This window comes from Canis lupus, chromosome 9 (genome assembly GCF_003254725.2).
Source record: "Canis lupus dingo isolate Sandy chromosome 9, ASM325472v2, whole genome shotgun sequence".
NCBI classification, from domain to species: domain Eukaryota; kingdom Metazoa; phylum Chordata; class Mammalia; order Carnivora; family Canidae; genus Canis; species Canis lupus.
In genome coordinates, this window is record NC_064251.1 from 33,059,737 (window position 1) to 33,130,233 (window position 70,497).

The 70,497-nt window shown below is 48.2% G+C and overlaps 1 protein-coding gene across 16 annotated transcripts; it reads left to right on the forward strand.

Annotated features, from left to right (window-relative positions):
* The first annotated feature begins 8,288 nt into the window (after positions 1 to 8,288).
* On the forward strand, positions 8,289 to 44,695 carry AKAP1 (A-kinase anchoring protein 1). 16 transcript variants are annotated; one of them, XM_025440408.3, is made up of 13 exons: positions 20,544 to 20,700; positions 22,009 to 22,078; positions 22,518 to 22,769; positions 27,708 to 29,382; positions 31,911 to 32,044; positions 33,662 to 33,788; positions 34,372 to 34,499; positions 36,266 to 36,443; positions 37,869 to 38,019; positions 38,455 to 38,522; positions 39,845 to 39,918; positions 40,153 to 40,215; positions 40,775 to 44,695. In XM_025440408.3, exons 4-13 carry the CDS (start codon positions 27,732 to 27,734, stop codon positions 40,847 to 40,849), a joined length of 2,649 nt encoding a protein of 882 aa, XP_025296193.1. In that variant the 5' UTR covers positions 20,544 to 20,700; positions 22,009 to 22,078; positions 22,518 to 22,769; positions 27,708 to 27,731; the 3' UTR covers positions 40,850 to 44,695. The 16 variants fall into 16 exon arrangements, with proteins under 16 accessions (XP_025296197.1, XP_025296193.1, XP_025296189.1 ...); XM_025440404.3 differs by having other exon boundaries at positions 27,723 to 29,382; XM_025440409.3 differs by having other exon boundaries at positions 22,518 to 22,674.
* The last annotated feature ends 25,802 nt before the right edge of the window (positions 44,696 to 70,497 follow it).

Here is a 70,497-nt window from a genome sequence, read left to right on the forward strand (position 1 = left end):
TTGGGCAAGAGTGGTCTGGCAGACTCTTCTGGGGCTTTGGATCCTCACTGAAGAGCGACCTTGGTTGGAGGTCGTCAATTCTCCAAGGGATACTCATCAGTCCACCAAGGGGAAGTCCTGGCACAGCACAGCAGATGGTTCCCCCTTGAGGGCCACCAAATGTGGGGCGACCTGATTGGTTGGAGGCTGGCCATGTGGGCAGTGAAAGAATTCATCCAAGGTAGAACAAAGGAGGCAGACCTTTATTGAACACATCACAAGGGAGCAGTGGGCAGGCCAGCAAAGGAGAAACTGCCAGCCATAAGTGGTTTTTTTTTTGTTTGTTTGTTTTAAGATTTATTTATTTGTTCATGAGAGAGAGAGAGGCAGAGAGGCAGAGACACAGGCAGAGGGAGAAGCAGGCTCCATGCAGGGAGCCCGAGGTGGGACTCGATCCTGGGTCTCCAGGACCAGGCCCTGGATCGAAGGCAGCACTAAACCGCTGAGCCAAGTGTTTTTTATTTTTTTTTAAGGTTTTATTTATTTTTTTAAAAGATTTTATTTATTTATTCATAGAGACACACAGAGAGAGAAGCAGAGACACAGGCAGAGAGAGAAGCATGCTCCATGCAGAGAGCCTGACATGGGACTCGATCTAGGGTCTCCAGGATCACACCCTGGGCTGCAGGTGGCGCTAAACCACTGCACCACCGGGGCTGCCCCCAAGTGTTTTTTAAATACCTGTGCTGGGCAGTCCCAGTGGCTCAGCAGTTTCAGCCCAGGGCATGATCCTGGAGACCCAGGATCGAGTCCCACGTCAGGCTCCCTGCATGGAACCTGCTTCTCCCTCCGCCTGTGTCTCTGCCTCTCTCTCTCTCTCTCTCTGTCTGTCTCTCATGCATAAATAAATAAAATCTTTAAAAAAATACCTGTGCTGAGGGGCACCTGGCTGGCTCAGTCGGTGGAGCATGTGACTCTTGGGGTCGTGAGTTCAAGCCCTAGGTTGGGTACAGAGATTACTTAAAAATAAAAATTTAAAAACAAAACAAAACAAACAAAAACCTGTGCTGAACAAGGCAATACTTTAGGCTTTGGCAGCAGTTAAATGAATAAAACCATCGCAGTGTGATGCAAAAAACCCCAGAGGTCTGGTTGGCCGATTGCGTCATAGTGGACAGCACTCATTCTGTTAGGACTCACTCTCAACTATAGGAATGTCATAGAAGGTTGTGCAGTTTGTGTCCTGCACAAGGACATCTAGCCCAAGGGCAAGTAGAGCCTGGAACCCAAGCTGTGCTATTGCACTCTGCTCACCATGGGGCCTGGCACAGACTTGTGTCTGTCTGGAGGAAGGGACACCTGTTACCTAATTTGCACAATGCCACTGTAGGCTAGTGACAGTCCTGGGTAGAACACATTAGTTTGTAGGCAACTGTCTCATCAAACAGAAGACAGAAACTTGCCAGGTTTTAGAATAGATAGAGCAAGAAAATGGTTCCAAAGGAATTGTGGAGGCTGTGTGGAGGTTGGGGCAATGGGAGACTGGGTGTAGCGTCTGAGCTCCTATAGCGTTATGTGTACAACATCATCACTCCTAGACATGAGTCACCTTGGCAAAGGGTCTCATCCCCAGGGCGGTTCTCATCCCTGCAGTTATCTGAGACTTCTACACCTTGCCGTTTCAGTCGATCCAGCTGCAGTGGCATTCAAAAGTTATGCAAACTAACAAAACAAACACTCAAATCATTTTAAACCTTGCCAGAGAGGGTTCACTGCAGTGTTCTTATAGAGTCCAAGCAACTCAAGCATCCCTCTACAGGCATGCAGCATGGTCAGGTGGCCTTCTGGGAGGATCACAACAGGTGGCCTAGCAGCAAATACCACCCACAGGATAAAATGAAGTAAGTAACAATCTGTGATAATTAATTGCTTCTCTATATGTATGAGCTTGGCTATAGGAAAAGGACCTAAATTGGTTTTGGGTACAACTTCATCCTGTCTGAAGTAGTTCATTGAGTTTCTTAGCTCTACTTCCCAATTGTACTGCTATCGGAAGAAACTGAAAAGAGTGGAGAGGGCTCTGGGAAAGAGCCAACCATAGCCCTCTAGGACACCCACTGAATAGACCCAGAATTAAGGTCTTAAATATGTAGGCGAAAAGTTTCCAGGAAATATATGGTGGTGATAGTGCCAGAGCCTGGGTACTGGTGATAGCCACTTGGATGGGGCCTCTGCCTCTGTGGAGCCAGGACACCTTGGGTCCAGAGAGGAGGAAGGGGACACCCCCCTTTTATCACCGGCCGAGTGACTTCACATTCCTTTTTACCAACTTGCTTCCACAGGTTCAAGAAACAAAGGTATTGGGACACCTGAGTGGCTCAGTGGTTGAGCATCTGCCTTCAACTCAGGTCGTGATCCTGGGGTCTTGGGATTGAGTCCTGCATCGGGCTCCTCATGGGGAGCCTGTTTCTCCCCCTGCCTATGTCTCTGCCTCTCTCTCTGTGTCTTTCATGAATAAATAAATAAAATCTTTTTTTTTAAAGAAAGGTACTATGTCAGTTTCTTTCTTTTTATTTATTTATTTTATTTTATTTTATTTTATTTTATTTTATTTTTACTATGTCAGTTTCTTAGGGCTGTAGGAACAAAATACTACACACTGCATGGCTCAAAACAAGAGAAACATGTCTCACAGTTCTGGAGGAAGAAGTACAAAATTAAGGTATTGGAGAAGTGTCGTGTCTTCTTCAATTCTGGTGGTTTGCTGGCAATCTTTGGCATTCTTTGGCTTATAGGTGTATAAATCCAATCCTTTGTTGTCCTGTGGTGTTTCTCCCTGCATTTCTCATCTTCCCATGGCTATCTTCTTAGAAGCACACTAATCAGACTGCTTTGGGGTCAGATCAACTCTGGCCTCACCTCAGCTTAGCAACAGCCTATTTCCAAATACAGTCACCTTCTGAGGTTCGGGGGTTGGGGCTTTGGTATATCTTTCTTAAGGGGACATAATTCAAGACCATAGCAGACATGTTCCTGTATAAAACTGCCTGCTGACTCTAGGTCTGCCTCCGGGAGGGGAGTACTCACTGTAGTGAGTTGATTATAATCCATGGGCTCCAAGCTAGATTTCTGAGGTTAAAACCTTGGCCTCCACCACTGTGAGACTAAGGATGCAGAATGGGATTGCAGTATACAATAGGAATGCCTAGTATTTGAGGTTGATGGAGGATTAGGAGGGGTGCTTTGCATCATGCTGGGCATTAAGCGCTCATTAAGTATTAGCTATGGGTATTATTATTCCCTAACTCTTTCTATTGACTTCTTTAGGAGTAGATCATTTACTCTTTTCTGTAGATACACATGATCCTGGGGCATAACCAGTGCAGCATGGGAGGGACTTAGTTTCATTTGTTTATTCAGTGCAACTGAAGGAGCTGGGACACTCCTTCACTGTATTGTCTGTTAAGGAGACTGTTCGTATTTGCTACCACTGAAAAAGTTCCTTCTGTAGATGCTTCCAGTTAAGAAAGGCAGGACATTTCTCAAACATGTGCTTCCTGACATTGGATGATCTGCCCAGAGAAGATAACTGGTTGACTTTCTAATAGCCTCAGAGGGGTAGCTTGGCTGGCTTAGTCAGTGAAGCATGTGACTCTTGATTTCAGGGTCATGGTCCAAGCCCTACGTTGGGTGTGGTGCCTACTTAAAAAAAAATAAGAGCCTCACAAGACAATGTATTGGTGATGTTTTGATGAAAGTTGCCATGGTCCTGTATCAAGTCTTTACTCAGCCTTAAAGCAGGCTCAAAAACTCCACCATGTTCAAGTCCCAGAACTGAAAGTCAACTCAAACAACAAACCTTCACAGGGTATACAAGATGTAGAAAACAAGAGGGCTATTTATGTAATTGACAGAGACCATAACCTACCTGTTAGCTGGACTGGTGCCTGCCACAGGTACATCCATGGCTTCTCTCCTTGGAGAGAATTATCAGAAGGTTGCTTGGTGGGTATGGAGTCAGGATGAGGAGCAGAGTTCTAGGATTTAAATGAGTAATAGCATTGGGTTCTGATTGGGCCATTTCCACTTACCAGAGAGGGCAGTGTCTTGATCAGATTAGATTGAGTACCTTCTCCCTGAGATAGTCACTACTTAATCTCCAGCATTTTTTTTTTTTTTTTTTTTGGTCTCCTTTGTCACTTCCTCCTTCTGACTGACCTATTCCTCCCCCCCCCCCCCCCAGCCCCCGGTTTTTCTTTTTCTTTTTTCGGTTTTTCTAAAATACAATGTTACCTTCTGTCTTATTCCATTTACTAGATTCTTATTCTTATATTTAATTTTTTTTTTTTTTTTTTTTTTTTGGTGCAGGGGCCTGGGTGGCTCAGTGGTTGAGTGTCAGCCTTCGCTCAGGGCATGATTCTGGGGTTCCAGGATGGAGGTGCACATTGGGCTCCCTGCAGGGAGTCTGCTTCTCCCTCTGCCTATGTCTCTGTCTCTCATGAATAAATAAATAAAATCTTTAAAAAATAATAAAATCTCTATGCCCAATGTGGGGCTTGAACTCACGACCTCAAGATCAAGGGTTACATGCTCTACAGACTGAGCCAGCCAGGTGCCTCTGTTATTATTATTTTTTAACATCAGGGTTAGAGAATCTGATAGAAGCTATCCATGACTATTTCCATAGAAAAATTTCATACTTATAAAACTATGTGAGCAATTTCAGGGGGTTCACAAACATCCCTGAAGCTGTTTTATGCATCCTAGCTTAAAATTCCTGCCTTAAGTAGACTTTTGCCCATTTTGAGGTGATGTTAAAGTTTAAGCCTGGTCATCCTCTTTTCTTCAGGGCCAACTTCTTAGGATGGCCCTCTGTCCTTACCTCCTTTCTCATTCCTTCACCTTTTAATCTCATACAAGGGCTGCCTTGTGATCTGTGCACTGCCCTGACCTTGTGGCCACCTCCTCCTCAGCAACAGCTGCTGGGTGGAATCTTCAGTCTTTTGACTCTGCTTTTCTGCCCCTCCTCATAATCATATTCATAGTCTCATCTTTTTCTTTTACTTCCTACCACTCCCCATTTTTTCCTACCAATGTGTCTAGGACTAACTGCTCGGATATCATTTTCCCAGGTTCTCCTCTGTAGACAGTCCATCCCTCCATTACCAGCAGGGCATTGTCTTTCTTTAAAAGATCCACTTTTATATGATTTTTTTTAAATTTTTTTTAAATTTTTATTTATGATAGTCATAGAGAGAGAGAGAGAATGAGACAGAGACACAGGCAGAGGGAGAAGCAGGCTCCATGCACCGGGAGCCCGATGTGGGATTCGATCCCGGGTCTCCAGGATCGCGCCCTGGGCCAAAGGCAGGCGCCAAACCGCTGCGCCACCCAGGGATCCCTTTTATATGATTTTTAATACATATTTGTATTTCCGACCTGAGCCACTTCTCTGAAGCTCCAGACTTGCATATACAACTATTCATTTGCACTTGAATATCCAAAAACACTATAAACATAGTGGGTCCCAAATGAAACCAATGATTCAAGCCAGAGGAAGCATTGTTCATTGTTCCCTTTTCCTTATCCTCAACAACATAAGTATTCTTGCTGATACTTTTTCCAAAATATATCTTGTGTCCAAAGCAGTCTCTGCATACCCACTGCCATGACTCTTACCTCCGGCCAGTACCATTTCTCATCTGGTCCACTGCAGCAGTCTTCCTACTGATCTCTCTGCTTCTGTACTGGTCTTCTTTTAACCCATTCTTTGCATAGCAGCTTCAGCTCCCTTTTAAAAACATAAATTAAAAAAAAAACCCAAACAAATAGAAATTACATTGTATCACTCTCTTTCTTCTTTTTTTTATTAAAGATTTTTATTCATTCATTCGTGAGAGACACAGAGAGGCAGAGACACAGGCAGAGGGAGAGGCAGGCTCCACGCAGGAAGCCTGACTCGGGACTCGATCCCAGGTCTCCAGGATCATGACCTGGACTAAAGGTGGCGCTAAACCGCTGGGCCACCTGGGCTGCTCTGCTTTTTTTTTTTTTTTTTTTTTAAAGTAGGTTTCACACTCAATGCAGGGCTTGAACTCATAACCCTGAATGAGATCAAGACCTGAGCTGAGATCAAGAGTCAGATGCTTACCTGACTGAGCCACCCAGGCGCCCCTAGTATTATTCTCTCCTTAACCTTTTTTTAATGGCTTCCCATTCATTCACTAAACATCTTTTTTACTGAGTGCCCTCCATGTGCCATGCCCCCAATGTCTCTTCTTGTGACTAAATGAATCATATAGAATTTAGATAGTGATAAGTGCTATGAAGAAAAAAAAGAAGGGGTGAGGGACAGAGAAGTGTCTGTGTGTGATCACAATTTTAAATACGGAGACCAGGAAAGTTTCACTGAGACATCAAAGACGACCATTGAGCAAAGGACTTGAAAGAGGTGCGTCAAAAAAAAGTAAAAAAAAAAAAAAAAAAAAAAAAAAAGAAAGAGGTGCGTCAACTCTGCAGAGTTCTGCAGAATATTCCAGTCAGAGGGAATAGCAAGTGCAAAGGTCCTGAGGTAGAAGCATGCTTGGCTTTGGGGCTGAGCAGAGTAGAATAAAATCCTATTTTTACTACAGTTTATAAGGCGGTCTAGTTCTCTTTACCCTCTCACCAACACCCTCTTCCCCCTGTCTGCAACCTTCCTTCCCAGCACTGCCCCTAACCCCCATTATATTGCACCCACCATGATCTTCTGGTTCGCCAGAAGCTGCTTATTCCTTTTGCCTATGTTATTGCTTCTGCTGAGAATACTTCCCAATCCTTATTCCCAAATACTATTTGCAAGGCTGGCTCTTCCTCATCCACTAGGTTTCAGTTTAAGTTTGACTTTTGGGATCTTCTGACTTTTGGAACCAGAGAACCTTGCTATTTCTTGCCTATTTCAGCTTCTTCTTTGTTTCCTGCAGAGCACTAATCACAGCATGCAATTGGAATTCATATGTATACATGACTTTATACTTAAAACTCAACTGGTAAAAGGTATCTCATTGTCACTTAAATTTGCATTTTAATCACTAAGGAGGATGAAGCATTTTTCCCAAGTCATGGTTAGTGTGATCTCTTTTCTGTATTTCACCCAAATGTTTACTTAGTGTCCCCGTTTCTTTTTTTTTTTTTAATTTTTATTTATTTATGGTAGTCACACAGAGAGAGAGAGAGAGAGAGAGAGAGAGAGACAGGCAGAGACATAGGCAGAGGGAGAAGCAGGCTCCATGCACCGGGAGCCCGACGTGGGACTCGATCCCGGGTCTCCAGGATCGCGCCCTGGGCCAAAGGCAGGCGCCAAACCGCTGCGCCACCCAGGGATCCCAGCGTCCCCGTTTCTTAAGACAGAACAGGCCTGGCCCGCTGCGACCCCATCCTGTCCACTGTCCGCAATTTATGTTCTCCTCCTCCACGCGGGCAGAGTTAGTGACTCATGGTGACCACCTCTCTTCTCAGGATTTCTTCCAGATCTCAAACCCACCTTTCAATTCGATACCTCACTGAATGTGAAAATAGGCAAAAAAAAAAAAAAAAAAAAAAAAAAAAAAAAAAAAAGTTGCATTGCTGCAGGGACACCTGAGTGGCTCAGGAGTTGAGCATCTGCCTTCTGCTCAGGGCATGACCTGGGGGCGGGGGGGGGGGTGTCCAGGATCCCTGAGAGAAGCCTGCTTCTCCCTCTGCCTATGTCTCTGCGTCTCTTATGAATAAATAAATAATCTTAAAAAAAAAAAAAAGTTGCATTTGAGCCGTGGCAGGTACTCCTATGATGCAGTCATTAATGGAGCAATTATTGACGGCCGCCTGATTAAGCGTTACAAGCCCTGGCAGCTCCGGGGGAGCCCTCGCGGCCCGTCTGCTCCTTTCCGGGGCGCTGCCCGCGACAAGGCGGGCGGCCGGTGTGACCCCCGCGGACCGCACGGAGCCCGGCGGGGGCGCCCGCGCCTGGACCTCGGAGGCTCCGCGACGCCCGCGGGCTCCAGCCAGGCCCCTCCCCCCGCCCCGCCGAGATCACAGGGCCTCTCGCGAGAGCCCGAGCGAGGCCCGGCTGCGGGCGGCGGCCGCGGGATGTCGGCGGAGCGCTCGAGACCGCGCCCTCTCTGGCGCAGCTGGGAGCAGCGCGGGCGGCGCGCACGCGCAGGTGCGTGGGGCGGGGCGGGGGCAGCGGGCGGGGGCGGGGCCTTGCGTCGCGCGCGGCGGGCACGTAGCTGCGCGTCCTCAGTACTTAATGTCTCTGTGTTCCTCGGGCCTGGGCAAGCACGTGGGGGAGCGGCCGCGGCGCAGCGGGCTGGGCGGCTGGGCCCGGGGCGGGGGGGGGGGCGGCGGCGGCGGCGGCGGGCGAGGACGCTGCATCCCGACTGTCGCCGAGCAGCTGGTGAGTGGGGGCTGCCGGGGCGGCCGGGCCGAGGACCAGCTGCCGGGCCCCCGGGACGGCGCCGAGGGGCGCGGGGGAGCCTCGGCGCAGGTGTGGTGGGGACGCGCGCTCCAGGTGCCCCGGAGGCCGGAGGCTGCCGACGCCGAGCGCGTGCCGAGGGGCCCCGGCCGCCGCCTGCTGTCACGCGCAGGCCCTTCCCCTGCAGGGGCCCGCGCGCCCCTCGCCCTCCGCCGCTGACAGTCGCGGGTGCGCGGCTGGGGCAGGGCTGGGGCAGGGCTGCGGCCGCCTGGGGCCCGGCTGGCGCGCCGCGGCTGTCTGCGGCGGGGGCGGGGGCGGGGGCGGGGGGCGGCTAGGACGCGGCGCCCGGGGCACCCTCTGCCGCTTAACTTTCCCGGGGCGCGCGCACCCGCCCGGGAGACGGACCCGAGCGCGTCCCACCCAAGGTCGCCCAACCCCACACGCGTTTACTTTTCAAAGGTCGTGTGTACCCAAGTCTGAGCCGGGAGAGGCGGCGGCGGGGCGGGCTGTGGGCAGGGCCAGGAGGCGCCCGGGGCCCGCGGGCACCCCTTTCTTCCTCCCGAAGGGCTAGGGTGGCACTGCTCATTTCAGGGAGCTCACCCAACTTTTGGGCCCCCTGAGCTCGCGCTGGGTTGCTCCCCACCGGGCCCGGCGGGGGCAGACCCGTGCAGGTAGCCTGGCCCCCGGGAGCTGAGTGCGGAGCTGGGGAAAGGGCTGGGCGTGCGGAACCCGGAGGGTGCGGTTAGGACGCGGTGGTGATTGGAACTCTGTTTGGGGGCAGGGATTGTTGAACCGAGTTAGGGTCCTGAGGTCAAAGGCTTGGTGGCCTCTCAAGAGGATTAGCGTTTGCGGCTCCTTCGAGGCCGTCGGGCGAGGTGGAGGCTGTCTTGCCCCGTGTGCCCCCTGACTTCATGCCCGGGGGCGCGTGGGTCACGTGTCTCACCCGGCCCGCACCCCCGCCTAGGCCGTGGGCGGGGGGGGGGCGGGGGCTACGCTAGTTTCGGAGTTAATGGGTCAAAAGGTGCCTGGGAAGACTGTGGTCTGAACGCCTCGGGGGCAGGCTTTCATCAGTTACACTGTGCCCTAGGGTGCAGCGCCTCCCTATCCCCCCCCCCCCCCCCCCCGCCAGGGAGGCTTAGGCAGGGAAAGGCGCTGTTGGTGGTGGGCGGTGCTGAACCGACCTGGACTGCTGGAAGCTCTGGGCATTTCGAGATCTTCCTCTCCTGCAGAGATGCCCAGGTTGGCGGGTGCCTTCCTCCTCCTAGGGCCGCCGCTAACAGAGACCCGGTGCTCTCCACCCCAGGTGTGAGGCAGGCCGCTCAAGCCGGGTAGCGGTACGGGCAGAGCAATTAGGTTAAGCCGGCTATCTTTTCCCTACAGATGTGCAGGTTACTTTGTGTTTAAATGTATCTCCTGCAGGGAAATCTGGGCTGCTGGACCCTGGTAAGGTTGTATCTGTTGGCTTGCTATCCCCCCCCCCCTCCTTTGTCACCATTACTGATCAAGGAAGACCATTCACAAAAAGCTGGTAATTCTGGTAACTAGTAACCTTTCTGTGCTCTTGTAAACCGAGTCCTTCCCAAATTTTTTTTTTTTTTTTTTTTTTTTTTTTTTAACCAGCCAGCAAAGCTTGGACTCTTAGTAAGCACCACCCATCCCCTTTGCTCTTAAAGGCACAGAGCATCTTTGAAATGAGTAGAGGGTGGCATGAGCATGATTTGATCGTTTATTAGTTTTTTTTTTTTTTCTGTTTCTGGCATTCAAGTTGTTCATCTGCTGATTATTTAAGACTTTCTGAGGGGCCCCTGGCTGGCTCAGTGGGTAGAGCATGGGAGTTTTGATCTGGGGGTTGTGAGTTCGAGTTCCATGTTGTATAGAGATTGCTAAAGAATAAATAAAACAAGGGAAAAAAAAACTTTCTGAGCACTGGAAGCACGTGAGGCTGTGTTTGGGGAGCCTTTTGACTTGTATTGAACTTTAACTTCTTTCACCTCTTAACTAGTTTTGTGGGTTCTGGGTAGTAATTCTTGGGTCTATTCTCAGATGAAATGTGGTTCTAGGATAGAAGAGGGCCTTTTGATCCTAAAGATCTACAAAGCTCTGAAACTTCTGTGCCTACCTGGATTAAACTGGCTGTGTTGTCATGCACATTGCTAGGTAATGGTCTAAAATTTGCAGAGAACTGATCTCATCTAAACCCTTGAGTGAGACATCTCCAAGTTGCTGGAGCCTTTTGTATGAATATCCGTTCCTCCTCCCAGCTGTTTCTAGGAAGTACATCATGCTCGGCCACTGCTGGGTGAGCACATAGGTGTCTGTTGTCAAAGTGCTCAGGCGCCAAGTGGATGTGGCTCCAGTATAAGAATGTTGAGCATCAGTATTTTAAAGCAATTTGTTTTATTCATGGGCGTTGGACCCAGGCCTGGCCATAGCCATCGTTTGTGGGTGAAGGCTAGTTTTAGTCTTTACAGTGTTCCCCTCTCATCCTAAAGACAGATTGAGATAATATTTTAGACTGGGCACTGTGCCTGGTTCATGATGGCTGTTCAAGTGTTGCTTTTTTTCTCCTCCTAAAGAATCTCTGAGATTAACGTTAAGTTTCTCTTGAATGACTTGAGTGATTTGGATTTTATTAAAAATACCCCTCCCCCTAACCTCTGACCTGGAAAGTTAGTTGGAAGGAAAACAAATTGTTTTCCCCACACTGTGCTACCAGCCTCCTGGCTCTAGCCTGTGGCAACATGATTTGGTCGAGTGCACGTTTCAGGATTTTGAGGGGTGGGCACCTCATGTGCCTGGCCAGCTGGTGCCTACCAGCCTATTCTCCCCAGGCCACTCCTGTCTAATCTTCTCTGTGAGTCTGGAATGAGAGGACCTCTCAGTAGCTTGGTCTGTTGTGCTGTTTTGAGGAGGTCAACAATTTTGTGTATGATTTAAGACCTTCTGTTTGCCATTCTATTTTCCTCTGCTCTGGGGAGGCAGGGGTCCTCTGGGCCTCTTGTCCCACTGAAATCCTCTCCTACTGTTTGAGTTGCTAATCTGAGTGGGATGTATTTAAATCTTAAACTTGGCTTTCTGAGGCAAGTTCTTTTATACAAAACCCTTTCTGGTGTAGTGCCTCATGCAGGGTTTCACCTTTATGATCATTTAACATTAAGTACCCATCGTATATGGCACTCCATGGAGCAGCCCTGCTGGCTCTGATACCTGATTTTATACTTGGGCTGTGGAAAACAGGATCCGTGACAATGTTTTGAGTGGGACAGAGTCTGGCTGGAGAGGTAGCTGGTGGGAATGTGGGAGCTATAATTTAGAGGATACCTTTTCCTTGACAGTTACTGTCTCGTGCTGGGAGAGTTACAAGCAAACACCTCTCTGATCCTTTAATCCTCACACTTCAACTGTTGAGGAGGGTGATGCTGCAGGTCAATCGAGATTGTTTCAATGGCTAATATAAATACAAATTGAGGGGCAGAGAAACTGACAAGTGTGGCTTTGCACTTAAACTAGATCCTCTGTTGTGAGAAGAACCAAGGAATAGTCAAATCCTGGGCTTTTCTCCTAATCTTTCTGTTGCTTTCTAAGCAGATTGTTGCAGTGAAGGGGAGTGTGTTACCATGTAGCATTTTGAAGACTGGCTTTCAGTAATAAGTAGCTTTCAGGGTGTCCTTTCCTTTAACTTTCTTTTCCTCCTCCTAAATGGTTCTAAATGGTCTTGATTCTGTCTAAATCCTGGCCATTTGGATATTTCTACAGTTCAGTTTGTTGTTTGAGCAGTTGATAGTAAACACTCTGTCCCCATCTGGTAATACTGGCTGGCTGCCTTCACTCAGCCTGGTGTTACTGAGGCCCATGTATTCAGGAACAAAGCAGAACCCCAGGTGAATTATGAAAAGTAAAAATGCACAGTGCTGAGGGCTCATGAGGCTTGTTTCAACACTGGTTTAGCTGGGTAGAGCCCTGGCTTGAGGGGTAAAGATGGGAGTACAGCTTTCAGGGCTGAAACCTAGCAGTAGTTCTAAACCCTTCTGGGGTCTGTTTCTTCAGCTGGTAAAAAGGAGGGTTGGTCAGCATCAACCAAGAGTATTCAGATTCTGCTCCTTAAAGTGCCTCTGGGCTGCTGCAAGGTGGAATTATCTGCAGGGTTGTATATGGGGAGGGGTATGTTTGGGCAAGGAAGCATGGCTCTGTGGATAGTGTAAGTCAAAGACTTAAAAAAGTGCCACAGTGCACTGTTTTAAGTGCGTCTCCAGTTCTCTTAGCTCTAAGATGCTACTGTGCTAAATATTTTTTAAAAATTTTTATTTATTTAAGTAATCGCTACATTCAACATGGGGCTCTAACTCACCACCCTGGAATCAAGAGTCACATGTTCCTCTGACTAAGCCAATGAGGTGCCCCTTATTTTATTTTATTTTATTTTATTTTATTTTATTTTATTTTATTTTTTTATTTTATTTTATTTTATTTATTTTATTTTATTTTATTTTTATTTATTATTATTTTTTTTATTGTATCTCTATTCTTACCTCCTTAATCTATCCTTAGAGGAGACAGTCTAGAATTGCCTTGTCCTATAGGGTGGCAACTAGTCATGTGAATCTGTTTCAATTTAAACTTTTAAGCATTAAATACAATTTAAAAATCCATTCCTGGGATGCCTGGGTGGCTCAGGGCGTGATCCCGGGGTCCCGGGATTGAGTCCCACATCAGGCTTCCTGCATGGAGCCTGCTTCTGCCTCTGCCTGTGTCTCTGCCCCTCTCTCTCTCTGTGTCTCTCATGAATAAATAAAATCTTTTTAAAAAATCCATTCCTTGGTGACTTTAGTCTCCTTTCAAGTCTCAGTACCTTCACATGGCCACTACTGGACACTGCAGGCCTACAACATTTTCACCATCACAGAAGGTTCTAGTTGGATAGCACTGGTCTTAGCTCTGGTCCAACTGTAAAAGCTTAATTGCCTCACCTTGTAAAGCATCACATGTTTGGGTTTAGTCCTTTATAGTCCACAAATCCAACAGCTTTGGTGACAAATTATTTATCAGCACTATCCATGGCATGTTAAGAAGCAAATTCTGGTCTGCCAGTTTGGAAGAGAGTGATCAATTATGAAATGGTTCAGAGAGGAGCGTGGTGAAGAGTTGGGAGATGGGAGCACGAAGTAGGAGGACAGATGTTAATCCCTTGGAAAACTGTTTTGGTTTGAGAAATTAAGGTCCTTGCTGGTTGTCTAAGGCCTGTTGTCATTGTCCTTGGTCTTCAGATGTCAGCAGATTTGCTACTTGGTCCTTCACTCACCCACCTGATGACTTCCTGCACAATCCCACTGTGGGACCAATGCTGAACCAGATTTGCAGACACCTTACAAACAAGCATCCTTTTGATTCTACTCCTCCAGTCCATTGGGGTGTTAGGAGGCCTGTTTTTACAGAAGGCAATGGAGAGAGTTGGGCCACAGTGGGGTTCCAGAAGTGTTGGTGTGGGGTTAGCTCTGGGGAGTGAGCTTTATTTCCAGATACCTTTTTAGCTAGTCTTGGGCATGCCTAGTTTGAACCCTGCTAGACCTTTGGCATATAATGTGAGAGCTGCCTTTTCGTGGACCAGCCAGCATAGGCTGCATAACAAGTACCTGTTAAGCATCTACTGTATACCTGGCACCTTAGGAGGGTTTTTTCCAAACACTTGAATGATGTGAGGGTTAGGGGCACCAACCCTTAACCCCTCCACTCCAGCCCATGCAGTAAAAAAAAATCCACGTATAATTTTTGACTCCTCAGAAACTGAACTATTAATAGCCTACTGCCAAGGAGAAGACTTACTTGAACATAGTAGTCGATGAACACAGATTTTGCATGTTATGTGTATTCTGTACTGTAGTCTTAAAAAGAACTAAGAGAGAAAAATGTTAAGAAAATCCTAAGAGAAAATATTTACAGTCATGTACTATATCCCCAAATCCACACACAAATGGACCCATGCAATTCAAATCCGTGTTCAAGAGTCAACTGTGTTGACTCATTTTATTTCAACCCTATGAGGTAAAGTATCTCTCATTTGCGTGTGAGGGAGCTGAGGCCCTGAGGAAGCTAACGTTACCCCTGTTTGCTGAGCTGCTTTGTACTAAGATGAGGGTTCTCTTTAGCTGCCTGCTTAGAGGCGGTTTCTTACTTACTGCTGTTATCCTTCCATCCTCATCCGGAAGAGGAAACTGGGTTTTTAAAAGATTAAAATGATGTACCCCACAAATAGAGTCAGGCTCTTTGGTGTCTTGAGTCATTTCAGCCTCATTACAGTCCAGGTGAGGGAGGTATTCATAATCCATTTTACAGGATGTTTCCATCAGATGGGAAACTGAAGTTCAGGATCGTACTCTAACACTCTTGTCTTTCCAAAGTCATGTTTTAGTTCCAGATTATGCAACTGTCCGGTGCTTTGAGCTGCACAAAGAATGACTGACTAAGAGCTTTGGAGGCTAGGCAGCTGGGCCTTAGAGCCTGGAAACTGCTCTGCACACTCTGGTGTAGCTCAGTCACCTGGTTGAAAAGACAACCTCAGGTCCCTCATTCCTTGGCACATAATAATGTGGGCTGTCAGACCTCACATGGAGGTCATGAGACCCATCCCCCAGCCCTCAATCGGCTGTCGCCTGGGAGAAGCCTGCTCTGTCTGTATGGGAGGAGGCCCAGGATCTGTTCAAGCCCAGCCCTCAGCATGCTGCCCTGCCACCCCGCCCCTTCTCCTCTGGCCTTGGCCTGGGACAATGGATCTGAAGGCTGGTTCAGTCTTCCGTAGACCTCCTTCCTGTCCCTCCAAAGAGAGAGGAGGAGTGACTTGCTAGGCTGCCTTGGAAGGAGGCCTGCACCCTGATGTGCCTTGAGCTCTGATGAGAAAAGGCGGTGCTGAGAATAACCTCCTTGCTTTGTCCTTTGACTTTGGTGAGGCCCACCCAGCCAAGCTTGTGCTGTGTCCTATTTTTAGCAGGTGGCATCCTTTAGGAAGGCCAAGTACATGTGGTTTCAGCATACAAGCAGGTCCTGGTGCAGACGCTGCTCCTATCTCCCTGTCAGGGGAGGAAGGAGAATAAAGTCACCCTAGAAGCTATCATGGGGGGCAGCCTGGGTGGCTCAGTGGTTTAGTGCCACCTTCAGCCCAGGGCTTGATCCTGGAGACCCAGGATTGAGTCCCGCATCGGGCTCCCTGCATGGAGCCTGCTTCTCCCTCTGCCTGTGTGTCTGTCTGTCTCTGTCTCTGTCTCTCTCTCTGTCTGTCTCTCACGAATAAATAAATTTAAAAAAAAATCTTAAAAAAAAAAGAAACTATTATGGGGTATGTGTGGGGTGGGGGTGGGCAGTGTCTGTCTCTGTCTCTCTGTCTCTCACGAATAAATAAATAAAATCTTAAAAAAAAAAAAGAAACTATCATGGGGTATGTGTGGTGGGGTGGGGGTGGGCAGTGGCTGCCTAAGAGGTCCCTGGGGGTTCCTTTTCTGTTCTGGATCTGTGGCAGAGGCCAGGTCCTGCCTCCTGGGCCAGGCAGGCCTGTGACACAGGCAGCCCAGGAACCCCAAGAGCAGGCTTCCACACAGACACTAAAAACTGTGTAAAACTGTGGCTCTGTTGGCAGCCTGATTTACTGGCATCTTCTGGCTTAAAAACCAAAACAAAAATGAAAGGTGGCCGAGCCATGCCCCTCACCAGGAATTGCTCCTGGAGAGATGTGATGAAAGAGTTTGATGAATTCTGCTCCTCACCACCGTCCTGTCTTCTCCCCTCTTTTTTCTCTTCCCCCTTTCCTGTAACTCCAGCCCATCTTATCTTTTTCTGATTAAGAAACCTTCAAGCCGTATAAGGCCCTCTGTTGCCTATGGTTTATGTTGGCTGGAGACCGAGGTTGTTTTTGCAAAGTCTGATTCAAAGAAGTAGCAAGGGGTGTGTGTGTGTGTGTGTGTGTGTGTGTGTTCACACGCACATGCCTCCATTCCCATCTGCTCCCCAGGGCTGGACTGCCTTCTTAGAACAGATTCATCTGAGAGGGTGGGGGGCAGGGGAGGCTAGGTAGGGACCTCCAGTGGCTCCAAGGCTATTGAGTGGTGTGACTGGAGGGCTTCCTGGCAAATGCATTTGCTGAGAACTCCCAAGTAGAAAGTGAGCCACTATTGGATTCTTGTAGTGTGTACCCACTGAGCTACCAGCCAGAGAAGCACTCTATTTCTGACATAGATTCTAGAATTTGCTTCTGTTAATAAACTACAGGGGCACCTGGCTGGCTCAGTTGGAAGAGCATGCAACTTGATCTCAAGGTTGAGTTCCAGCTTCATGTTGGGTATAGAGATTACTTAAATAAAATTTTTATTTTATTTAATTTTTAATTTTTATTTTTAAAAGATTTTATTCATGATTGGTACTCAGAGGCAGAGACTGAGGCAGGGGAAGAAGCAGGCTCCCTGCAGGGAGCCTGATAATGGGACTCGATTCCGGGACTCCAGGATCATGACCTGAACCAAAGGACCAGAGTATACATTCAGAGCCACCCAGGTGTTCCTAAATAAATAAAATTTTAAAAATAAAATTCAAAACTGCATCACTCAAAAAATTAAAAGAAGAAAAAAGAAACTACAGCCCCTTGGCTCTTTGGGCAAGTCTGTTCTCCTGTGGAGGAAGTTCGGTGAACCTGTCCTGGGTCCTTGACCTTCAGCAGAGCTTCAGCTGGGTGATGGTGGGGAGTAGTTTCTCTGGCAGCAGCCCTTCGACCTCATCTTCACCTCCCCTTCTTGCTGTCGCTTGAGTCAGCCAAGTTTGTTCCTGCCTTAGTACTTTGGCACATGTTCTCCCTGCCTGGAACTTTCTCCCCCTCTCCTTTCCCTGTCCTCCCAGATCTTGGCACGGGTGCTCCTGACACTGTTCAAGCTCTGCTGCCACCTCTTCAGAGAGGCGTTCCTGACCATTCTGTCTGAAGTTGCCTCTCTTCCAGGCACAGTTTACCCAGCTCTTCTCCACCTGGGTTCTTCATCTAAATTGCAGAACACAGAACATGACTGAGTGATAACTAGGACCCTTCCAGATGCACAGGAATATAGTGAATTCATTGCGTACAAGGGGTGCCTAGGTTCAGTTTTCTGAACGCCTTTGAGGGAGGCTTCAGGTTTATGCCATTGGGTTGCTGTATCTTCACAGTGTCGTCTCTGAAATGTGACTCCCTACCCCGCCTGCGGCCTTTGCTTTCTGAGGGCTCTTTCCACTACCTCCTTCAGCCCCCTCTCCCGTGGATCCTGGCTCACAGTGGGAATTAAAATCTATGTTAAATGACTAGCCTTGAGGGGTCCTGCTGGTTAGACTTCAGTGGGATGGGGAGACCTGGTGCCTTGGCTCGAAAGGGTCTTACCATTAATAAGCCCCTGTTCTTTGTGATTACTACGGTTTTGTCAGCAAGGTGATTGAGGGGCCCTGAATCAGATTTGGCATCAATTATGGGGAAAATAGCATTACAAGTTTGTTCGTAGATGAGTTGACATTCACTACATATTATATTGGTTAACAAGAATCCCAAAGCTCTGTGGTGATAGAGCATCTCTTGCTATTTAATAGTTAAGAATATTTTTTTGTTCTCTCAAAGCATTACTGGTAGGAAGATTTAACTTTGACTGTACATGAGGTTTGAACGAACAGCCCTTTACCCTTAGGTGCTCCCTGACCTGTCCTCTTGTCTAGAGGCAGCTGCCCTCAATTCTTATAGGCTGTCCTCCCTGCCATTTATATCTGTAAGTGGGATGCTTTTCCTTGCTTTCCTTTCTTCCTTTTTAAAAATCTGGTTTGTTTTTCTACTCTGGAAAGTAAGGTCTTGACTCATTCCTACACATTTTTTTCTCCCCTCATCTTGGTATAGAGTTAGCACAACTTCTGGTCAAGTTTCTGTTCAGAGTATACATTATGATATAAATAGTGCTTATGGGCACAAAGTCCTTGGTTTTCCATATTTCCTTTCTTGTGTCCCCCACCCCCTTCCTTTCCTCTCCTAGTTAATTTCCTGTGTTCAATTTTGTTTTCTGTGTCTTACTTGATCTCCAGCTCTTCACTGCACCTTGGCCACTGCTGTCGGAGTACCTCTTTGGACTTAAATACAGCAGATTCTCAGCTGTTCATGTTGCTTCTGGGAAGCATCCCTGTCCCTGTCCCTGCTTCCCCTTCATCCTGGGAATCCAGTCTTCTCTTCTTTTGTGTTGCTTTGTGGAAGGGTGCCCCATCCTTTCTTGGTTTGCTCCCTTGTCTTGATGGAGCCCATCGTTCAGTAGCTTGCTGAGAAAAAGTGGGGGAGGGTAGGCAGCTGACAAGAAGCAAGCTAACTCATGCACAAGGACAAGTCCTTTTGAAGGCATGAATTTGGGGTGTGCCAAAGATGAGAAGGTTGGTGGAAAGTTAGCAAAGACAATGAGGTGCCCACATCCCTTTCACCATGCCAGCAGAAGATCTGGCTTCACTTTATGAAATAGTTTAAATGAGAGGAGATCTGGATTTGGGCATTAGGTAGTGAGAAAAATGGGTACAGAATGAAAGTGCATATTGAATGGGATAACTGAAGCCCTCTTAGCTCTCACAGTGCTGGCATTCAGGCTAATAACCTCTCCTCTTCCATCCCAGGACATTAGAACATTCTAATCTGTGGAAACTGGCAGCCTAATTCCTGTTTGTCCCCCATCCCATCCAGGATACTTGCCTGACTCTTGGACCAAAATTGTCACTTGGTCAGTGGCTAAGGGTGGCACCAACAGCCCATTGAGGAAGGTCATTGTTTTTTTTTTCCCCCCAAAAAAAGAAACTGATTGGGACACATGGGTGGCTCAGTGTGGGCATCGGCCTTCGGCTCAGGGTGAGATCCTGCAGTTCCAGGATTGAGTCCCACATTGAGCTCCCTGCATGGAGCCTGCTTCTCCCTCTGCCTGTGTCTCTGCCTCTCTCTCTCTGTCTGTCTGTCTCTCATGAATAAATGAATAAAATCTTAAAAAAAAAAAAAAGAAATTGTGAGACTTGAAAGTGCCTCGAAAGTACGTTCTGATTCATTTCTGTGTCCTGCTGTGCTTTGTACCCTATAGGTGTCCATAAGTATTTGTTGGATAGGAATGACATTAGGCCTTTATGTGACTTTTGGGTTGGTCATATTCTACCATCTGCCATTTGGAAAATCAGCATCTCACCTGTTGATCTGCCCACCTGAGGTGATGGTGTGAAGGGCTGCTTGCCTCACACCATCTTCTAATTTCTCCTGAAGGCATGTGTCACCTTTATTAGCTTTTTTGGGTAAGCTTTTTGACAGAGCACAACTTCCTATCTTTTGGGCAGTCTTGAGTAGTGTTCTGTGGTCATGGATGGAAACTCTGTGTACCTAGAAACACTTCCCTGGTACCTGCTTTATCACTATCCTCAGAGATTTGTCAGAATTTACTGGTAAAACAATGTGGTTGCCAAGAGCTGGGGATGGATGTGACATGGTTTTTATTAAGGTTTTTGAAAACCTCATTCCTACTCCCTAACTGAAGCAATGGGAAGACCTTTGTAGAAAATGCTGATTCCCACCCCTCACCCCGCCCCCCCCAGCCTTGTTCTTTATAACTTAATGAGACTGGACCTGCCCAGTGTTTGGTCAGCAGAACAAGGGAGACTGGGCATTTCACCTTTGTGTGGGGGGTTCTCTTTTTTACCAAGTTTTCCAAACTGGAAGTTTAATTTGTAATTGAATTAGAGGAGAAACAATTCTTAATTTGAGACCATGTCCAGAGATGGGATTTTTTGTTTCTGGTTCTTCTTACCTGGAGCTCCTGGGATTGGACTCTGGGTCTCCATTTTGCCTGGAGAAGACTTCACCGAGCAGGTACTCACACCCTGATGGTACTGGGTTAAGCCCTCAGTCTCCTGGAGAAGAGCCTGGGAAGCGTTCTATGACTTTTGGACAGCTGATCTACCTAACCGGGAGTGGGGATGGGCTGGCCACGGTGCCTCACCTGGCTGCTCTGTGGGGCCATCACAATGAAGGATGTGGGGACAGTATGGGGAGGACTTCACAGCCCCATTGTGAGCTAATTTGGAATCTTTAGGGTGCCAACATGAGTCACAGCCCACACAGGCCCCCTATGGATGAAGGTAACAACTGTTTGAACATCAGGGCTGGGCTGAGACCAACGTCCCTGAGGCATGGCTCCAGCACTCTGATTCCTGGGCCCCAGCCATGCTGAGGGTGAATTGCCCAGCTTACCACCATCCCCCACCCTCAGTGGCAGCACCAGATACCACCCAACAAGGTAGGCATTGGCTGTACAGCATTTATCTAGGTCTTATGTTTGTTTCTGGTCTGCTGGGAAGGCCCTCTAGGACTATACTATCCTTTAGGTAGCCACTAGCATTATGTAGCTATTTCAATTAATATTAAATAAAATATAAATTCAGTTTCTCAGTTTCACTGGTCACATTTCAAGTTAGCCCCCTGTGACTAAGTAGTTGCCAATATTGGACTGTAGTCGCCACTTGGAGATCACCCTGGCCTTTACCTCTTGTGACCTGCTCTGCTTTGGCTATGTTTCAGTTGCTGCCACTTGTTCCCATTGCCTTGACAGTAAAGGTCAAACTCCTTTTATCTGGCCTCCTACCAGCTCTTCAGCTTCACTCCCAGGACTTGTTCTGGTCTGGGACTTGCTGCTCCCTTCCACCCGCAAAGGCATCTTGGGTTTAGAACCTTAATTTACGTCTTTAACCCACCATTGCAACCTGAGCAAATTCTTGGTGCCTTTGAGGCAGTTGGATTCTGTTGCCTACTTCTGATATTGGGCTCAGTTTGGTGCAGGTCTGTGTGTGAGAGACACACAGATTATTCAGTACACATTGTGAGCTTCTGGTGGACAGAATCTTTTTCTTGCAGCAACTTAAGCGTATTTATGTGTGAATTATTACGTGAGTGAACGTATGTGCGTAACCTCAACCTGATGAGGAATCAGGTAAAAGCATCCTATGAAACTAAGAGGCCCTTCTGTGGTCTTGCACAGACCTCTGTGGTCTTCCTTCAGTAGACTGGTGGGGCGGGTTGAGGGGATGGGATGGAAGAAGGGAGGGGGGACCTTGACCTGGCCCATAGCCTGCTGTTCTCTGAATGCAGTGGTAGCAAATACTGGGCTTCAGGTCTTGGATCATGTTAGCTGTTCCTGTCCTTTGAAGACCCCCTTCAGGGGGAAAAGCCCCTGAACAACTTGACGTCCTGGGCATTCTAGAGATGGAGTGTCTTGAACACCAGGGGCCAGTCTTTGGGAATGTGAACACATAACCCTGGAATATTGGAAATGTTCAAATTTCAACTTGCCAGGAGTGTGGGGTGTGGGGATGGGGTGGTATAGAAAAGTCCATTCAGAATGCTGAGTGGATGTGACTTCACTGACCAGGCCTAAGTCCGCAGTGGACTTGATGGCCACTTGGCTACTAAGTGCTTGTTTTTATGATCAACTTTCCCATCAATTAATTACATGCAGCTCTTTTTTCCCACAATAATTGCAGCCAAATGGGCTTAGTCACTGGGACCAACACTGTTTGTACTGTTCCCAGAAATTTGTTTTCTTGTTTAGCAGAAGGCTCTAGACTGCAGTAACTGGGCTGGTCATCGGTGCTGGGAGTGAGGCCATTACTTCTCCAGAGGTAAGCTTTTCTGAGAAGCTGCAGGTTCCTCTGGGAGAAAGGAAAGGAATCCTTTTAGAACTCAGACAGAGCAGGTAAACCTCAAGGCCTTGTGGGGCCACGGCACGTGCCTGCCTTCAGCTCTGTGTGACCACTGGGCAACCAGCCAGCGTGCATCTATTCCCGGGCAAATGGACCTGCTAAAAATAAGCAGGCAGCTATTTAATTCCAACAGATTCAAAATAGCCATGTCTCCTCCCCACCAACCCTCAGGCAGGGTGCTGTATCCTTCTCCAAGGCTTTTCTCTGGCTTGCCTGAGTGTCTGGGGCCTCAGGAGGGGGGAGGCCCTGGGGGAGGTGGCTGCCTTCAATTAGCTTGTGAGTGTGAGGCTTTTAGACCTATGGTGTTAAATGCCACTCAGATCTGGAGAAGTTCAGTTTTTTTTTTTTTTTTTTACAGAAAACCAAAAACCAGGGCAAAGAGAGCAATTCAGGAGTCTGTTCCAGAGAAGGAAGGTAGCAGAGAGCTTAATAAGGCTGAAGTGTGCACACCTGCACATGTGGGCCTATGTGTATATGCACAGGTGAAGGCGGCCCTGTCTGTGAATTCAGGAAAGGTTGGTGCCTCTCACAGCCCCTGTCTAGGCCTATTAGACCATGTAAAGTGGGGCACATGGCACCTTATCAATTCACCAGAAGTCTTTTAACTGAGGTGAGATTGGCTGGGTAAGACCCTTGGAAGTTAAGGGCTAAGGAAGTGAGGGACTGCTTGGTCACCTGGCGCTCCCTGAGAGGCACCTCCAGGCAGCGGGACTCCTTTGTGGGGGGCAGCTGCTGATCATATGGGCTCTTGGCTCTGTTCTTGGTGGAGATGGCTAATACCTCTAATCACAGGCCCTAGGTAGCAAGGAAGAAAACAAAGCACGCCTTCTCCTGTCTGGGGATCCTTACACCTCTTTTCTCAGATTGGGGGAGCACTTCAGTTGGGCAGTTCTTGTACCTGTAGGTCCTCATAGAGAAAAGCAGTTTCCCTGGAGGAGCAGGGATACTGTCTCCTGGCTCCTAAGCTGTAGGCCGAGTGAGAGTGGTGGGCACTGGGGACCTAGGTGCAGCATACAGTATTCTTTTGGTTGGGTGACGTGGCCTCAGGGTAGCCATGTTAATAAACACGTCCTAGGGGGCCCTGGTGCCACAAAGCAGGAGACATCTGGCTCAGAAATGGTATAGAAACTTGTTTCCTGGGATCCCTGGGTGGCGCAGCGGTTTGGCGCCTGCCTTTGGCCCAGGGCGCGATCCTGGAGACCCGGGATCGAATCCCGCATGGGGCTCCCGGTGCATGGAGCCTGCTTCTCCCTCTGCCTGTGTCTCTGCCTCTCTCTCTCTCTGTGACTATCATAAATAAATAAATAAAAATTTAAAAAAAATTAAAAAAAAAAAAAAAGAAACTTGTTTCCTGAGGTGTGATTAGCTGACTGTAGAGGGCTGTGGATGGTGGGTTTAGGGGCTTGGAGCCTGAGTCTCTGGTGAACAGGTGGGACGAGGAGGGGGAGGGTTTTTAGGTGGGAGAGTGGTAGAGGTGTCCTGGCAAACTGCAGAGCAGTGCTGTGTCCCCAGTGATGGGTCCTGTGTTCAGTGTGAACTAGGTCTGAGAAAAGAATGGATGAGGTGGAGGCCAGGGGGCAGTGACACAGGGGGCCAGGGTCCGGGTGATGTGTGGATCAACTAGGACCAAAACCAGGCTGGGAGTGTGGGCCTCTGCCTTATAGGCAATTCTTGGACTCTCCAGAGGTGAAGGGGAGGGTGGACTGCTGGACCCTTAGGATCAACTTCTAGTACCAGAGGGGTGGAGGCCGCTCCCAGCTATTTTGAGAGGCAGCTGGTATCTTGGGTAGCAACTCCCTCCTTTCACACACACACACACACACACACACACACACACACACCTCAATTTGAGGTTGGTCTTGGGCCCCTTGTGTGTAAAACAGGGAGACTGCCCTCTATGGGTTCTTAATGAAGTTCTAGGATTCTTTATCTTCCTCTCTACCCCATTCCATGTAATCTTATTCCTGAGATCAGAGAATTGGTAGAAGATCGTGGGAATCCTAGCTATAAACCCTGCTGAAATGAGATTGGGTAGTGAGGAATCAGAATCTAAAGTGACTGGCAAGAGGAGAACCTGGTTCAGACCTGAGCCACACTGTTGCATGTCACCTGTTGGGGGGCACTGCTCTGACAGTAGGCCTTGTCACAGGCATACTGCCTTATCCTGAGAGCACCCTTCCCCCACAGCCTCTATTCCTCGTCAGATTTTATTTTTATTTCTATGTGGAAGACATTGAATATAAAGCAAGTACCACTTCTTCAGGTGGTGTGCACATTGTTCTAGAACTGTGATTCTCTGACGTGAGTGTACATTGGAATCACTTGAATTAGGGGTACTTGGCTAGCTCAGTGGAGCGTGCAACTCTTAGTCTTGGGGTTGTTAGGTTGAGCCCAGTGTGTTGGGTATAGAGATTCCTTAAAAACAGAAAAATCTTAAACAACTGCCCCTCCCCCCAAAAAAAAACCCAAAGCAAACAAAAAAACCTGGTACCTTGGTCTCACTCTGAGAGATTCTGATTTAATTGATTAGGGTGCCACCTTGGCCTTGGGATTTTAAATGCTTCTCAAGTGATGCTAATGTGCCACTAAGTTGGAGTACTGCTGATAGAGGTTTAAAAAATCTCTTTCCCCCAAAGGAAGAGATTTTTATCTTTAATTAGCAGATAAGAAAAAAACTATTGGAACTAATAAATGAGGTCAGTAAGGTTGTAGGATACAGGATCAATGTGCAAAACTGTTCCCTGTCTTACAACCGAAAGGCTTGGTGTGTATCCTTCCCAGTTTTTCAATAGGATTGTGCGGATATAGACATTCCGCATATGGTGGTCTACAGCTTTTATTTTCTGTGTCATGGCAGTTTTTCCACATCTGTACATGAGATCAGTTTCCTTCCTGATCACTGGTATGCCCATGGATCCTGCAATATATTTAACAGTGATTCCCCAGAATTTTGTTTCAAATGATGCCCCAGTAAGCCTTTATATAGACCTTTGCCTTTGCAGAGTTACTCTCATTTGTTCTTTTTTTTTTTTAAAGAGAAGATTGCAGGTATGGGGTTTTTAGGTCATAGGTTATAGCGTTTTAAGAGCAATATGAACTTCCCCTTTCCTTGGCCCATATGATGCCTCATTTCCTCAGACGCGTAGGTGTGTTCCAGACTTAATGTGGAGTAGAACCCGAGTTCCAGTCCTAGGCTGTATGACCTTGAGCTTTCTTTCTTTCTTTTTTTTTAAGTTTTTATTTATTTATTTAAGTAATCTCTACACCCAACGTGGGGCTCGAACTCACAATCCCAAGATCAAGAGTTGCTCGTGCCACTGACTGAGCCAGCCAGGTGCCCTGACCTTGAGCTTTTTAATTTTTTTTAAATATTAAGCATGCTCCACACCCAGCATGGAGCACACCTTGGGGCTTGAGCTCAGGATCCTGAGATCGAGACCTGAGCGGAGATTGAATGGAACGTTTAATCGACTGAGTCACCCAGGTGACCTTGAGCTATTTTAACCTTGCTGTTGGCAATGCATTCCAGACCACGTGGTTGAGGATTTAGTGATACAAAGGGAGAGCATCTAGTGAGGTTCTTTGAATCTGAAGTTGTAAGGAGCGTCATCGTCATCGTCATCGTCATCGAAGTTTCTGCCTAGAGGGATTGATAGGATCTTCTGAGCCTGGCCACTGCTTAGCTGTGCTTTATATTTTCCAATCCCACGGATTCACTTTCAAAGATTAGCAAGAAGGTTTATGGCTTTCTCTACGCCCTCACATTGGAGCAGAATATATTTTCCAGTGTTCCTTTAGTGTAATGTGTTTGTGAATCTCCTGGGGGTCTTGTTAAAATGCAGCTTGTGATTTAGTAGATCTGGGCTGGGGCTGTATTTCGAGCAGATTCCCAGGTGATGCTTAGTGCTTCTGGTCCATAGACTGCTCCTTGAGAAGCAGAGTCCTAGAGCAGTGATTCCCAGTGGAGGCACAAATCCAAAGTAAGCACAATAAAGCACAAACCCAAATTAAGGTATAATTCACCTTATCAGTGGAGGATTTTTGGTTTTAGGAAGATGTGATTTTTTCAGACAATAAAATTCACTGGCATGGGAGGTACTGAATTATAAGCATTCTAAAATAAGTCTGTCACATACCTCTAAAGAGAGCTAACCCAGCTTTGCATAGCACTTAATACATATCTTGTACCAACCATCCTTTATGAGCTGTGTCCCCTTCTTATGATGAAGAAAACTGAGATTCTTCTCTCCTTTACATGTCGACTACCTTCTTCTGGCCCTTTATCATTTCTCCTGGCCTGAATCCAATTGACTGAGGTATCCACATCTGTGTCTCTCGATATGCTGTTCATCCTACCCCCAGGATCAACTAGTAACAAGTTTGGTGTGTGTGCTGTGCAGACCTCTGATGGTTCCCTTTTGCCTACTGGATAAAGTTCAGAATCCACGATGAGGCCCCAGAACCCTCACTGAGTCCACTAAACCGCTTCTTCAGGCATGACCTGTATCATCTTGCCACTGTATATTTTGCTGGTCTCTCACCCTGGAGCATCCCCCTCATCCTTTTGAAATCTTACTCCTTGGGACACCTAGGTGGCTTAATGGTTGAGCATCTGTCTTTGCCTCAGGGCATGATCCCGGGGTTCTGGGATCAAGTCCCGCATTGGGCTCCCTGTGAGGAGCCTGCTTCTCCCTCTGCCTATGTCTTGTCTCCCTCTCTGTCTCTCAGATTAAATAAATAAAATAAAATAAAATAAAATTAAATAATAAAATAAAATAAAATAAAGAAATCTTACTCCTCCTTTGTTCCATCGCTCTCTTGCTGCATTACTGTTTCATTGACTCATGATTTTGTGGGTAACGTGAGGGACATATATACATGTGGTTTCATGGGTACTTAAAAATACTCCAATGTCGGGGCACCTGGGTAGTTCAGTCCGTTAAGCGTCCGACTTGATTTTGGCTCAGGTCATGATCTCATGGTTGTGAGATTGAGCTCCACTTTGGGCTCTGTACTCAGCAGGAAGTCTGGTTGAGATTCTCTCTCCCTCTCCTCTCCCCTGCAAGCTTACTCACTTTCTCTTTCTTTTTTTTTTTTTTTTTTCACTTTCTCTTTAAAAAAAAAATAATACTCCAATGTCACCTAAATAGATAAGTGTTCTGGGAGTTTAGAGAACTAAAACACCAAACACATGATCCCCTTGGGGGAACATGGAATTTGGCATTGAGAAGTGATAAAGGAAGGGATTTGGGTCTAAGAGAAGGCTCATCTTGTTTCAAGGAAGTATGCATGGACAAGGGAGCAGAAATGGGTGTATCTCCCTGCCCACTCACCTCTAGCGGATCACCCTGTGGATATGAGCAGCGGGGAGGGATGCGCCTTACAGGGAAAGGGGAGGGAGAACAGCTGGTTATCTTCTTGTGCAGTGATATCAGGATCCCCATACTTGGCTCTCATAGCATCTCTCTCTCTCTCTTTCTCTCTCTCTCTCTCTCTCTCCCTCCCTCCCTCCCCCTCTCCCCCTCCCTCCCTCCCTCCTCCTCTCCAGGTATAATTTCTTCAGGCCTCCAGGATGGCCATCCAGTTCCGTTCACTTTTCCCCTTGGCATTGCCTGGAATGCTGGCAGTCCTTGGCTGGTGGTGGTTTTTTTCTCGTAAAAAGCATGTTAGCAGTCAGGACAGACAGGTGGAGGCCAGCGCTGTGGAGCTGAGGGCTAGCCATGCCATCAAAGAGCCACTCTCCATGGAGGATCCCTGTCCTGCAGTAGTAGCAACATCCCCCAGCATCATACTGTCTGCAGAAAAGGAGCCATCTACTGTGAGCAAGCCTCCCATGGAGCCCCCAGCCATGCTGCGGCCACATTTAACCTGTCGCAGGTCAGAGTCCTCAGGCAGCCTTCCTAACACCACAGACCCAAGATTTCGACCAGGAACGCTCAGAGATGACAGCGCAAAGGTGGAACTAGCCCTGACGGGTGATGAAGCCAGGTCCATCCCTCTGGAGTGTCCCCTTCCAACCCCAAAGGGTGTTCCTTTCCCCCACGAAGCGGCTGAGGTGTGCAAGCGAGAGTCCCCATTCAATGGGACAGGAGGACTGAGCTGGCAGGGCCAAGCTGCAGCCCTCCAAGAGAAGCCAAGAGAAACAAATGGAGCTGAAGGCACTGGTGATGCAGTGTTAGGAGAAAACGTGCTGGAAGAGGGTGTGTTGTTCCAGGAGCATGACTCTGAATCGGAGATCAGCAAGGCGCCTAGCCCAGCTCCCTTGGGAGGAGCAGGGGAGAAGGGGAAGGGCAGCCCGCCACAGGTGGAGGAGGATGCAGCGGGAAAGCTGCTGAGCAGCCTCATCGAATCGGCTCACACAGAGCTGATGGAGGATGATGAGCTGCTGGCACCTCGGGTCAGCAGCAGAGCCTGCGATGCAGACAGCATGGGAGAGCTGGGCAAAGAGGAGGCTGTGGAGCAAGATGAGAAGATTGAGCAGGCTGCTTACCAAATCATCTCTAGAGTGATCTTGGAGGCAACTGAAGAGGTGCTGGCCACCACCATGGGCAGGATTGCAGGTCGGGTGCATCAGGCTTCAGCTGGTCAATTGCAAGGGCAGAACGAGGAGAGCTGTGTGCCAGTCTGCCAGAAAACTGCCCTGGGGCAAGATGCTGCTGAGCCCACTCCAGCCATTGCGGAGGTAGTGGAGGCAGAGAAGGTGGTGGAGACAGTGACAGAGGCAATGGCAGAGGCGGTGGTGATCTCCGGCCAGTCAGACCCTGCCCTCCCCTTGCCAGACCTGCCCACAGAGGACTTGCCATCACCAAAGACCTACATGAGCTGCCTGAGCAGCCCTCTGTCCAGCCCCACTAAGGATAGGAAGCCAAAGAACTCTGCACACCATATCTCCCTGGCCCCCAGCCCGTCGCCAGCTCTGCCTCAGGGAGAGTCTCCAGATGAAGCAAGTGTCCTAGTGGGAAATGCTGGATGCATCACCTGTACTTCTGACAACAGCCAGGATGTCCCTTCAGTGGCCTCTGAGCAGTGCTCAGATTCCGTCAGCACTTCGGGGCTTGAAGACTTGTGTACAGACACCAACTCAAGCCCCAGGGGCCAGACCATTTCCCCACCGCTGCCAGAAAGTACTGTGCCCTTCAGCAATGGGGTACTGAAGGGGGAGCTATCAGACTTGGGGAATGAGGATGGATGGACCGTGGAAGCAGAAGCAGATCATTCGGGAGGTAGGAGGGTCTTGGATGTTCCTCGCTTAGAGGACGGGGTGGGGGTGCTCCCTCTGTTATCTGGGCAAAGGCTGCTGGTGCCCCTCCCTCTGCTCCTTCTGCAGTAGTAATGCTCTTCAACTCCGTGTCCCAGCTGCCCTGCAGAAAGTCGGGGCACAGCATAACACTGGTGGGTAACTGAGAAGTTAGGCTGTCCCGAACCCGCAGAGCCACGGGAGCTGTAAATTGGTTCGGCAGCCAGGACCCTCCCCAGTCCTGAAGGAGCCAGCTCAATGTGGGGTTTGTCGACTAACCTCAGTGTGAGCCTCTTTTTCTCTCTCAAACCACCTCTTGAAGGTTTTTGTAATGGAGAGGCTTCCTTAGTTTTAATTCCCAAGTACCAAGAATGGGTGTGAACTTTTTTTTTTTTAATGGTTTATTTCCTTTTAATCATGTGCTTGTTCCCATGTCTTCACCTGCCTTCCTTCTCCAGAAGCTCTTACCGGGTAAGTGCCCAGAGAGCGGCCACAACCTTGACACTTGAGGGAGGCTCTCGCCCTCCTGCCTTGTTGCCGCCACTATTCCTCCGCAGAGGGCCTCCGCCATTTCCTTTCTGTGAGCTGCAGTTCCACCCCCAGGAAAGAGGGGCACTTCGGTAATGAAGTGTCCACTGGGGTTTTCGGGTGCTGACCCCAGCATAGACAGTTCAGACCGCTAATGGACAGGTCAGCAACTCCTGACCCTGGTTTCACAGCTGCCCTGGGGTATTTTCCATTATTTCCTGCAGAGAGGCCATGAATTCCCTGTGGGGGTCTCTGACTTGTGTGTCCTGGAGCCGTGCCCTACCATCTCCACTCCAGGAAGGCAGGGAGTCTTTATGGGGAATTTTACTTCTTTCAGTAGCATCTAGTGTGTTTCACACACCACATTTTGTCACCTCCAAGATGGCTTTTGGGTTGATTAAGAAGACATCACTGATTTCTGTACCTCTAAGTGAAAGAGAACTCATTATTTGATTGTGATCATAGAAGGCCAGAGCGTATAAGATGCATCCAAATTTCAGGGATGTTAAAATGTGTGTGTGCTTTTTTTAAAAAAAGATCTTAAAGTGGGTAAACAAATATTTTCCTAAGAATAATGGAGTTTCTCTTTATCCACTGGCCCTAAGCTGAATTAACAGACCCATTACAGCTGTGTCATGCCACCTCTAGATTGGTTGTGGCAGCTACTCAGGTGTGGTGAAGGCCTTCAGTTGAGGCCTCGTGGAAGAGAGGGCTATGACCGTGGGGAGGTACAGGAACAAGAGATGGGAGCGTGGCATACCACTCACTTGGCCCTCAGTTGGGCAAAGCATAAGCTCCCACCTCCCTGGCATCTGATGTACCTGACCATGCACAGCCCTACCTGGTGCCTAGGGGGCCCACTGAGGAAGCTGGCCTGTGAGCACAGACTGCTAGAGTGCTGTGTGGTCTGAGCCACCTCTGGGTGTCCCTGGAGTGGCCTGTATCAGCCAGGCCTATTCTATCCAGGAGAGGCTGGGGCCCCTGGTGTTGAGGGACAAGGTCACTCTCAAGGTGACTTGTCCTTATCTGGGGGCAGAATCTCTTAAGCCTTACTGTGCATCCAGACAGTACATGCGTTGCTTGGCAAAGGATTATGTCCAGAGTTTGGAGAAACCATGTGTATAATAACCTAAGTAGTAGAATCTTGGGAGCGATCTATTTCTGGTAGTTAAGTCCTCCATATTTAAGCCAGAGGCCTTTCTCTTAAGCTGGTCTGGACCCCTGTTTTTCTGGGATAGCCTCTCTGGCACACTCTTGAGCAAGAGAGCAGCAGACCACATTGATGCCAGGGGCCTGCTTCCTGCTCTGTCTGTTGTCTGGGGCATGAACTTCAGCCCAGTCTTGGGACCAAGGGGTAAAGATCCACCATGAGCCCAGAATGTTAAGAGTTGCACAAGTCAGGCCTAAGCAGAGGGAAAGGAGGACCTCCTTCCTTCATCTACTTCCAGTAGAGCCCCAGGGCAAGATGAGAATGGGGCCCTCAGATGAGCCAGCAAGGGAGGATTCTTCTAGCTCTGCTGGACTGAAGTTCACTGCCCATGGAGCCCAGGCCTAGGTCCCTTGGTCTGAGGGGCTGGCATAGGTGCTGGGGTGTGGACCCCTTGTGACTGGTTGGTCTTTGTGGAAGCCAGCACATATACAGCTTCTGAGACCATGTGGTCTTGCTGGCCTGCTCCCCCACCCCGTGGACTCCCCTTCCCAGCTCACCACTTGTCTCTGCTCCAGCAGCTGTGGCTGGGCGTGGCTGCCAATTCAGCAAGTGGAGCTGTGAGTGACAGGCTAAAATTAGGTGTATCTACACCCCCAGTCCTCCTTTCATTGGGGTTGTTCTAACCCTTCTAGACTTCGGGTTGACAGTCACCTGCCAAGCTTGAGGAGGGGGTGTGGGGCGGGGGCCTCCTGGGAATGTGAGTTTGGAAGTTCTTCATTGTTGACTGCTCTTAGCTGGCCTCTGTGTGTCTGTGCATGCTGCTTCCACCCCTGCAGGCTCGGACGGGAACAGCATGGATTCAGTGGATGGCTGCTGTGGCCCCAGGAAGACTGACAGTTTCCAGAATGCCCAAGCAGCCTCTAGTCCTAAGAAGGTCGACCTCATCATCTGGGAGATTGAAGTGCCAAAGGTAAGGGCTGCAAGCTCCACACTCCTACAGGCCCAGGGTCATCGAACTTAAGGGAGAGGGAGACAGTAAACCTGAAGCTGCCCCCCGAGTGAGCCAGAGGCTGAAGGGAGCAGGAGTGTCACACCCTGCCAGGGCCCACAGAGCTTCCTGCCAAGTGGAGTTCCCTCAGCTGCCTTCAGGAGGGACCTGTTCTCGTCTCCTTCAAACTCACACACAGGCTACTTACGCTCTCCCTGGGGCTTCCTCCTGTGTGCTGGGGCTCAGATCTGTTTGGAGATGCTAGCAAAAACCAGCCTGAGGACGTGAGCTAGGCGGGAGTCCCTTCACGGTGCTCTGCTCAAAGCTCTCCAGTGCAAAGTATATTTGATAATTGAGCACAGCATAAATCCATATTTCAGAGAGCTTGAAAAGTATAGAAACGTATGAGGAAAATAACAAGCTGCTCTAATCTTACCCCCGGGAGTGGCTGTGAAGACTTGTGTTTCCTTCTCGTCTTGCACCCTGTGGTTTTTAAACAAAACTGAGATTATGTTGCTTTAATTAATGCTTTTAAATATTTAACAATTTAATTTTCCTGCGTTATTCTTTTGAAAATATAATTTTAACTGCATTATTCATTGTAGGAATGTCAGTTTACTTCACCAGTCCCCAAATCCAGGGTACCAAAGTGTTTTCGAGCTTCTTGCTATTCTAACTTAAAATTTATTAGCTCGATCTTGATGTTTATCACGGGGGTTCAGAAATAATTGGCCAACTGAATTCTCCCAGGAACTTAGCTCCCTACCGCCGCCATGGAGACTTGGCTTGGTTTGAACTCTAGGTCAGGCAGGCTGCTTTGACCCCAGGGTGCTGACTCCCTTGGTGGTTCCCCCCTTGCCCTGTGACCCTGATAGCAGTTGTGCCTCCTCCTCCCTTAGTGGTTGCAAAGGGCACACCCAGACAGCTCTAGGTACAGGGCGACCATGTCCCTGGTAGCTCTGCTGGTGTACGGTTGTGTGGGATTGTCTCAGAGCTCGCCTTACATCATGGCTAAGTTGGGCTTCTTCTGTCTGCCTTGAGCTCTTGGCACGCTGGGCACTTCTACAAGCCTCGTGCTCTGAAGGCTCCGGCCCGCTATCAATTGGCAGCAGAAGCCCAAGGGTTCTTTCTTCAACTTTTATTTTCAAATGGAGCCTTTTTATCTTTGAACCCGGATAGACTTGAAGAGGTCGGAGGAGTCGTAAATCGACCCTTGTGCTGTGGTGGAACCTCTCCTAGTGTAGATTTGGGAGGAGAAGATGCTGGCTTTGCAGCCTTCTGGATGTGGGCCAGGTTGTCGGGGAAGAAATGGGAACTGCTGAGTCCTGGAGCCAGCCAGACTGTGTAGTTCAGCCATTTAGCAGTGTGATATTGGGTGAGTTACTTAGCCTCTTTGAGCTTGTTAACCTCATCTGTAAAATGGTGATAAAGGTTATCTGTCATAGCTAAGTGCTCGGAACAGTGCCTGGCAAATGAGTGCTGATATGTTCACAGTTAATGATATATTTGAGCTTCACTTTGTGTAAAACAAAGGTAAGTCTTTGGGAACGTAGGGAATTGGTTTCCTATTAACACCCCAATCGTCTCTTTCTCTTTCAGCACTTAGTTGGTCGGCTAATTGGCAAGCAGGGGCGGTATGTGAGCTTTCTGAAGCAAACGTCTGGTGCCAAGATCTACATCTCCACCCTGCCTTACACCCAGAACATCCAGATCTGCCACATAGAAGGTCAGTGGCAGCTGTCCGCTTGGGTTTTGTTGTCTTCCCTGAAATGTAAGGCATTTGAATCTCAGTTATTCCCTTTTTGGAATCTAAGTCTTTGAATAGAAACCCCTGCTCATCCCAGGTGAAGGGAACATGGTGGTGATGGTGGGGGGTCTTCCTTTAGCCCTCCTCTCCAGTTCAGCTACTTGAAGGAGCCTCCTCTCCCTCCCCCAGATCTTGTGGCCAGGAGAGGTGTGGGCACTCACATGGGCAGGCTGGAGTGGCCTGGATTTATGGTGCCCGCTGCCTCACACAATTCCTTCACAGAGCAGAACATGATTCCCCTCCGGTTGGTGAGGGCTGGACCTTTCCCATCAGCTAGCCTCCTATTGCATTCAAAGCATGGACACAACAGCAGTGGTATCACTTGATAGGTCGGTGGATTTCAGTCCTCTTTAGATAACCTTTCTTAAGGCAAAACAGCTTTTTGGCTCTGTAAAGATACCTTTGAACTCTAGGAAAGCTCCTGCGGGGTGGGATGTGTGCATGGGTTTGGATTTGCAGTTGGTCGTATCCACTGTGACTCTCCTGCCTCTACCCCATTTAGGCTCTCAGCATCATGTAGACAAGGCGCTGAACTTGATTGGAAAGAAGTTCAAGGAGCTGAACCTCACCAATATCTACGCTCCCCCACTGCCATCACTGGCACTGCCTTCTCTTCCAATGACTTCCTGGGTGAGCATGCACCTGGCGGACCAGACCAGACCTTTTTGTCTCCCTTTCATGCCAACCTCCCCAAATTAGAAATCCCTGAGACCATGGGTCAGGAAGGCCAAGAGCTTGTTGATGCCTGTGACCCCTCCCCTCTAGCCTCCTGTGGTCAGTTTGCTTCTGCTTCTAGCCTGTGTTCTCTGTGGCTGGGCTTTGAGGCTGAAGTGCTGTTACAAAACCAGACATGCCTCTGTCCCCACTTGGCAAGGACCGTTCTTCTCGGGCTCAGCTGCCCTGACATCTTTTGTGTTTTCAAGGCATTTGCCTAGAAAGGAGTATAGTCTATCCAGGAGACTGGGTGTACCCAGACTGGTTTGGATCTCCTTAAAGCTGGTGATATGTCCGGAGTCACAGCCTTGGGGGCCTGGATGGGCTTGTAGTGGGTCCTTATGTTCCTTACTCCTAGTCGAGCTGGGTCTAATGGCTCTGGTGAAGAATTCCCTTCCCCTTCCTTCTCAAGGGAAGTATCTAGATTATAAAGGAGAAGAAATTCTCCCCACCCAGCCCTGGAAGCCAGGTGGCTCTTTTGGAGGTTGTTCCTGGAGCTTGGCAGGAGGAGGAAGCTTCTATCTTAGGGCCTCTGTGTGTTGGGGCCTATCGCTCAAGATCTTACAGCATCCTGCCAGCTCTATTTGAGCCTCATCTCCCAGGTAGAATTGTAGAGTTCTGTAGACCAGAGATGATGACTATACTTCACACATGGGCTGCTGCAAGAAAATTGTCTCCCTCGCTTTTGTTTGGGATGACTGACTTCTTGGTTCTGTATTATTCCACTCCAAAGATGCTTGTGCCATGGCAGGAGGAATGAGTGTCCTGTTACTTCCCTCTGGATATTTGGGAACAGGCTGACCCCACTCTGTGCTTTACTTTTGAATCCTAGCATTTTTTTTCCCCAGCAGGCTTGGACCAGACCCATTCTTTAATTTTAAATAATTGAGCAGCTGGGATGGCTTCCTTCCCTTGTACTCTCTGTGGTTTGGTAGAACTGGAGAGGAGATCCCAGGTGCCTTTCAACCAGCCACACCCCAGGGAGGGATGAAGGTCAGGAAGGTGGCACATCTTCCTGTGTCCAGAGTACCTAGATGTGGTCTGTAACTTGGCAACAAGAAAACTAGTGTCTAGGGACAAGTCTTTGATGTGGGCCAAGCCACTGAGAAAACCTACATTCCAAATCCCAGAGTGGGAATGAGATGGTAGGAGGTCTGGCGTGCAGAGAGGAGGAGATGGTGTGACGCAGACTATTGGGTTCTTGCTGGCAGGAGAACAGAGTAGAGGGGTCCTGTTGGACTTGCAGCTCCTGGAGTCAGCAGGCAGGGCCAAGGATGCTGGCTCAGGGGCCTGGGGCCCACCCACCTCTTATGCCTCAGTAACTTGTTCTCCGTGGCCCCCCATTCCCTTGCCTTTGTTGGGTGTTACAGACCCCTTGAGAAAGGGACCCTGCCCGGGCCCCTACACTACTTCCCCAGCTAGCTCCTCCCTGCCCAGCCTTGAGTTGAGGCCTCCTCTACAGGTTAGTGTTGGTATTGCAGGGTAAGGGCTGCTGAGCCACACTTTCCATGGCTGACATAGTTTTCCTTGAACTTCTGCCGTTTGGGTGCCTTGTTGCTTTGGGTTGCCATGCCCTTTACAAAGATGTGCCAGTTCAGAGACTTGCCCTGGGGCCTCAGGGCTTATCCAAACATAAGAGAAGGATTGCTGCAGTGCCTGCTGCCCCTCCCCTTTCTCTACAGCTCATGCTCCCTGATGGCATCACTGTGGAGGTGATTGTGGTCAACCAGGTCAACGCTGGGCACTTGTTCGTGCAGCAGCACACGCATCCTACTTTCCATGCACTGCGTAGCCTGGATCAGCAGATGTACCTGTGCTACTCTCAGCCAGGAATCCCCACCTTGCCCACCCCAGTGGAAAGTAAGTGCTGCCCCAGGGTCACTGGGGAGCCTTGGGTTCTCAAGGGGAGGAGTTTTGGGGGTGACCTGTTCTGCCCTTGGTCTTGATCCAGGAGGAGGCCATTCTGGGATTCTTCATGGGAACAGCATCCCTAAGTTTTTGTCATCAGTGTGGAGTTACTCTGGGCTGAGTTTCCCAACTATCCCAATGGAAAAGGTCTTCCCATTGGCTGACAAGAGTCCCATGGAGTTAGAGTAGAGTTTTGACACATGAACTCAGATCCCAGCTCTGCAATTTATCTGTTGAATGGAGTGATGCCCATTGTTTCAGGAATCAGGGTTGGATTCTATGTGTGTTATATGTAAAGTCCTTGATCCAGATGATAGTTCTTGTTGAAGCTCCCTGAGAGCAATAGACCCCTGGGGTGGGGTGTCTCACCTTCCTGCAACCAAGGAGAAAGCAGGCTCTGAAGTCAGGTGGCTTGCCCAGGTGATATAAGAGCAGGACCTGGGATCTAAACTTAGCTGTGCTCCTGAGTCTTCTTTGTCACTATTTCCTTATCGCCCTTGTTGGCAAGAATCCAATGTCAGAACATCTCTTCATCCACTCCTGTCAGGGACTCCTAACCTGGAGTGCCCTGATGGGCACCAAGGCTTTTAAGGAAACCTTTGAAGCTACCTGTGGCAGAAATAGGATTTAATTGTCAGTCTTTTAATGTTGCTTTGATCCAGCAGTGAAGACCAAACTGGGATCTAAGAGGTGACTGAATCAAAGGCTCCCTTTAAGGGTCAAGGTCAGGACCCAGTGTGGTCAGCCATGTGTGCAGGTCTTCATGCTGTAGTTCCATCTGTCCTGGCCCTGTGGCCACAGGGCAGGTGACTGCTGGCACACTTGCTACCTGGTCGTGGCTGCTTGGGATACCTGTGCTCTTGGTGCCTTCCTGAAGCAAAGGCTAGAAGAGGCGAGTTTTAAGCCTGGGAGTCTTCTGACCAACTTCTGAGTCACCTCGGGCCAGAACAGGCTCTAGTTAATAGGCCAACGAGATCTGCTGCACTTGGAGGTTCTTGATTCTTTCTGGGACTTTCCCTAGAGAATGTAAGTCCCCATTCTCTAAGTTTGGGATTTTACTTGATTTCTTCTGATCCGTCTTTGTCCATCTAAGGCTTTTGTAGGTTTCAAAGTAAATGGATCTGGAAGAGTGCTTTTTTGGTCTGGAGAGCTTTTTGGGTAGTACACATGGGAGGCCAGATTTCCCATATCCAGATCCTTCCCTTAATACACTCTTGGGCTCCAGGGGAGCTTTGGAGACTCTTTGCTATTTCCTGGCCCTGTGGAGACACCGGCCCCTTGGAAGTGATGTGGGGAGGTGGGTAGTGTTGACTGGGGTGACCCTTGGTGCCCTGCCCTATGCCAGGAGTATCCACACGCTCTCTTCCTGACCTGCAGTAACGGTCATCTGCGCTGCCCCCGGCGTGGACGGTGCCTGGTGGCGAGCCCAAGTGGTGGCCTCCTATGAGGAGAGCAATGAAGTGGAGATACGCTATGTGGACTACGGTGGATATAAGAGAGTGAAAGTGGACGTGCTCCGGCAGATCCGGTGGGTCCACCCTCCTCAGACAAACACACACCCTGCGTACCTGGGGTGTGGGGTTCCTGCCTAGCTGGCTCAGTTCTACCAACTCTGGGACACAGGTTGACTCTTTCTTCTGCTGCCTACTCTGGTTTAGCAGAGTCTGATATAAACAGACCATGTTGTTCCTCCCAGCTAGAAAGGCCTCTTGTGGCAGAGGTGCCCCAAGAGCTTCTCTCTGGGAGCTTGATGGCAGATGCTCTGAGGTCAGGTTGCTACACAGGGAGGCCTGTGTTCAGGCATGCTGGGAGTTGTGGCCTGCTGCCTAACATATATGCTTCTGCTTTGCCTCGTCTTGGGTTGTGGGAGGCTACACTACAGCGCTATATCACAAGGTAAATATGGGCTGAAGTGGAGTTGGCCTGTGAGTTCATAAACAGTGTTCCTCCCTTGCCTTTCTAGATCTGATTTTGTGACTCTGCCATTCCAGGGAGCAGAGGTCCTTCTGGACAGTGTGATGCCCTTGTCAGGTAACAGATGGGGCCTCTGGCATGGTGGGAACAGTGGTTGAGAGTAGGTCTCTCTCTTTGAGAGCCCTTATTTGCACTTGGAGGACATAGGCTAACACATATTGCTTGCCCCTGTCAGAGTTTCCGATTGAACAGATTTGGGCTAGGGCCCGAGGACATGCATTTCTAACGAATACTCAGTGATGCCAGCAGCACCTTTCAGGGTGGACTTTATCCAGGCTGCCAGCCTTTGAGAGGCTTCTAACACAAGCAGTTTCCAAAACGTGGTCGAGACCCAGGGTCCTACCTAGCATCCATGGTGGAGGGCAGGCATGGGAGCCCACGGTACTGCTCAGCGGGGACTGCGGGGACTTTGCCGGTACTCACCTGTGTGGGATCTTACACTGACCCCATCCCCAGAGGGACTAGGATAGTGGTCCTGGGCAAGTTATTATCCTCACCTTCCCCCCAACCTTTTTTTGTTTTTTTGTTTTTAACTCTCTGGAAAGTGGGATAGTATCTGTCCTTGAGGAGTTATATAACCCAGGAACTGATATGTGGATGGTGGTCAAGTTGCAGCTACCGGTGACCAGGATTTTTGTATCTGTAGGTGGTAGTGCGATCATCCCACACTCTTCTCTATGGTCCACACCGGGAAATGCGCTAGATGCATTGAAGGCTGCCTACATCCTGCCGGCCCAAGTGCTGGGCCATGGCCTCCTTCTGTTTTCTTCTTTTGCACTTGTCCAGTTCCCCTTCATTTCTCCACGGTGTATCCAAGCCCACCGAAGCGCTCCCTCCTCTGTCAGGCATTCCCCAGACCTTGGTGAACCTGTGTCTCCGTCCTTGTGTGTAACTGCATAAGCTGATGCAGAGTGCCACCCCCATGCCCTGCCCTCTAGCAGGGGACTTGCCCATGCTGTGCTCTGTGGCCACTGCCTGGACCTGAGGCCAGCCTTTACCACTGGGCCATCCCCTTTTGTCTTTGTGTCCCCATCTAGAAAGTGGGGGGAACACCTGCATTTGTCAGCTGTCACTGCCTCAGTGGAACAAGATTCAGCCCTGTCAGCACCTAAATGTGGTGGTGGCATGTTCCCCTTGAAGGCAGAGTCCCTGTCCCTTTACTCTTGTCCCACAGCAGGTTGCATGTAGTGGAGACCCTGTGGGTGTATCTGCTTGGAGCCCCGTGGAGGCCTGGCCTCTGTACCTACTATATAGGTGGCTCTTGCAGGTGAAGCGGCATCTGAGACATCCGCTCGGAAAGCCCCTGGAAGCTGTGTGAGTGACAGGAATACTTTGCCTCAGTGAAAGCCTAAATGCTGCTTTTCTTTTTCCTTTTAAAGATGATGACCACTTTTCACCTGAAGCGGATGCAGCCATGAGCGAGATGACAGGAAACACAGCGCTGCTGGCTCAGGTGTGTGGGTGGGAGGCGGGCAGGCTGGACAGGACAGGGTCTGTCTGAGGAGCCTCCTGCCTGGCTTGTGCAGTGCCTCCCGGCCTCTCTTATCCAAGATCTTGGATTCTTGGGAACTGACCTTTGAATTGCTTTATCCTCTGTGGCTTGGGACCGGGGTTGGTCAGCAGTCTTTAAGGAGTGGTGCACGGGGTAGCTTTTAAACGTGCTTGCTTGCTTCTGTTGTTTTTCTAGGTGACAAGTTATAGTCCTACTGGCCTTCCTCTAATTCAGCTATGGAGTGTGGTTGGAAATGAAGTAAGTTCTGTTCTTTTCCTTCAGGTGACTGGCCAGCAGTCATAGATTTGAAGCTGACTCGTCCATTATTTCCTCTTGAGCTAATCAGAGGATGTAACTATAGACCACTGCCCCCTTCCCTGCAGGGGACATTTAATTAAGTCCGGAGACATGTTTTTGGTTGCCCCAGTCGAGGGTGGTGATGGTAAGCGGCATTACGTAGGTAGAGGCTGGGGAGTGCTGCTACACATCCCGCAGTGCCCTGCAACAAAATGTCAGTGGTCCTCCTGGACCTTAGCCAAACCTTTCGGGACCTTGTGTCTCCTGGGTTTTCCACCCCATTTCATGGTGTTAAAGCTTAGATTTCTTTAGTGTGCTGAAAAGTCTGCCCTCATGCTGATGGAACATTCAATCAATGCCCCTGTTGGCCTAGAAGAGTCCTGTCCCTCGCCCCCTATTTCTCTTGGACCTATAGTGTGTGATGGTTATCTGAGACTGAGAGAGGGGAAAACCCATGTTGGCTTGACAACTGGCCCCGAGGTGCAGTGGGCAAAGCTCTCAAGGGAATTTTGTTTTCTAGGCGGTGTTGATAAACCGGTCGCTGGTGGAGCGAGGACTTGCTCAATGGGTAGACAGCTACTACGCGAGCCTCTGACCCCCGTCCCCCACAGCCGCTTCTGGAGTCTTTTTGCACTGTTGAAACTGGGCTTGGTGCTGAGGCAAAGACGTTACATCAGAATAACAAGCGTTATCTTCCCCAGAAAGTCCTCTTTTTTTTCTTTTTTTTTCCTGCTGTAGTCATGTTGAGAAGTCTCCTCTGAGACAAGGAGGGAACCATGGGTTCTTTCAAAGCCATAGGATGGTGTTTAACAAGCCAGTCGATTTAGCCTGGTTCCAAGCCTTTAAAAAAAAAAAAAAAAAGTGAAAGTAAAACTGTCTCAACCAGGTTGTCCTTTACCACCCCTTCACCCCCATTCCCTTCTTTCTTCCCACCTCTTCCCCTCACTCAGAACCAAACCAACTGTAGCAGACGGGCCAAGAGATGTGTTGCCTGAGAGGGTTTCTTTTACTTTAAAATCTTTCTTCAGGGAGCAAGACATGAAATCACTAATTGGTATTGATTACTTGTACAGCTTACGTAAATGAATTTATGATGTTTAACCAGTTTTTATACACTTCATCTAGGTCTCTAGAAGGCAGACTTTTTAATGCATCTGTAAATAATGAAGCAGTCATACCTCCGGCCTTGGTCTGTGGGGGAGGGGAACTGTTATCTTGCTAAGCCTGGTTGTAATTTGTAACCATTTTCTATTTGTGCAAACTCTGTAAATATATGTTTAAAAAAATGTAATATTTTGTATAAGATACACTGGAGAACAAAGGGAACTCAAGATTTTTCCACACCCCACATCTTCTGTAAGCAGATGTTACTTCTGCAGAGCACAGCTGCCCCTGCCAGCTCCTCCTGTGGCTTTCTGAATACTGGACAGGGTATAAGGTATAGATTGTGAGCGGGGATTTTTTTTTTTTCCTGTACAAATTTGTTAAAAAAAAAAAATCAACTCATTTGAATTACCTTACAGTGGTGTGTTTGATTCTTTTTTTAGACTGGCTTCAGCATTGTGCCACATAAGAAAGTAACTTAAACTTCTATAAATCTTGAACTGTATACACTGTAGCTTTGAGTCCATTTCTTCCAGGGTGAGAGGGTTGGAATGGGGAGTGAGGAGGTGGTTGAGTGTGGTGGGCTGGAGGAGCCCATGGAAAGGAGCCCTGAGGGGGCCAGAGGGATCCATCTAAAGGAGTCCTGGGGCTCATGGAAGATCAGCCAGAAATTTCCATCCAGCTTTTTCTTCTCCTTGCCCCACAAGGTGGCAGCCAAGCTTCCTCTGGCTTCCCCTAGTGAGTGTCTCAGATAGCCAGGCCTGAATTTAAATGAGCACTGGTTTCTACATTTCTTTTCTACATTCTCAATAGAACTTTGAATTAATGTCATCTGTTGCAGTAGTAGGAAGATTATACACCTACATGAGGAGCAGGCTCTGGCCCTTGGGCCTCTATGTCTCAGAGCTCTCCCACCCTCCAAGGGTTTCTGGAGAGTGGAGGCTGCCCAAGGGTCCTTCACACTGAAGGAATCCTCCCACAGATCTGCAGCCACTCCCCCTGGCTGTGGGTAACAAGTGGTTAAGAGCCTGGGACTAGCTCATGGGACTAACCTCAAGGCAATGAAGTAAAATCACGGGAGTGTCCCCTGCTTGTATGGAGCTTGGCCCAAGGTGAGCTCTCATGTATTTGTAGTTGCAGGTCATCTTTAATCCCAACATTATTTGGGTATGATGTGGGCCAGCTCGGGTTACAACCAGTCTCAGCTTTTTCTGTATAATTCTGCATCACTGCAGCAGACTGGGTATGTAGGAGCCTGTAAGCTAGTTTGGTGGCTGGTGGGGGACAGGGTGGTGGATAAGCAGAGACCAAGCCAAGTTGATCCAGACAAGACAAGGGCTTCCAATGAGATAGTCCCTAGGATGACAAGTGATGGGTCAGGATCCTTTGGACAAGGCCCCCAGGACTGGGAGATGGGGCAATGGGGATGAGGAGGTGGACTGCTCAGGGCTTATAGTCAGCCTTCAGGGATGGGTCCATTTAAGGAGGTTTTGGCATATGGGAGGAAACGTTGAGTTTGGAGGTTCGTGAAGGGCATGCACTCTTTGAATTCACCCTTCTCAGATTACAGAGTTTGGAAAAAGTTGATTTTGACCATTTTGCTGATAATCTTGTTGCTCTTACAGAGGAGTGGATTTATAGAGGTCCTCCCTCCCCTGTTTGGATGCTGGCCCTTTGAGCCAGTATATTTTAGATATGTCCTCTGAGTTAACATCCAGGGGACAACTTAAGTATGACTTTGAAAACTCCTGGTGCTAGAGGGAGACTTGGTCACCTGCCCTGGGGTATGGGGGAGACAGGTGGCATGCTGGGTGCAGGAGGCTAGAGCTTCCAACTTGTTCTCCCTGTAGGTGTTTATTTCTTTTTTTCTTTTCTCTTCTCTTCTCTTTTCTTTTCCTTTCCTTTCCTTTCCTCTCCTCTCCTCTCCTCTTTTCTTTTTTCTTTCTTTTTTTTTTGTAGGTGTTTATTTCAACTGCTTCCCCCACTCCCACCCTCCTCCTGTCCTGAGGCCCTGCAGAGGCGGTGGCTGATCCCAGTGGGGTGTCAGCATGGAGGCTGGATCCTGGGTTCCTGCTACACCTTGTGCAGCCCCAAGCATGCCGCTTAACCATCACAGGTTTAAGATAAATCAAGATGAGTGGCTGGAGTGATGGAGAGTTTACTGTGTCAGATAGTGTGCTGTTTTGCGGGGAATACTTGGTCTTCATGATGCCCCAGTGAGGCAGAGACTGACCCTGGAAATAGATGGTGACTTCATTTATATATATATATTTTTAATATTTTATATATTTGACAGAGCACAGGCAGGGGGAGCGGCAGGCAAAGGGAGAGGGAGAAACAGGCTCCTTGCTGAGCAGAGAGCTCCCTGGGTTCATAACCTGAACCCAAGGAAGACACTTAACCCACTGAGCCACTCCGGTGCCCCAGATGGTGACTTTAGAAAGTGGTTTGCAGTTGGACACTCAAAGCCAGGCTGTTGCCCCAAGGCAGGTCCCAACCAGGGCTCCTCTGAAGCAATGTGAGAATTGATTATGCTTTATTCCACACCCCCAGGTAAAAACTCTACAGTCATTAAATCATCAGCCTGCAGAAAAGTTTTACAACTTAGAATGGGAAAAACACCATGGCAGGAGGTGATCTATCATTGTGCTTATATGAGAAATTAAAATGTAAGAAATATAAATAAAGCCAGGAATGACATGTAGCATCTAGGCCAGAGTGAGCATTTTTAATCTTTGATGATCTAAAAAGGGAAAAGAATCTCCACTGGCAAATGTCATCAGTGATATGGACAGAGAATAGAATATCTGGATTGTTTCTAGACCAACAGTGTCCAGGAGAAACATGTGAGCCACGTGCATAATTTAAAATTTTCTAGGAGCCTCAATAGAAAAGAGAAAACCAAGTGAAATTTTAATAGTTTGTTGAACCCAACATTTTAACATGTAATACACATTAGACATATCAATGAGATTTTATAGTACTTTCACACCAAGTGTTGGGAATCCTGTGTGTATATTTTACCCTTCCAGCTGTCTTTTCTCAGCTAACTATGGCTCAGGAGCTCAGTAGCCGCAGTGGCTGCCATGTTGGGTACCGGACTGTCCCACTGATCACCGTCACACCCATACTGATCGCCTTATGTTTATGTTTGTCCTTATCTGATTCGAGAAGTTCTAGGTTCTTTTGCACATTTATTTTTCCAGATGACCTTTAGCATGATTTTTTTATTTTGAAAGGCAATCATGGTGAATGTTTTACCGACATTTGGAAAAAGTAATGCATGTTGGTTTGTTATAAAGCTTTATGTAATATATTAAATTGAGCTTGTAAATTATTGCTATTTAGTTTTTCTTTCTTGCCCTCTCCCATCACTACCACCCCCTTTTTTTTTTTTGGTCTGTACTTTCCATTCCCAAGAAAAGTGCATTAAAAGATTTTGGTATTGTCACATTTTTCTGTTCTTAACTAGAAAATTCTTGTGTTTTTCTTTAAAGATTTTATTGATTTACTCATGAGAGACACACAGAGGCAGAGACATTAGGCAGAGGGAGAAGCAGGCTCCATGCAGGGAGCCTGATGCAGGACTCGATCCCAGGCCTCCAGGATCACAACCTGAACCAAAGGCAGATGCTCAACCACTGAGGCACCCAGGTGCCCCGTTAACTGGAAACTTCTGAAAGAATCTCATGGGAGATATTTTCTCATCAATGTCAAATATCTGTGGTATTCTGTTTGGTGCTTTTTGTTTTAAATTTTATTTATTTCTTTGTTATTTAATGAGGTGAGTGGATGGCTTATAAACAGCACACTACTAGAATTTAAAAAATTTTTTCAGTGAAATCTAAGAAGGTGAATCTGATTTCATTGTGGTCACTGTGGTAATATTTGCCATTTAGTTCATTTTTCTGTTCTTTTCTAATTGTTTTGGGTTTTGTTTTGCTTTTGCTTTTCTCATTTGCTCGATCAGAATTTTTCCCTGTAGTAAACTTAGCATTTATTTTTATTTTAGTTTTTTAAAGATTTTATTTGATAGAACAGAGAGCACAAGTGGGGAAGGGAACGGGAGAGGGAGAGAAAGAAGGAGAAGCAAACTCCGAGCTGAGCAGGGAGCCCGATGCAGGGCTTGATTCCAGGACCCTGAGATCATGACCTGAGCCAAAGGCAGATGCTTAACCGACTGAGCCACCCAGGTGCCCCTAAATTTAGCATTTAATATCGTGTTTGTGTTATCAGCGGATATCAGTTATTCGCCAGTAACTTTGAATTTATATTGCTCTTAATATCATGTAGTTAGGCCTCCTTTCCCCTCCAAAGAGAAACTCAGCAGAAAGATTTCTGCCTTTCTTCCTACAAGTGTGCATGCCACACTTGGGTTTTGGTAGGGTTAGTTAGAATCCAGTTCAGAACTCCAAACTTTTTTCCCATATGCCTCTATCTCAAGAGTTTTAGAATGGTGTTGTTAAGCTTCAGTCACGTTACCAGCAAACATTTTGGCCCAACTTTGTTTCGCCGGCTTTACTGCTCCTACTATTTTTTACATAGCTGTTCCCGAGGTCTTTATTTGGATTCACTTTTGTCTGGAGTATTATTTTTGACATTTTTTGGTTTTCAGAACACCTTGTACATCTGAACATTTCTGTCTTTTTGTCCTGACAACACCAACAGTTATTAGGCTGAGCATCTCTGCTGGAGTGCAGGTCTCCTGGCCAAAAATTCTATCCTCCCTCCCTGCAGTTAGGATTGTGCATCCTCGTGCTTTTGCGCTCAGGCATGGTCAGTGAAAGGGAGATAGAGGCAGTGCATGTCCCAAGGCAGACTCACTTGTCACTCCCAGTGATGGCTGTGTTGCAGGTGGAGCCTAGTCCATGTACCCGGGTCCCTGCATGAAGACGATGTCACAGAACAGAGATGCAGCCAATCCCCCATGGATGTTGGTGTGCAAAGCAACTCTGTCACCAGTCACCCGAGGTTGAGACTGCGTGTTATCTGCAGCCTGTCCTCACCTGTCCTAGCCTGTCCTGATCAATGGTCCCTCCTGCTGGGTCCCCGACCTTTCCTCTGAGGACTCAGAGCTCTGACCATGGGGCTTGGACCATGTTTCTGGCCCTCTCCCCATCCCCCATCCATAAAACGTGGGGGTGAATTAGATCAACACAGAGGTACTTGCCAGCTTTGCCTTTAGACTGATTTGTCCCGTAAATAAGAGCCTTCCTGAAGATTCTGTTAATGAGGCTGACTTAGTTTGTATTTTTACAAAGCAAATTATCCAGGTGAGATCTTGGCTGTTTGTTGCTAGAAATAGGCCCGGCTGACATCTGGTCGGACAGACGCCATTTGAGAAGCCCTGGAAGGCCCCGGAAGGCAGACACCTCCTACCTCAACCCGAGATGGATTTCTTGCCTTTCTCCAGCTTGCTTGGCTTGGTGACAGGCAGGAGCTCTGTCAGGTTCCACTGATGTCTTTCTCTCCATTGAGTGCCTGCTGTATGCCAAGCATCCCGCTGGGGCGCTGCCAGGATGAGACAGACACTGGCTATTAGGAAGCATCTCTCCCCGGGGAGGTGGGCTCAGTGACCTCTACACAGATGGTGCTTTCCCGTGGAGGTGCCTTCCCTCACTTCTTTAGGGGCTCCCAGCAACCACTGGTGAGGTGGGAAACAGGCTTCAAATCAGTAGAGCCAGGGCAGGGACCCAGCCTTCCAGACTCCAGGCTCTGCTCTTAACCTGAGTGCGAAGCCTCTGCTGCTCCTTGTGGTGGCCAAAGGAGCCGTGTTGCCAGGAAGGATGAGTGAGGCTAGCATTCCTGTGTTTCTGGGAGGGCTCCTTGCAGAGGATGGCACCTTGAAGGAAGAGAAGGCCGAGGAAAGAGGTGAAAGTGGTGGGGGGCGACTGCATAGCGAGGGCCACCATCCTTCCCCCAAGATGGGGCCTGTCCTGTAGCTCTGGCTCGTGGACACTTGGAGAAAGAGATGGTAAGAGGCACATCTTCACAGGAGGCTGGCTGCAAATCCATCATGCGTGGGAGTCCTATCTTTGTGTTTTTCATTTTTTGTAAATAGGTGATACACACAATTCATGATTCCAAAGATATCTAAAGATCACCAGTGAGAGGTGTCTCCTTGCTGTGTCCTCCAGGCCTCCACGTTTCCTCTCCAGGGGAGATGATTTAGTTTCTCGTGTTTTCTACAAGACGGCCCATCCCTCACACACAAATGACAGCAGAATGTCAGCCTCTAGCCACAAACCAGATCTGTGTTAGTTAACTCTAGTTTTATTGGTCCACAGCCACGGGCATTGGTTTGCATATTGTCCATTGTGCTACAACCATGAACATGAGGACCTGCCTAGAGACCATATGTTCTGCAAGGTCAAAAATACCTAGTCCTTTTCAGAAAAAGTCTGCCGACCTCCCCACTGTAAACACTCCTGCATATTTCCCCTATTTAATCAAACTTAAATGCGGCCTTAGTATTTCCTGCCTCTTTTCCAACCTTTAGCCTTTGAGAATCACAGTCTTCAGGGTCCCTGAGGTTCCCTGCGGTGGGCAGCTCTGTGTCTTGTAGACCCATTCCTGGTAGAAACCTTGTTCTTGGTAGGGTGACCCAGCACAAACCCTCCACTCACATAGGGTGGGCACAGAACCCGGGGTCGACCGGGAAGACCCTCTTTGTGTAGCAAAGTGTGGTCTGCAATCCCAGAGTGCCTGCTGGCAGCACCTGGGAGAAGAATCCCAAACCCCATCGGACTGAACCCACATCTTCCTTTTAATGAGACTCCCAGGGGATTTATGTGCTCATACAAGTTGGAGAAGCTCTGTTCTAGGGCAGTAGTGTCCAACTCTGGCTGCATACTGGAATCGCTTCTAAAACTACCAGTGCCTGGGATCAATTCTCAGAGATGCAGATTGTTGCATTGTTCTGGGCTGCAGCCTGGGCATTGAGATATGTTTGGTAAAATTATTACCTTTGGAGTATGGTACATAAAGTGCACAATTTTTGGGACACCAGGGTGGCTCAGTGGTTGAGTATCTGCCTTTGGCTCAGGTCGTGATCCTGGGGTCCTGGGATCGAGTTCCACATCAGGGTCCCCGCAGGGAGCCTGCTTCTCCCTCTGCCTATGTCTCTGCCTCTCTCTGTGTCTCTCATGAATAAATAAAATCTTAAAAAAAAAAAAACAAAGTGCACAATTCTTGAGGGTAGAGCATGATGCACTTAACATAGATACACCCGGGTAAATGTAGTCAGATGAAGATGGACATTTTGAGGACTCCAGGAGTTCCTCTCATACCCTTTGCCCTTTCCTGGCCATAATCCTCTCCCCAGATGACCATTATTCTTTTACTATGGTAAGATTAGCTTTGCCTATTCTGGAACTTTGGATGAATAGGATCACCCAGCAAGTACTTTTGCATCATGCTGCTTCCACTCGCTGTGAGTTCCGAGAAGATATGTGTCTTCTGCTGCATGTAATGAATAAAGCTGCTGTGACTCATCCTTGGGGTTTTGGTGGATGTATATATTCATTTGTCCTGGGCCTGTACCCGGGAGGAGGACTGCTGGGCCATAAGGTGGGAATATGTTTAACTTCCATAGTTATTTGCACATTGGGGTTTTTTAAAGCTCACCAGGAGGGGCCCTGGCTGGCTCAGTCTGTAGAGTGTGCGACTCTTGATACCAGGGTCATAAGTTTGAGCCTCATGATGGGTGTAGAGATTACTTAAATAATTTTTTAAAAAACTAAAATCTTTGGGCCTCCTGGGTGGCTCAGTGGTTGAGTGTCTGCCTTCGGCTCAGGTTGTGATCCCAGGGTCTTGAGATGGATTCCTGCATCAAGCTTCCCGCGGGGAGCCTGCTTCTCCCTCTGCCTGTGTTTCTGCCTCTCTCTGTGTCTTTCATGAATAAATAATTAAAAAAAAAAAAAAGTAAAATCCTGAAAAGAAAAATCTCACCAGGTGACTCTGATGTGCTTCTGGGACTGAGAATCCTGCTCCTGAAAGACAGTGCTGCACTCTGTCCTTCTGGGTGGTGTCCTGTTGCTTTGCCCAGTGGCCTTCCAGGTAATCCCCAATCCATTTCTGTTGCTTGCCACTATGAATCCTATCTAACCAGATGTGTGGTTCCAGGACAATCCCACCCCCGAATCCACTTTGTCCTGTTGATTGGATTCAGTCCAATCAGCTCAGGAGCTGAGCTCAGGCTTTCCACTAGGCTTTTCCTTCTGCATTCTCTGGGCCCTCTGGACATGTGGCCATGGTGGTGGCAGTGGACGATCCTAGCATTGTCTCTATCTTGAGATCACTAAGAGGGCTGGCATGAAATGACTGGCATGAAGCATGAAAAGCACTTAGCACGGGCCTGGTGGGACGTGGAATGTATTCAATAAATGATGCCTAAATGCAGATCGTAGAACATTTCCATCTGCTCCAAGTTTTATCACATCGAGAGTGGTCCTGTCCGACATGGTAGTCCCTGGCCATGTGTGGCTGTGGAGCACTTGAAGCACGACTTGTCCTGATGGAGATGTGTTGTAAGTGTAAACTATGCACCTTGAGAGAAAAAGTATGATTAAAGGAAAAGAATGAAATATTTTGGTTATGGGGTTAAATAAGATATGATCAGTTACATGTGTGCCTTTGCTTTTTAAGAGGTGGCTGGTGGACGTGTGCACATCGCTGATGGCTCCTGTCAGTGGCAGGGCAGCCCTGGGTAGAGGAACGCCATTAGAGGAGGTCACAGTCTTTCAGATAATGTTTCTCAATTTGGGGCTCAGGCCGTTTGCTTCAGGGCTTACCTGGAATGCTTGTTAAAAATGCAAATTGATGAGCCCTACCCAGAAAGTCTTAATGGGACTGGGAATATGCATTTTCAATTAACTCCATAGCTAAACTCATGCTCTCTTAAATTTGAACTCTAGGGCAGCCCCGGTGGCCCAGCAGTTTAGCGCCGCCTTCAGCTCAGGGCGTGATCCTGGGCACCAGGGATCTAGTCCCACGTCGGGCTCCCTGCATGGAGCCTGCTTCTCCCTCTGCCTGTGCCTCTGCCTCTCTCTCTCTGTGTCTGTCATGAATAAATAAATAAAATCTTAAAAAATAATAATACAAATAAATTTGAACTCTACTGCTCCTAGAATCTGGAGCAGTTTTATTTCCCTCTTAAAAGGTACGCTCCTTTGCTACAGGTCGGGACATGATGAAACTCTTATTTCCTACCTTGACTTGGCTGCCAGGAGTGTTCAGGACCAAGTTTGGGGGTAAATTAGGGTTTAAGTATTGTGTGACCTGGGTGGCTGTTTGCTGTCTGCCAAGTGTGCGAGGGTTGTCATGCCTTTGGTTAGCAGTATTCGGAAAACAAACACCAAAGTCTGTTTGCGCTGTCAGTTCTGGCCTCAAAAGGTTTCAATCTCATTTCTGCCCTGTGGTTGTTCCAAGGATGAAGAGAGACCATTTCATTTCAATAAAAAGCTTAACAAAGACCTAGGGATAGCAAAAGTGAATACACTCCACTCAAGCCGCGACCTTCTTGCTGTGTGGGAAGGGGTGAATTTCAGGGTCTTGCCATTTGCCGGGCACAGATCGCTGCCACTGTGGCCTCGGACCACTAGATGGCGCCACAGCACAAGTTTCTGGAAGGATCTCCTCCCTACAACTGCTTCCACCAGTTCTCCAAGTATGGTCTCATTCTCAGAACTTACCAGAAATGCAAATTCTCAAGACCTACCTCAACCTACTGAATCAGAAACTGTTTAAACACACCATCCAGGTGGCTCTGGTGCACACTGATGTTTGAAATCACTGTCCTAGAATTGACCTTGGGGTAGCTTGGGTAGATGTAAGTAAGAAGTGGGATGGAGGCTTGCTAGAGGGGGGGTGGGAGTAAGGTGGGATAGGGGGCTGCAGGGGCAGGGGGAGAGTGAAGGTGCCTGTCGCAGGAGGCACTTGGGTGGCTCAATGGTTGAGGATCTGCCTTCAGCTCAGGGCGTGACCCCAGCGTCCTGGGACCAAGTTCCACCTCGGGCTCCCTGCATGGAGCCTGCTTCTCCCTCTGCCTGTGTCTCTGCCTCTCTCTTTGTGTCTCTCATGAACAAATAAATAGTCTTAAAAAAAAAAAAGATACCTATCACAGGAGCAACTCCAGATTGTCCGAATTTGGGCAGGGCTTGTACAAATCGGGGAGCAGTTAAGGGACAAGACTGGGTGGACAATTTATCTTTTAAGGTAAGGCCTGTCAAACAGTGTCATTTGGATGGAGAAAATAGGGGGTCGTTGGGTAACCCCTACTCTAGATGGAAGGCCAGCACCAGGAACAGAAAAAGCCAGCCTCTGTCCCCACTATGGTTATTGATCTCTGCCCATTCTGAAATTCCACCAAAGCACCACTGTGTTTATGTACTAAAACTTTGCAACCCTCCCAGGACAGTCCAGGAAAATGGATGTTCAGAAATCAAAAGGAGCTCGAGAGTAGATGGAAAAAATCACTAGTGAATTAAAATCTGATTTCTATCTTTCCAATCCTATCTGTATCCTAAGGGGAGTCCGGTGCCAGAATGAATTTTCTATCTTTTTTTTCTTGACCCAGACAAAAATTTCTTTTGCAGGTGGCTACTGAGCCTTCAGAGGGGCAATGCATCATGCAAATAATTTTTTTTCAGCGATGACGTGTACGGTTTAGTTTGATTTATTTTTGATGTCAGAAACAAAATGGAAAGTTGGCGCTTTAAAAATGAGCATGGCTGGCTGAATAAATAAATAATATGCTCTTGGCCAGAAGCTGCCAGTGCCTCCTTAATTGGCCATTGATTCTTTAATTCTCTGCACTTTAACATCTACGGAAATTAAGAGGCCACAGAGCATGGAGATGTCTTTTGTTAAACAAATTAAGGAAGCCAGGTTTTAGAAGGTGTAGTCCTTCCTGGGCTTTGACACAGCCTTTAAAGGCAGGAGGATGCGAAAGCCAGGTGCCCTCTGTGGTTTCTTCCGGAGCACAAAGGGATCATCACTTTGTTTTCCCAGCTATGAATATTTATGGCTTGCACTTGGACCTGCGGACATATAGAACATGGGGCAACAGGGACATCGTGTCCCACCTGTGCTTTTCAGGGGCACCTGGAGGTGGCCTGGCATGGTTACCCATGTTCAGATCCTGGTGGACTAGCCTGGGTAGACCTGGTCAAAGGGCCTGGAGAGTCTGTTCCATTTCTTTTAGGGAAAGAAACACTCCTAGAAGGTTTCTTTCGCCCCATTTCCAGGCTGGATGGGGGCACTGGCCATTCCCTCCATCCTCGGGGGAGATCCCTGATGCCACCTAGAATCTGTGAGCCTCCTCTAGATCCTCCGGCTCACTGTTACCTTCAACCTCCAACTCCCATTATTGCAAACAGTTGAAAGTTCTGGCTCTCTCCCCTCTGAGCCTCTGCAGGGGCTGTGTCCACCACTGGTTCTCCTCTTCTTCCCCTAATACACCAGGCCCCCTCCTTCTGGAAGTACTTCTCCCACCCTCAGCCCTGGCTTCCCACCTGTGGCATGTAGCCCACTCACTGGTCCCCAGAAAGCACCACCTGTCCTGTGGCTGTGACATCACTTCCTGGTGGTATGAGTCCCTTGAGAGCAGGGCATGTATCTTATATTTCTATAACTCTGGAGTGTGAAACAGGACCCAGAATCTCAGAGGCCCTCAAGAATATTTGGTTGAATGAATGAATGATTGTGTTTTCCTTCAAGCAGAAACCACAGACACTCAGTAGGAGGAAATGCCCCAGAGAGAGTGCCATGACTCTTCCCTTGTCTTGGGTTCTAGCCTCTCACGCCTCTGGGTCAGGAACCTTCCTTAGATCCCGCCGGTGCCAGTTAGAGCTGCGTTCAGGTGGAGCTGGAGGAGTGAGATGAGAAACTGCGTGCAGAGCAGTTGGCAGGTGGCTTGCGCCAGCGGCGGGGAGGTCTGGGATAGGTGGTGCCAGGCTGGCCTCTGGTGGATCCAGGCCAGGTCTGGCGGTCCAGGCGGGAGGTGGTGTGCTAAAAGGACACATCTTGCCTGCTGGGTCTTAGGCCCTTGAACGCCATGTATCTGACCACGGGTATGTGCCACTAAGACTGAGATCTCCCGACTTCACAGGCAATCCACATCTATGGTCGCCTACGGGCTGGCATACCGGAAGAGCTGTGTGATCTCAGGGAAGTTACTTGACCTCTCTGGGCCTCAATTTGCACATCTGTGAACTAGGGTCACCTCCAATTGTGGGAATTACATGTGAATTTCATGACATCTAGGATGCACTTCGTTTATTATTTGTGCCTTTCAGCTTCCCACGTGGGTAGGCGTGAGGATAAGATTCGTAGAAGTCTCTCAGACCGGTTGGACATCTTTGCTTCTGCGGGTTCTCGAAGGATGGGGTCTACCCCCCCTTTCTGGGCCCAGGAGGCCCATCATTTCCTCCACATTGAAGACCCCACCACCCGCCTCCTCTACTCCCTGCTCGTCCTCTGGAACCTCCATGGGATGCCTCCTTAGCTGTAATTACATCCGCAGGGGGACGTCACCATCAAACACCTGCCACCCAGGCCCCTGTTCCCAAATGGGGGGAGGCTGGAACCCCTCCCCCGCCCCAGGCGCATATCCTCAGCTGGCTGCCTCCGGGACCCCTCACCCCCTCTCCTCTCTCGTTCCCACTTCCCCTTTCCCTCGGTGTCTTCATTCCCCTTAGATTTCTTGCCCTTCTACTTACCAAGTCAGCAGTGCACCTGCCTGTGTCCGCCGCTGTCAGCACCCGCGTCTCCTGCCTCCTGCAGCCCGCCGCGGCCCGGGCGCTCCTCTCTCACTGGCAATTAGGATTCCCTCCCCAGCTCACGTCCAAAGTCTTTGTTCTTCTCCCGAAGGTTCAAGTTAATTTCTACCGACTGTTTATTCAGCCTTTGCACTGGCTGGCTTGCTACTTACTCAGGAGCGTGGCCCCCGGGGGGCAGATTGGGGACACCAAGCCCCAGTTTAGGACAGGAAGGAAAGACTTCGGAGCATGAGGGGGCAAGGCGGGGGTTCTGAGCCCCCACATCCCGGGGAGAGATAAAAGACAAAAAATATAAAAGCTAGGGGTGCTTGAGTGGCTCAGTCGGTTAAGTGTCCGACTCTTGCTATCAGCTCAGGTCTTGATCTCAGAGTAGTGAGTTCAAGCCTCATGTTGAGCATGGAGCTTACTTAAAAAAAAAAAAAAGCTAAATATATTCACATAATATAAATATAACACATAAAAGCACACGTTATGTAGTATATAATCATATATATAATCATACATAAAATATAGAACCTGTAAGAATGTTTTAAATATGTGTAATTTATATACATACATGCAATATTATATAAATGAAATCTTGGGACATAAAGTCAAAGCTTTTATTTTCTCCACTCTGACAATCTCTTAACTTTTATTTGGAGTGGTTAGTCCATTTACATTTTTCAGCTTTATTGCTGTATAATTGGCATCCAGTGAGTTGCACATACTTAAAGTATATGACTTGGTAAATTTTGGCATGAACGCCCTGGTGAGTGCATTACCACAGTCAAGATAAGGAACATATCCAGTCCCCCCCAGTGGTTTACTTGGGCCCCTCTGTAATCCCCCTGGCCCTTCCCCCTCACTATGGATGCTCAGCCCCTGCTGCTGAGTAGAGCCTCATTGCTATCTCACAGGGTCTCCAGGTATTTCTGGAAGGCTCTGGGCTTTCTCATGGGCAGTTAGTTCTTCATGTTTCATCCAGCCTTCTGACTGGTCTCTCCCTCTCACTCAGTGCCCTGCAGCTGCACTGGCCCCCCTCACTGTTCCTCAAACACACAGGTATGTTTCTGCCTCAGGGCCTTTGCACCTGCTCTCCCCTCTGCCTAGAATGCTCTTCCCCCAGATGTCTGCTCCTTCCTTATCTAAAATTTTCCCCTCACCAGCGTTTCATTTCCCCCTCTCCTGTCTTGTTTTTTCTCTAGGCACTGCCATCTAACACACCGTAGAGCTTACTTCCCTCTCGTTTGTCATTGTCTCCTCTGTTGGAATATAAACTCCACAAAGGCAATAATTTGTCTGCTTTGTTCACTGGTATTTCCACTCCTAGAGTTGCTGACACATAGCAGGTTGAAAAGAACGAATGAATAAGTGAACACCTGGCTCACAGTTCATCTTATTGGAGAAGAGCATCCCTCTGCCCCTGCCCCCAAGATGAACAGTCAGTGGCAATTTCAACCTGAAACGGGTGTGAAATGTCCACCTTGTGAGCTGAGGGCACTTGGCTCTCCTTGGCAAGTCCCGACAGACCTAGTTCTGTGCTGGGATTGTCAATCATACCAAGGCCTCTAGGAGCAGCTCCTCCACTTGTTTGCAAACTTCACACACACACACACACACACACACACACACACACACACACGGAATTCCTTTTGTTTTCCCCTCTGAGAAATCTTCCTGGAATTTTATTCTGCAAAATAAGATAAAATTTGTATTATATTAGTATAAAACTACAGGTTTACATTTATTTATTTAAAAAGATTTTATTTATTTATTCATGAGAGACAGAGGCAGAGACACAGGCAGAGGGAGAAGCAGGCTCCATGCAGGGAGCCTGACATGGGACTCGATTCTGGGTCTCCAGGATCATGCCCTGGGCTGAAGGCAGCGCTAAACCTCTGAGCCACCCAGGGCTGCCCCAGGTTTACATTTATAACATTTACTTATGAAATGAGGACATTGGATCGATGAAAATGTAGGTCTGACTCATGGCAGCATGGTCTCCTGGATTGATTGGATCCTGGAATAGAAAAAATGACATAAGTAGAAAAATCAGTGACAGCTTTTTACTTAATATGTTGGTGTCTTTCATTTTGACAAATGTATGTCACGTGTGACAATGCCGTCCTGTATGACAGCAGAGATGCGGAGGAACTGATTCAGGAACTCTTGGGACTGTCCTTACAATGTAAGCGTGAACACAAAATTACCCAAAGAAAAAAGTTTATTTAAAAAATTTTAGGGATCCCTGGGTGGCGCAGCGGTTTGGCGCCTGCCTTTGGCCCAGGGCACGATCCTGGTAGACCCGGGATCGAATCCCACATCGGGCTCCCGGTGCATGGAGCCTGCTTCTCCCTCTGCCTGTGTCTCTGCGCCTCTCTCTCTCTCTGTGACTATCATAAATAAATAAAAATTAAAAAAAATTTTTATTGGGGGATCCCTGGGTGGCGCAGCGGTTTAGCACCTGCCTGTGGCCCAGGGCACGATCCTGGAGACCCGGGATTGAGTCCCACGTCGGGCTCCCGGTGCATGGAGCCTGCTTCTCCCTCTGCCTGTGTCTTTGCCTCTCTCTCTCTCTGTGTCTATAAATAAATAAATAAAATCTTTAAAAAAATAAAGAATAAAACCTTTTAAAAAAAAGAAGGTTTCTTATAAAAAAAATTTTATTGGGGGGCACCTGGGTGGCTCAGTGGTTGAGTGTCTGCCTTTAGCTCAGGGTGTGATCCTAGGGTCCTGAGATCCAGTCCTGCATTGGGCTCCTTGTGGGGAGCCTGCCTCTCAACTCTGCCTATGTCTCTACCTCTCATGAATAAATAAATAGAATCTTTAAAATATAAAAATAAAAAATTTTATTGGGGTGCCTGGGTGGCTCAAGTCAGTAAGCGTCCAGGCCTTGGTTTCGGTTCAGGTGGAGATCTGAGAGTTGTGGGATTGAGCCCTGTGTCGGGCTCTGTGCTTGGTGGGGAGTCTGCTCCCCTCTATCCCTACCCTCCCTCCCACTCACACTTGTGTTCTCTCTCTCTCAAATAAATAAATAATAAGTCTTTAAAAAATTGTATTATGTTAGTAAATAAAATTTAATAAAAACTACACATTTGACATTACGGGTGACAATGATCATCTTGCACCACGTACAAATTATTGCTTTGTGTTGCTTTGGTTACACAAAATTGAAAGAAATCTTGATTCAGATTACTGGTTGAAAATGGCAACAGGTCCTAACAGCTGCTCACCCCATGGTCTTGGGATCTGCCCCACTGAGACTGAGAAGACAGGGAGCTCATTCCGAGTTCTGGAGAATGGGACAGCAGTGTCATGCCAGTCTGCAACGGGGTAACGTTTTGTATAAAGCACACTGACGTGTGCATGTTGTTCCCTACGGGTTGTTTTTTTTTTAAGTTAAAACTGTTTTTGAAGGATGACGTCTGAATCAAACATTTGGAGAACCTGTGAAGCATCTCCAGGGCTTTGCCAAGCAGTCTGAAAAGCATAGGTCTAATCACAAGTTCCCATTTGCAGATGAAGAACCTTGAGGCCTGGCCAGGAGAATGGACCAAGGTCTCACAAGTCCAGGACCAATGCAGGCTGGTGAATTCTATGAATGGGTGTAACTGGATTATTTTTCTGGATAGGAAGTCATTGAATGCTTCAGCTTATCCATTCTCCTCTTGATGATCATTTATGCTATTTCCATTTTTTAAAGCTCCAGCGAATTATCTTGACTGTATCTCCTTATTCACATGTCTGGAGCTTTCTTAGGGCATAACCCTGAAGATACAGTTACTGGGTCATAGGGTGTACAGAGCCTCGGCTTTACTAGGAAATGCCAGACTGCCGTCCACGTGTTCATACAGAATGCCACCCTTCTCTGCTGCAGAGCTGGACTCCCTGTGATTTACAATGAATTTGTATTTCATTGAATACTGTAACATGTATTCACTTTGGAATGGCCATTAATGTATCTGCGATCAGCCTAATTTATTCAGGTTGGCCACAATATTTTAGACACATGTGGACACATGCCCCGTACCCCAGATTTCTTCAGACTCCCTCTATCTCTTGACCCATGGCTGGAAACTCCTGGACGAGAGAGTATCAGTGAAGGGGAAGGTAGCATAGTGGCTTCAGAGTGCCACTTCCCGGCCGCGTGACCTCCGGCAAGTAGTTTTTTCTTACGTGTGCACACATGCACCAGGCACTGGTCTAAGCATAGGTCCTATATTCAATTATATGCTTAGACCAGTGCCTGGCACATGAGTGCCCTCTGAATGTTTTATCTCAATCCTTCCAACAATCCTGCATGGGAGTTCTCATTCATTTATTGATTCAATAAGTATTTATCGAACATGACCATGTTCCAGGCATTGATTAAACCCTGGAGATACATCAGGGAACAGCACAGTCACAAACCTCTGCCTTCCCGGAGCACACCAATATCCTGACTTTACACTTAAGGATGCAGGAGCGCAGAGAGGTTAAGTGCCCTTCTGAGCCCACACAGTGAAGGGAACAGATGGGGTTGCTTGGTCTGGGGCTCTTCCGCACCAAGCCCCCCCACTCTCATCAGAGAGCTGCTCCTTGCCGCACCCAGTGTGTCCACGTGACGCCTGCAGCAGCTGCTCTGGGCTCTCGAGACTGCTCATGACCCTTGGACCAAGCAGGGAACATGAGTTCCACTCCGTGGGGCTTTGTACTTGGGAACGGAGAAAGCACCGAGCCAGTCACGGAGCCCCCCCGCCCCCACCCCCAGGAGAGCTGGGGTGCTGTTGGCTGTCCATGTGGAGGATGTCACCCTGGCCGATGGGAGAGCGGAGGCCGGGACATGCCCCCTGGCGTCCAGCTCGCCAGCTCAGCCGCTCCGGACACCGGGCCACATTCCTCTCCGAGTTCCCAGAGACATCCAGTACCCTTAGGACAAACGCCCCCTTTTTTTGCTTCAACTCGCAACCAAAGGAATCCTAGTGACTAGCCCGGGACACAGCGAGTGCCTGTGAGCAACTGCTCTAAGATGCTTTGAGCTCCGGACACACCCTAGATTGCCTTGTGGCATGTGGAGCGGAGCGTCCTGTTCTTAGATAACTTTGCAATAGATTCTCTACCTTCGGAGCATGTGGCTGCAACCTAACTCTTAATAAATCAGACGGGAGCTTGCTGCATGGAAAAGAGCCTCAGCCATACATCATTTTTGTTTTCCTCTTGGGGAGAACAACTATGCCACAGCAATAACCTGCCACGTATATGTCTCAAAGCCCTATTTATATAGCCATATGGATAAATATATATAAATAGGACTGCAGAGTAATAGATTAAGGGATCTGCTCATCCATAGAAGACTTATGGGGCTTTCAGGACCTAATGGCGGCCTGATTCAGTAAGAAAAATGGGTCTTCAGCAGGATGTGGCCAAGAATGAGATGAGTCCGTAACCTGATAGAAAGCCCACCCGAGGGATGGAGGGGTGGGGAGGACTGTGTGAGGAGCCAGAAGCTCTGGCTGAATGAGTTGTAAGGCAATGAGCAGGGCAGGGCTGTGGCAAGTCGTAAACCCCGAGCGGTCCTCCCAGCTCAGCTCCTATTCTGCTGTGTGACCTTGGGCAGGTCACTTGCCTTTGCTGAGCCTCATATATAGGTGAGGGATGTAGACCTCTAAAAGGTCTGGGGTTTTTTTTCCTCTGACATCTAAAATTATTCGGAGCTCTTGAAAATTTTTAAAAGATTTATATATTTATTCATGAGAGACACACAGAGAGAGGTAGAGATATAGGCAGAGGGAGGAGCAGGCTCCCTGCAGGAGGCCTGATGCCGAACTTGATCCCAGTACCCCGGGATCACAACCTGACCCAAAGGCAGACACTCAACCACTGAGCCACCCATCCGGGTGCCCTGCCCTTGAAATGCTGAGAAGATCTCAGTTAGGTTGAAGTCTTCTTTAGGAAAAAAAAAAAAAAAGTTTTCCTTAGGCTTTGAACAATCACTCCTACTCCTTGTGGTTCTCCTACCTTCTGGAGGCTTCCTCAGCAGGGATCTGCAGTCATACAACCAAAGGCCCTGGTGCAGTCTGAACAACAACAACTGGCATTACTGCTACTTCTCCAGTGATTCTGTGTATCTGAGGCTGAGTGCTACACGCTCATGACCTGTAGCTAACGTTTCTGGAGCACTTACTATATGCCAGGCACCATTCTCTACACTTTATATGTATGATCTTGTTTCATCCTCACAAGAACCACAGAAGGTAATTACCATTATCATCTCTACTTATGGATGAGGCAGTAGAAGCACAGAAAGGCGCAGTGACTGGTCCCAGGCCACACAGCTGGGTAGTGAGGATGTTAAGGTGCCCCCCAGAGTCTGACTCCAGCATCTGCATTCCTAATCTCCAGCTGTGTACTTCTGTGTACAAGGGCAGAAAAGAGGCTATGAGAGGTTAATTGATATGTGAACAGACGGGATCCTTGGAGTTCTCAGAGCTGTCAATTTTGTGGGAAAGGATATAGACAGAAAGTATTCTCTCTGCTTCTTGTGTTTCTTTCGTTTTTTCCAAGTCAGTCATTTTTTTTTTTTTTTAACAAGAGTCTATTTACAGAAGCGACACCTAGGACCCAAGATAACCGCGCGTCAGCCATGCTTCAGTGAACCCCCAAATCAAAGATAGACTGAATACCGTGTATCTGATGCTATTGGCTTTTTCGGGATTTCAGACTATTTTTTGTTCTCTCTGTGGGTTGAAGCCAGGCTTTTGTGACTTGATGAGGACACATTTCTCCTGGGGTGTAATAATGCAGCTGGTGTTAGACCTAATGCCGAAGAGAGAACATTTGCTATTTTGGAAGAGTTAATCCCAAAGCTTCTTTCTTTGGCTCCTGCCTTTAGAAAAGGCATTTCTGAGACAGGTCCAGGCAAGGCTGCAGCCTCAATAATCGGCTCTCAATCATCTTAACGCCAATCACAACACTTTACTGAGTGCTTGTAACGTGCCAGGCCCGCTGCGGCAGGCTGCTTTAATTCCCCTAACGCCTCCCCAATGAGTCTTGCTGTTGCCGCCACGTTACGGAGGCGCAGACGTGAAGCAGTGTGGCCCAGTGGCCCAGCCAGCAAGGGGCAGTGCGAGGACTCACCCCTAATGCTGGACTCTATTGTTAACACCAAAACTCTGGACTTCCAGGACCAGCTGTTGAATCTGTGGGGGAGAATGAAAATGCGGGGCCCCTTGTCCAAAGACTATTAAGAATTTTAAAGACAGCTGAGTGAAGTAAGTCAGTCGGAGAAGGACAAACATTATATGTTCTCATTCATTTGGGGAATATAAATAATAGTGAAAGGGAAAATAAGGGAAGGGAGAAGAAATGTGTGGGAAATATCAGAAAGGGAGACAGAACGTAAAGACTCCTAACTCTGGGAAACGAACTAGGGGTGGTAGAAGGGGAGGAGGGCGGGGGGTGGGAGTGAATGGGTGACGGGCACTGGGTGTTATTCTGTATGTTAGTAAATTGAACACCAATAAAAAAAAAAAAAAAAAAAAAAAAAAGAATTTTAAAGACAGTGACAACAGAGTATTAACCAATCGTGGGGTCCTGTGTGTCTCACACAACACACGCCCAGGAAGTCAGTCTGGACTTCCCGCTGTGGGCAGTTTCCTGGCATTTTCTGGCTCCTGGGCCTCTTTTCACAGTCCCATGAGAACTGTGTTCTCACAGAGCCATGCCTTAGGATGCCCTTAAAGCTGTGGAAAGGACTAGTGTAGCCTGGGCCTTAGAGAGCCTGGGACAGCGGCAGGTGCCTCCTAGGCAGGAGGCAGAAAGGGCTCAGTGTGTGGACTAGACCCCCTGAGGCCACCCTCCTGCCTCATCGGCAACCCCAAGGGGGCACGTGCCAAACCCTACTGCTTCTCCAAGCTGTGCATCAGGGGTCCTGACCGTCTTCAGTTGTCCTGTGGCTGTGTCCATGATTGAGCCTCCCAGAAGCTCGAGAGGGCCAGACCATTGCTGCCTATCTTTAAGCTTTGATTTATTAAATAATGAAGCAATGTCAAAACAAGTTTCAAAAATTACAGCATAGGGGCGCCTCGGTGGCTCAGTTGGTTAAGCAGCTGCCTTTGGCTCAGGTCATGATCTCAAGATCCTGGGATCGGGCTTCACATTGGGCTCCCTGCTCCACGGGGAGTCTGCTTCTCTCTCTTTCTCCTTCTGCCCCCCACCACCGCCACCGCTCATTCTCTCTCTCAAATAAATAGATAAAATAAAATAAATTGTAGCATATTTCAAATGTGTACCTGTTTAAAATTAGGGCCATACACACGAAAAATAATATAGTGCAATATAAATGTGCTTTTCCCAAGACAATTACTGGATTCCTTCATTTGTAGCTTCTATACACATAGTAGAATCTGGCAAAAGAATATAGTCTTTTTTCTTTCACTTTTATTGAGCTATGACACACCTACAGTAAAGTGTGTGTAAAGTGTACTAATCCTAGGTATGCAGCTTGGTAGTTTTTATATGTGTCTACGTCTCTGTAACCACCACCCAGATCAGGACAATTACAGCACCCAGAAAGTTCTCACACGTCCCTTTGAAGTCAACACCCCTAAGAGGCAACCACCATTATGACTTCTGTCACCAGGGGTTGGTTTGTCTGTTCTTGAATTGCACATAGATGGACTAATACAGCGTACATTTTTTTTTGACTCTGTCTTCTTTCACCGAACATTATGTCCCAAATCATCCGTGTTTTTTGCACGTAGCTGTGGTGCATTCTTGTTAGTGCTGTGTGGTATTCCATTGTATGAATATGTACAATTTGTTTACCCATCCTCTTTCTGATGAGCATCTGTGTTACTTCCAGTTTGGGGCTATTATGAACAAACTGTTATGAATATTGACCACAGACTGAATATTTGTGCTCCTGTGTGATGGCTGATTAGGCCATGAGGGTGGAGCCCTCAGGAATGGGATTAGTGCCCTTATAAAAGAGACCCCAGAGAGCTCCCTTGTCCTTTCCATCATGTGAGGACACAGCGAGAAGCTGTCTATGAACCCGGAGGCAGGTTCTCACCAGACACCGAATCTGCCAAAGCCTTGATCTTGGGCTTCCCAGCCTCCAGAACTGTCCAAAATAAATTTCTGGTGTTTATAAGCCACCCGGTCTTTGATGTTTCTGTTTTTTTTTTTTTCTTTTTTAAAAGTTTTATTTATTTGACAGAAAGAGAGAGAGCACAAGCAGGGGGAGCAAGAGAGAGAGAAGCAGTCTCCCCGCGGAGCAGGGAGCCTGACATGGGGCTTGATGCCAGGACCCTGGGACCATGAACCCAGCTTGACCAACTGAGCCACCCAGGCAGGCGCCTTTGGTGTTTCTTCCTGTCAGCCCGAACAGAGCAAGACAGTATTCCTGTGCATGCATTCTGGGTGGCCATAGGTACTCACTTCCCTTGGCTCGGGTGTGATATGTCCAGCTTTAGAAGATACTGCCCCACAGTTTCCTGAAGCAGTTGTACCAGTTCTCACTTTCACAGCAGCACATGAGTGAATGCAACACACATTTAAAGATGTAGGATGAGGGGGGCAGCCCGGGTGGCTCAGCGATTTAGCGCCGCCTTCCGTCCAGGGCCTGATCTTGGAGACCTGGGATCGAGTCCCATGTCGGGCTCCCTGCATGGAGCCTGCTTCTCCCTCTGCCTGTGTCTCTGCCTCTCTCTCTCTCTCTCATGAATAAATAAATAAAATCTTTAAAAAAAATAAAAATAAAGATGTAGAATGACTACCATCTTCCATCGCTCCTTTTGATGTTACTCTGAATGCAGTATTGCATTCAGATTCAATGGAGAATCTGAAGTCCTGAGAACCAGGAGCACTGACGTCTAAGGGCAGAAGATGGATACCCTTGCTCAAGAAAAAAGAGCAAATTCACTCTTCCTGTGATTCCTTATTTGGGCCATGGGCGGGGGTGGATTGGATGATGCCCACCCTCCATGGAGAGGGTGATCCTTATTCGGTCTACTGATTCAAATGCTAAATCTCTTCCAGAAACACCCCTATGGACACACCCAGAAATAATGTTACCAGTTCTCTGGGCCTCCATCAACCCAACTGAGTTGACACATAAAATTAACGGTTATACTGCCACACCTCAGCTTTTGGTCATCATCCTCCTGCCACCCAGCAACGGTGCGGGAGGGAAGGGGACTCCCCATTTGACCATTCTGTCAGAGAGGTAACAAAAAGGACAACTAGATCGATAAAGGGAGAGCCACGTGGGAGAAAGGAGGCGTGGGGGAGACCCCGCGTTGCAACTTCTCACTGTGGGATCTCATGTCTAATGCAGGGCCTCCATTCCTTTCAGGGGACACTTTTGGGGCAGCTCCCACATGCCAGGTACATTCACTCTGGCTGTTCTCACAACCTTGCAAATTTGCTGTTGGTAACTATTACCCTGTGTCAGGCACCTCGTTAATATTCATTATCACTCATCTTCACAACTCATCTGCGTACAAAAGAGGAAAAAGGCAGAGCAGAAAGATAAGAAACTCATTCAGGGTCACCTAGCTAGTAAGTGCCATCGCAGGACTTGAACCAGACTGCCCAGCCCAGTGGGGAAGCCAAAAGTGGAGCCCCTGATACTCTAAGTTTTACACACGCACGTACACGCTGGTGTGTGCACCCAGGCACACAGATGCACGCGTGGGAACCCTGCTTCTTGGACACGCATTGCTCTTTCCAAAGAACTAAGCACAAAAGGACATCTTGTAAACCGAATTACATTATTTTCCAGAAAACCTGACTTAAAAAAAAAAAGACCTAAAAGGAGATGTTAGGGAGAGGCCATTGGAAAATGTGACCCTATCTTTTCTTGTGTGTAAATCTGTACGTTTTTACAGTTGGAACTTATATAACAAGAGCCACCTGGCCCCGCTCCCAGCCCTGCCCCCTGCCCCTCGCCCCTGTTCTAGTGCCATCATGTGCACACTTCGAGAAGCTCCGTCTTGCCTTGGTCTGCAGTGACCTGAGGTGGGCAAGGCCCGTGATTCTGGCCTTCAGCTAGGTAGGGTAGGAGGTGTCAATTGTCTTTAGGGTGGTGCACAAGGGGCGGGCTCCTGTTCTCCCCCCCATCTCCCCTCCCACCCCCAACTCCGCACCCACAGAGCGGCCAGTCATTTCTGCCAGGACTGATTATTTCAGAGTCTGTGAGATGAGCTAACACAGAAAAGTAATAGAAAGTGATGCTTTCCAGTTCCAAAAATAATTATCCCTCTGTTTGTCCCCTAGGGTGGGTGGGAGGAGGAACAGGCCACCAGCCCTATATAGGGCTCATGAACATGGGAGGTCAACAGCCCGGTGGAGCGCCCTGTGCCTGTGATCCCTCATTCATCTGAGGGGAGCAGCTTTGGTGCCAGCGGTACAGCCACAGGCCCGGGTCTTTGCTCCCTCCTGCTGCCCAGCCTACTCCTCCCAGAACATCCCCCTAGGACTGCCCAGACCACAAAAGATTCCAGGCAGGGGGCCGTGGCCCCCACTTCCCAGGAACAGCTGAGCCAGCAGCTAGCAGCCACAACAGGCCAAGGCCAAGTAGTGGGTGGGGGAGGGCTTTGCTGTTAGCTCCCAGCAGGACCAAGCTCAAGGGTGAGGACTACAGCCATGTGAGCCAAGAAAGCTTAATCTGAGAGGCAACAGATGGATGAAAGGGGAAGGGAAGATGTAAGGGGTGGTGGTGTTAAATTTGTTTTTTTTTTTTTAGTACCTACTATGTGCCAGGAACTGTAGAATGTGTTTCTACATATCTCATCCTATTTGGTCTCCACAACAAACCAATGAAATAGATATTATTCACTATTACACACAGGCTGAGTGTCCAGGGCACCACAACCAGTGTGGTCATACATGGGGTCCTGTGCTCAGAAGGAGCCCCTGCACTCAGTTGAATGTTCTGCTGTCAACACCTTGAAATTCCTAATAATTTTTTTAAAAAGATTTTATTTATTTATTCATGAGAGAGAGAGGCAGAGACACAGGCAGAGGGAGAAGCAGGCTCCATGCAAGGAGCCTGATGGGGGACTTGATCCCAGAACCTCGGGATCACACCCTGAGCCGAAACCAGACGCTCAACCGCTGAGCCACCCAAGTGTTCCCCTAATAATTTTTTAATAAAAGTTCTATATTGCCATTTCACACTAGACCCTGCAAATGTGGCAGCCAGTCCTAATTATAACCACTTTACAAAGAAACTGAAGCTCTAAGACTGATGTTGCAGGGGCGCTGGGGTGGCTCAGTTGGTTGGGTGTCCAACTCTTGGTTTTGGCTCAGGTGGTGATCTCAGGGGCATGAGATTGAGGCCCGCATCAGGCTACGTGCTGAGCAGGAGTCTGCTTGAGATCCTCTCTCCTCCTCCCTCTGCCCCTCCCCCCCAATACAATAAATAAATCTTTATTTTAAAAAATATATTTATTTATTTGAGAGAGAGAGGGAGAGAAAGCGAGCACTCACAAGCAGGGGGAGTGGCAGAGGCAGAGGGAGAGGGAGAGGCAGGCTCCCCACTGAGCAGGGACCCTTATGCAGGGTTCCGTCCCTGGATCTTGGGATCATGACCTGAGGAAAACGCAGATGCTTAACCAACTGAGCCAGCCAGGCGCCCCAATAAATAAACCTTTAAAACCGAGGCTACATACCCTGCCTACAATTACAGCTTGGAAATGGTGGACTTAGTACTTGGACTCCGGCCTGACTCCTGAGGCCATACTCCGCAGCTGAGTTGGCTGCCCTTAGAGGTACCATACAAGCAGAGGTGTGGTATGTTAGCACAGTGGTTCTCAAAGTTTTTCTTTTTTTTTTAAGATTTTATTTATTTGAGAGACAGTGAGAGAGCACAAGTGGGGGGAGGTAGAGCGAGAAGTAGGCTCCCAAGTGAGCAGGCAGCCCTAATGTGGGGCTCGATCCCAGGACCCCAGGATTATGACCTGAGCCAAAGGCAGATGCTTAACTGACCAAGTCATGCAGGCTCCTGGTAGTCCATGTTTCAACAGGCCCTCCAGATGATTCTGATGCGACTCAGGTTTGTGAGCTCCTGAGCTGAAAGATGGTAGAAGAGCACAGGGAGGGAGAGAAGGTGTGTGTGTGGGGCTTGGTCTGCAAGGATAGAGAGAATGGCCAGGTGGGGCTCAGTGAAAAGGTGACATTTGAGCATAGATGTGAGGGTGAGGAGGCACTCCCTGGGCTCCTGGGGGGGGAGTGTGAGGCCTGCAGGCGTGCCCACGGGCAGGAGTGTGCCTGTTGAGCCTGAGGAGCAGTAATGAGCCCGCTGGGGCTGAGACAAGCCACATTCACCAAGCCTCTGGATCTGAATCCCCTGGTTCTTCCTTATTCCATCCCTGTGACTGTTGCCTGGGGAGACAATTTGGGAACAGTCACCCAAGCAGGACAGATAAGGGGCTGTTCCTCTCTCTGGGCAGTCATTCCCTTCAAGGAGGAGATGAGAGGACCCCGCTAAAGGTACTGCTACAAGACAGACAGATCAGGCCTCGTTAAAAAGCTGACGCTCTGTGGCCAAGTTCTTGGATGAGGTACTCTTCCTTCCTGGAGGGCAGCCCCCAAGGACCCATCAAGAGATATTTTCATTAGGTCTCGAGGGTGCCTCAAGCTCCAAGAAATAACATGGGAGACCCTGGGATGCATTCTGCTGCAGGGACAGCAGGTCTGTTGTCTCAAGGTTTTTTTTGTTTTTTGTTTTTTGTTTTTGTTTGTTTGTTTTTCAAAATTTCAAGGCCATACCTATCACCCAGCATGAAATCGCAGGAGGAAAAAAGATGGAGGGGATCCCTGGGTGGCTCAGCGGTTTGGCGCCGGCCTTTGGCCCAGGGCCTGATCCTGGAGTCCCGGGATCGAGTCCCACATCGGGTTCCCGGCATGGAGCCTGCTTCTCCCTCCTCCTGTGTCTCTGCCTCTCTCTCTCTCTCTTTCTCTCTCTCTCTCTCTCTCTCTCTCTATGTCTATCATAAATAAATAAATAAATAAATAAATAAATAAATAAATAAATAAAGATTGACATAGTTGACCAGCCTGGCTTCACCCTCTTCCTCAGAAGCAGACTCATATCCTAGAGAGGTCCCTGAGCTCTTTTTTGTCCCATTCCCTTTGTCTTCTCATTCCTATGCTCAGCTCTGGTGCAGAATCTGTGCCTTGCTCCATTGGACCCCAGCGCTGTGGGGAGAAGGGAGGAATGGGAAGAACTATTAAGGGTGTAGGATGGATAGACTTGGCCAAGGATTGTATGAGGTGGTGTGGTGTGAAGGGAAATGGTTGGGCACCTGGATAACATGAGCCATCGTTTGAGTGCCGACTCTGTTGGAGAGTATATTAAGTGCATTCTGTGCATTGTCCAATTTAATTCCTCATTACACCCATTTTATAGATGTGAAAACTGAGCCTCATCTAGGATAGCACTTGCCTCAGGCCACAGTTAGCAAGTGGTGAATTTGGGTTGGAAATCCAAGCCTGACTGAATCCATGACACTAGGGGTCCTTAAACCTTAGCATATATTAGAATCACCAGGAATGCTTGTTAAACTACAGATTACTAGGGCCCTACCTCCAGGGTTTCTGATTCAGTAGGTTGGGGTGGGATCCAAGAATCTGCATTTCTAATCATCACGTTCCTGAGTGATGCTGAAGCTGTTGATCCGGGCATCACACTTTGGAGACCAGTGCATCCCCATACACCAGTGGTTTTCAACCCTGATTGTGCATTGGAATCACCTGAGCACTTCAAAATTCTGGTACCGGCTTGCTCTCCACTCTGAAACTGAGTGCACCACTCTGGTGGTGTCTGGACTTTGGCATTAAAAAAAAAAGCCCCCAGGGTGTCTCTTAGGTACAGCCAGGGATGAGACCAACGCTCCAAAGTTTGTCAATAGGGAATACAGGAGAAGTAGCAGGTTTCTGGAGGAAATATTAGTCCCTTTTCACTAATATACTGAAACATAATGACTTCTGCTTCAAGCTCAAAATCCTCAGCATTAGGAGCCAATCTACTCAGGCCCAGCCAGATGTTAATTGAGTTTCCTCTTCGGGCTGGGTGCTTGTTCACCTGAGTGAGGACCCACTGGGGCCGGCAGGTTGGTAGGGAATGACCAGGTGGAAATCCACTGAGAAGTTGATGATAGGTCTACCTTGCAACCAGGCATTTTTCTTACAAGAATCTGTGGCAATTTCACCTAAGTTTGCAGGAGCATGTTTTATGACAAATTCCTCACACAATTATACAACGGAAATGTATTTGAAATTGCCTAAATGGTTATTTATAGGTGGGATTTGCTCAAGCATTTGATGTACTTTTAAGAAGTCTGCATTCAGTTGGATTACCTTTGAAAAGTGCTTTTGAAATTAGGAGTTTGCCATTCCCATTTGAAGTCAATGTTGAGAAAGAGTGCTTTGCATTACCTTAAAGTGATAGTGCTTTTTCAGAAGGCTGGCATTGTTTATAAGGATGTTTACAAGGATGATATCTGGTGATTAATTGTTAAGGAATTAACCGGGGAGGCTTGTGGCTACTGCCTTAGAACAGCGCTTAGAGCAGGTCTTAGAGCAGGGAAGTAACAAAACAAAACTAGGAAAGTTGAATTTCTCAATTCATTGGCTCTCACCAAGATCTAAAAAAAATCAAATCAGTGATGACTGGCTGGAGGAGAAAGAGAAATTGGAATGATGGAATGGTAGAGCCTCAGGCTTGGAGAAGAAGGCATCTAGACCAGGAAAGTCAAGTTCAGTGCCTCCGGAATCCTAGATGAGTGAGGGACAAGCATGTGCACCACCTTGACAGAGCAGCTGATTGTCCCATCCATGAAGATGGGCCCCATGCTGCTGAATCGTCTGAGTTTTCTAGACGAGACAGAAATCAAGATTTTAAAAAATGTTTGTTTGTTTGTTTGTTTATTCATGAGAGACAGAAAAAGGTAGAGACATAGGCAGAGGGAGAAGCAGGCTCCCCGTGGGGAGCCCAATGTGGGACTCGATCCGAGGACCGCGGGATCACGCCTTGAGCTGAAGGCAGACGCTCAACCACAGAGCCACTCAGGCATCCTAGAAATCAAGATTTTAACATAAACTTTTCCAATTTTAAAATACTTGCTTAAATGCAATCATACAGCGTGGGCCAAATAGGCGTGAAGGCTGTACTTAGACAAACATCAATGAGCCTGTCCAACTTCATGGTTTTACGGAGGAGGAGACATGTTCTACAGGGTGTACTCAGTTATCAGTTTAAATAAAAGTAGTCAGCTGTGAGCTCCTTTGCCTTTAAGGTGCTCACAGCCTGGTGAGGAAAAGGCAGGGAGCAGGGGCAGGTTTTGATGGAGTTGGACCCAGGCGGCTGTGAGGACAGAGAAGGGGTGGTTGC

Bases quoted from the DNA above. Each gene is read 5' to 3' on its own strand.
- AKAP1 (XM_025440404.3), top strand. From the start codon at position 22,626: ATGTGTATATGCACAGGTGAAGGCGGCCCTGTCTGTGAATTCAGGAAA. The intron at 29,383-31,910 runs GTAGGAGGGTCT...CCACCCCTGCAG, and splicing joins AGAAGCAGATCATTCGGGAG to GCTCGGACGGGAACAGCATG. The intron at 33,789-34,371 runs GTCAGTGGCAGC...TACCCCATTTAG, and splicing joins CCAGATCTGCCACATAGAAG to GCTCTCAGCATCATGTAGAC.